At 33.6% G+C, this 72,089-nt stretch overlaps 2 protein-coding genes, 1 non-coding gene and 2 pseudogenes across 3 annotated transcripts; all 5 read right to left on the bottom strand.

The window, feature by feature from the left end:
• Positions 1-6,932: 6,932 nt before the first annotated feature.
• LOC18441652 (dirigent protein 22) lies at positions 6,933-7,911 on the bottom strand. Its single transcript, XM_006851878.4, has one exon. The coding sequence runs from the start codon at positions 7,892-7,894 to the stop codon at positions 7,346-7,348; it is 549 nt and encodes a 182-aa protein (XP_006851940.3). The 5' UTR covers positions 7,895-7,911; the 3' UTR covers positions 6,933-7,345.
• Positions 7,912-20,889: 12,978 nt separating this feature from the next.
• Positions 20,890-21,435, bottom strand: LOC18441653 (dirigent protein 22). The gene has a single exon (XM_006851879.2). It carries the CDS (start codon positions 21,433-21,435, stop codon positions 20,890-20,892), a length of 546 nt encoding a protein of 181 aa, XP_006851941.1.
• Positions 21,436-31,280: 9,845 nt separating this feature from the next.
• On the bottom strand, positions 31,281-32,104 carry LOC18441654 (dirigent protein 22). Its single transcript, XR_016040290.1, has one exon. It is a non-coding gene; the product is annotated as a dirigent protein 22 (transcript).
• A 10,588-nt stretch (positions 32,105-42,692) lies between these two features.
• Positions 42,693-43,043, bottom strand: LOC148780640 (dirigent protein 11 pseudogene; annotated as a pseudogene).
• A 22,729-nt stretch (positions 43,044-65,772) lies between these two features.
• LOC148780639 (dirigent protein 22 pseudogene) lies at positions 65,773-66,391 on the bottom strand (annotated as a pseudogene).
• Positions 66,392-72,089: the final 5,698 nt, after the last annotated feature.

The following is a 72,089-nucleotide window of genomic DNA, read 5'->3' as shown; positions in this document are numbered from 1 at the left end:
AAGAATTTCAAGCTTTAAAAATTGTATATATTGTAACAAATTATCTAAACCGTCCATTTAAAATAAGTGTTCATAGATTCGCAAGATTTGTACCATTTTTTAAGTTTCAAATTTTATTGTTGGTATTGAAAATTGAATTTAGAGCCACCATAGTTATTTTCAGATGAGAATTTTAGGCGAGGCTTTATTTTATTTTTATAAAGCTTAGGCCTTATAGAAACTTCATCCCACTAAATCTCATTCGGCAAATACTTTGGGTTGTTTTAAAATCTATTTCCACTACTGGTTATAAAATTTGTAGTTCAAAAAATGGTACAGATCTTGTGGATCTTTAAACACTTACTTTTAGGATGAAATGGATGGCATAGATAAAGTGTTACCGTATATATATGCTAATTTTAGTACTTGAAGTCTTGATTTTTTTCAAAATCATAATGGCGAAGACCAAGATGTTTGATTTGAAAGTTTTCATACTCCAAAACTCCAATTTTAGATAAGCTTTGAGGTGAGTCTTTACTTATTTTGTTAGGATTTATGGATGCAGCTCCTGCAAGAGTCATGAAGCCTCTTTCTCTTTGCTACTTGGATAGCATCCCGAGTGTGGTCGTAGTCCCTCTTTCATGTCACGTCGCGAATCATGGACTTGTCGTCACTATAGATCATCATGTACCCTCATTGCATGGGGTTGCATCTCAAAGGAGTTCTTCAATCAAGCTGCTACCTTTTGTGGCCGTACAACTAGTGCCACACATTTGAGTTCTATGGGTAAAAAAAATTATAGTATGTTATTCCAGCTGACCCGCCAAACACCAATAGGTACTCCCACTGGAATGTTTAGTTTATTTGGTTCTCCTATAATAGAATGCATGTATATCTGAATATCCGAGTAATTGAAACAATTGTGGGACTGTTGAAGCTCCCACTCAATTATAACACCTATAATATGTATTTTCTCAGCATTCTCATGCCTATGTCATGAAGTAGTATAACAAGTCTTATGAGATAAAAAAAAAAAAACTCAATGCCCGTTGGTTTTGCATTATGCAAAACTTTCTTGAACCATAAAGGTTCAACCATACTAGTCTCTTGGTAGTAAACCACACAAACCAAGTTATCTTATCCACACAATATGTGTCAAAGAGGCCTACCATGACGGTCTTCTCTATAGTTCATGGTATTAGGTAATCGATACTAAAAACATGAGTCATGACATATGGGTATTTAAAACTATAGTATAGACAACAGACACTTTCTCCTATCTTTATAAAATACTTCCAAGACTAGATGTTTTTCCGTTTTATCATAATTCTTGATTAGGTATATTTTCACAAGCAATAGTTAGAAAACAACATGGAGGTTTGAATGATTTTCTATAAAGAGTTAGTGGACCTCGCAAGTTTAAGGGGTTTTCTCAAAACGATATCTATTGACCTAGATTTTTTTACATAAGAGGTCCAATCTTATTTCAAATGAACATACTCAGTCTTCAAAATCAATTTACCATATACACCTTTACTTATTTATTAAGTTATGTTACAACCAACAAACATAAATCTATCTTATGATTTTATCCAAAAACAAAACACAACTAAAATTTGTTTATCAAAATCTAACAAATATACAGATATTTTCTCGGCAAATATTTGGAGACTTTAACATGAGATCCTCAACATATGCAACACACCATATCTCCATAAATTATCGAGAGCATGGTCAACAATATCCGGTTCCATTGAAACACTCTCAATGTGCTACATATTTGATTGAGTCATATCCATATCTCATGTTTGATATTTAGGTCCGTAGATCTTGATCAAACTACATCTCCTTGTAATTTACTACCTTAATTAGTTCACACAATCACAAAGAGGAACAAAAACACTTGGTATTAAAAAACAGGCTCTTTTAAACTTTTTAGTACCTATCAACTAATGTCCATATAATACATACATATGCACAAAACTAGCCAAGTTATAAATGAAGCATAAAGTATGATAAATAAATAATGAATCCCCTTTCTCTATATAACCTTACCATGCCATGTGGAATAGATTTCATACCTCGTAGTGTATGGTACCGGGGCTTACTTGATATTGGATTTTCTTACTAACGAATTTTGGTAGTATTGGGAGAGCACACAACTGATGGAGAATCACTTGGTCATCGAAGTGTCCATCTTTTCGATCTTTGGATTTTCCCCTTTTAATACTATGAAGAAACACTCTTCTTCATGCCATCACTCCAAAAATCAGAATTTCAATTCTCTTACCGATCTTTAGAGTTTCTATATGGCCACCGTCTCTTTACATATCCCTTCATTATGAATATGGTTTTACATGTATTGTGTTTCTACTATTTTTTACAGTTCCTAGATTGAGTACCCTTCATATAGAGTGTCATGTCTCTCCAACATTGTATTACCTCTCTTTAAAGTTTTACTGTTATAAATCATACTCATGGCACACTATAAAACTTGAACGAGTCCTAAAAGAGCATCTATTATGAGAAGTACAAAGATGTGCCTTAACAAATATTTTTTCCTGAGACCATTTTTGTTGCAAACTAAACTTAAAACTAAAACTAAACATTATGGTGTGAATCCCAAATAGTATTTTTCTACATGCAATTAAATAAGTGACATTCATGTCATAAGATATGTTATACTGCAGAATTCTAAGATAAATACTATCTTGTAAAATTATATTTTCTCTCTATCCACTTGGAGTTTCCCTTTTAAACTTCTTTTATTCAAAAGTAGACACAAAAGGGCAGTAATTATCTTTCTGCAGGCCTCATATCCCTTTGTTAAGTAGACTTGTAAAATATGGATACTTACATCTTAATCAAACACACCAAACCGCAAAAATTCAGGATGACCTTTTTCCAATGAAGAAATATTTTTCTTTATTTCTCATGGATATTTCTCTCTCAAATAATTATTTTTAGATAGTAGACTCCAAATAGCACTTTAAGAACTCAGTGTGAACCTCAAAACATTATGTTAAGAATAGAAATAAAATCATGACATTCATATCACTGAAACAGTTTTCGTTGTAGAAAACAACACTTGCACATACTTCAATAAAAGGACCATATCTTTCAAACCACAAGTGATTTCTTCATAATATTATTTTTTTTTAAAGTAAACTCAATTTGATGAATTACAGTCAAATATTACTGAGAAATAAAATTATTTGCATGGTGGAAAATTTCACAGAATTCATTGTAGAGTTCCTGAATTTTGCAAATTCAAAATTGACACCTCTTAATGATGAGTCTATAACACTCAATTCCCCATAATCTCCTACTGAAATTTTGTAAGAAGATCCTACTCTAAAAAACATAAGTATCATAGCGGTATATATTAGAGAAATACCTCTTCTTCTTATTCATATCAGTGCTCCAAAACAATACAGAAAACCCTATTCTGCAGAGAACATTTGCGGCATAGGAATCATGCCAATAATCATTTTAGAGGTTTCCCATAGGACAACAAAGCCGTTGTCTTTCAAAAATTTGGCTTTTAACTCATAAAAATAGTGAAACAAAAGAGATATGGTAGCATGACACCTCACTCTGATACCAATGAAAGTTAGACAAGGTGATCTAGCACAAGGTATATAGTTTTTAATTTTTTGTCTTCTCACCGACTAGAACACTTACAAATGTCCAAATACAATAAAACTCTATTGAAATAAACAAATAAATAACCAAAAGTAGTTCCGACTTGCTGCTATTAATTACAACATCAGTGAATCAATAAATAAAACCAAAACAATACTTATGAGAAATAAAATCCAGCAAACCACAAAGCAAGATACCAGAAGATTACCTCAATCGGACTTAGTACACCCCACACTGGGTCTCCTCCTCTAATGGTGTATAGATCAATGGCCTAGCTTAGATCTTTGAAAGATGGGCAACTCCGACCTCATCAAAGGATAACCCATAAATCCTCATCAGTTCCCAGGTAATAGGGATTTTCCAACTCGATTGACCTAGCACGTCAAGCGAAATCTGAGTATCGGCACATAGCATTTGCCTATCTCGGTCCTTCCCTCTGTCCCTCAAGATCATATTCCCTTGGTCCCTGATAACCATATTATCTTGGTCTTTCAGAATCATTTCCCCACTGAAGTTGTTTGTTCGGGTATATCAAATATTAATTACATGTTTTGGTAAGGCCTTTAATGGCACAAAAGTCCAGCACATTCAATGACTCAATTATTCATCATCAAACATTCACGAACCTTGACATATGTACACCCTATGCCCATCCATACATATTAGCATGGACTCTTAAACAAGCGCTTTGTAAAGGAGAAACAACACAAGGAAATTTTATTTTAAAAAAAACAGCTCAAGGAAATTTCATCTGTCATAGAATCATTCTAAAACGATATATGAATGACATTTCCTCAGTAGTGGATAACGGTTACATTGTAGTGCTCTATCGCGTTCAGAGTTGCTGTAGCGATGGAGTAGGTTTGTTTAAGACCGTAGCCACGAGCCCGGTGGAAGGCTCCGGTACCTCCAATAATCGACAACTCCCTCACCTTAAGCGGAACTATATTCCTCCCCATCACAGTGAGAGTGCTTGCCATCTGTGAATACTAAGTTGTGGGACTTGAACAAACTGAACTCAGTTTGGGATGTGAAAGCATATAGGCCTTGTGCCTGACCAATAACCTTGGATAGGAGCTCCGGTCCGTCAGTCAAGGGGTCGTAAATAACGACGACCTCGCCCAAGAGAGTGGGCGAGGCGTTTGTCGTATTGGCTTTAGCCATGGTCACTGTCGTAGGTTTCTCTGCGACAAGGAGGTCATGTAAGTAAAAATCAAAGCAGCTCACTTTTCATTTACCTAGGCCTAGCTGTGCTTGGCAAGTGGGCATGGAAGAGAAGAAGAGCAACAATGAGGCCATACCGGTGGCTAATGCTTCGTTCCCTCTCATCTTGGATTCAATGAGATGTTTGATGAAGATAGTTTCTTTTATACATGGCCCAGTCTGAAAACTCCTTGGTAATATATGTGAAAAACCTTACCTTAAAAAAAAAACAAAACAAGTATTTGGGAAACAAGTATTTGGGAAAAACCTTATTGCCAAGCTATGTTGGTGGATGGCGTGATGAACTAGAAAAGGGTGGTCTTCTTGCAATTGTTTCACTTGGAATTGCCGTTCAAATATTTGGGGAAAGCCCTCATTTGATTGGGGTATGCTAGTTATTATATCTTTCTTTGATTTTGATGTTGTTATTTTATTCTTTATTTTATGTGTGTGGTTTTGCTTATAGCCTAGGCTCTAAACAATCAAATTAGAACCAACTTCAAATAGTGTTGAGAAATGTGATGTCAATATTGGAAATTTTTTTCATAGTCTTAAGATATATTTTTATATTTATTTAGAAAGTTTAAAACTTCAAAATATCTTGAAAATTGAAGGTCCAAAAATGCGTTACAAAATATACTATTTTCAAGACTTGAAATCCATTTTTTTCTCATGTCCAGATATCTTGATGTTGAGATAATCAATTTGAAGATATTTGGGCATCAAAGCAACATCTTCCAATGAAATTTTTGAGTTAAGCTTTAATTTGATTGTTTAGAGGCTTGGTTCTATAGACTTTTCCCTTACAGGGAATAATATGGTAGTGCCTTAATAATTGAAGCCTTTAGATGCAAAACACTTGTCTTGACCATCCTGCCCTCCTCCGTTTAGTAGCAATAGTTTTCTCAAACGTGTAAAACCGAACAAAAAAGAAGAAGTAGAAACATGTAATTAATGGGTGGAAAAAGTTTATATAAGGAAGCAATCTTATAATGTAGAATTACGGATGCACCTCAAAAATCTATCAAAAAAAGTAGTTTTATTATTGAAAAACCCTTTAATTGATCATCTCAGCATCGAGATGTATGACCATGAAAAATACAAAGATTTTAAGTCTCAGAAATAGTGCATTTTACAACATATTATCTGCACCGTCAATTTTTAAGATTTTCATATTTTTATAGATCTACTTGATTTTAACCATTTTTAAATTTTTAAATTTTATAATTAGATATAAAAATAAAATTTTAATTTAATCTTAAAAACATTTTATATCAAAATTATATATCATGATAAAATTTGAAGGCACACCCTACCTCTACAGCTACGGATGCATCCGTATGCAAACAGCACCATTAATGGATATGTATGGGATGTAAGATTAAAAATACTCTGTAGAGAGAAAAACCTATCATTGGGCAAGTGGCATCTAGTGGCGAGTAATATTTTTGGCACAGCTCTTATTGTCGAGTCGTGATTTTGATGGTTTAAAGTACACAACATGCTATAATTTTTTTTATGTTTTTTACATGTCATTTTAGATGAAACTGGGGCATATGTAGTTTTCAGTCGGTACGCTGTTACAAAAACCCCTCTAATAAAATAAAATAACCAAAGTGCCCCCAACAATTTTAAGGAGTATCTGGTTATTTTAGTTTATTAGAATCATTTATTTTTTATTTTTAGATAGTGAATCTTATTGATAACTACACGTCTCAAATATATAAAAAACTAAAGAAAGAGACCGTGCTTAATTGGTTGACGCTGGGCTCTTTGTACCACATGTATCAATTTGAAGATTCAAAATGGTGGTATTTTTTAAATAAAAAAAAGGTAAAAAGGCTATATACGTAAAATTGAAGAAATTCTTTAACAACACCAATTTAGGGGTTAGTAGCTTAAATTTTTCAAACCAAAAAACACATCCTTAATAAAAAATCGATATTCTCTATATGTTATTGGTCAAGGGTTCCTTCTGCTTCTCCTTCTTCAAACTCCGATTTGTACTTTTCATATAGAAATGTCTGATCAACGATAGAACAAGATCCAATTTGGATTATATGTAATGGATTCCTTCGTTCGGACCAAAGAAGCAATGATCATTATAAAAAAAATAAAAAGGCTATACACGTATAATTGAAGAAATTGTTTTAACAACACTAATTTAGGGTTAGTAGCTTAAATTTCTCAAACAAAAAACACTCATCCTTAATAAAAAAAAATTATAAACTATCGAGCACTCCAAATATTCAATAAATGATAATGAGACCGCCTGATGATAAAAGGCAACACGGCTAACTTGATGAGACTTTGTCCTATGGAACATAGAGGATTAAGATTTAAGGGCTATTTGTGGTCCCTCGTCTTCTTCATTCCCCTCGAGAAAGATGTCTTCGAGGCAAAATTGCATCCATCGCGTTTCTCATCAATCAACAAATGCCACACCACAAATTACAACATTTATTGATGAATCTGACCAAAGATATTGGTAGACAAGAACCCCTTTTATCATAAAAAGCTAGCAATGGATCACAGTGACGTTATACTCCACAGTAACTGCAGCGGCGTCGAACGAAATAGTCCGCAGTAGTGCATAGCCCTGAGCCAGTCTTAAAACTCCATTTCCACCCACCACAGGCATCTCCCTCACATCCTGCAGTATCGGGTTCCTTCCGACCACCGTGAGCGTGCTTCCATTGAATTCGCCACCCGTGAACACAAAGTTGAGCGCCATGGTGACGCTTAACTCTGTCTGAGAAGAAACTACTTCAATTCCCTGTACTGTGCCGATCAGCTTCGAAGTGAGGTTGGGGCCTTCTGTTAGTAGGTCGTCATGCACGTAGATGCTACCGAAGCTAGTGGGTGAGGCCTGGGTGCTATTCAATTCGGCCACGAGTACGGATGTGGGGTTTGGTCCGGTGAGCACTCCTTGGAAGTAGAAGTGGAGGTGGCTCACCTTGGGTTGGCCTATGCCTTGCCTCTCTCTCCAGTCATCTGACTTGGAGGTGGCTATGTCCATGAAGAAAAGCAGCAACAAGGCGAATGCCATGGTCGGTGCTCCTCTCATCTTTCATATATCTTGAATTGAGTTGCAGAAAGACAATCCCCACTTTCCTCACAGTTTTATTAGGTTGACCTTAATGAGGATTTTGCATGAATAAAATAAGGCCACGCATATGGTGGTCCCCGGAGACCTTGTAAAATGCTTAAATAAAAATAAGGAAAACGTTTATATTCCTAAGAGAACTTGTAAAATGCTCAAATAAAATAAGGAAAAAGTTTATAGAGAGCCGAGGCTCCAAACAAACAAATTAGAGCCCCCTCAAAAATTTCACTAGAAAAGGTTATTTTGATACCCAAATATCATCAAATTGGTCATCTCGATATCAAGATGCATGAAAATGAGAAAAAAATGGATTTCAAATTGTGGAAATAGTGCATCTTGTAATGCATTTTTGGACTGTCAATTTTCAAGACTTTCAAGTTTTTATAGATCTGCTAAATGTACACTATTTTTGAAGCTTTAAATTTTATAATTAAATATGAAAATATATTTTAAGGCCATCACAAAGATTTTTAGTATTAAAACTACAGTTCTCAACCCTATTTGAAGGTGCGCTTTACTTTAATTGTTGAGAGCCTCAGCCTATATATGGTGCTCCACCAAGTAACAGCAATCGGCTGGGATAATTTTCAAGATTTCATATCATCTCTTATATACCATGAACAACTTTGAAAGAAAGTTTTGAGTCTGTAAAACCCTAGATTTGATTGTTTCCCCAGTAGACGATCTAGATTTATCATCGATTATCATCGAGGGGAAATTGATACGGTACATTATTTTGAGCTCCATCCCCCATGGCCATTTTTCCATTTAAGGTACACAATAATCACCATTGGAGCCTTTTCCTAACTGTATGAAATTAGCTATACGAATTCAGATTCGCTATTTTGTTCTATGAAGGGCTATATCCTCAGTGTGACCATAAATCTCCATATCTTTTCTTACTATTTCTAACCATATCTTTTTAGGTTTGCCCCTTAGCCTTTTTGAGCCTTCTACTTGAAACAACTCTCACCTCCTTATAGTTGTTATACTAGGTCTACGTTGTACATAACTAGCCCACCTAAGTCTATTTTTTCTCATATTATCGCCTATTGAAGCCACACCTAAGTCTAATTTCTCTCATCTTATGGCCTATTGAAGTCATACCTAAGTTCTCTCGAATATATTCATTTCGAATTTTGTCTCTTATTGTCTTGTCACTCATCCATCTCAACATCATCATCTCAGCTACACGCATCCAATGGGTATATAGTTTCTTGACCTTCCAACATTCTGCTCCACAAAGAAAATTGGTCTCCCAGCTGTCTATAAAACTTATCCTTAAGTTTTATTTGTGCGTGACGATCACATAAGGCTCTGATTACACATAACCACTTTGTCCACTAGCTCTAATTCTATATGCGAAAGATTGTTTATAATAACTCCCCTTATGTCACAATAGTTGAGAAATTTTATTATGGATTTTGTCCGCACCAATATATCCTCAACCACTTGATTTCGAATCTAATGGTCAGTAATAATTGTGACTTCCTTTTGTAAAAAATAAATAGTCTCATTGTATACATATCATTTTCTTTATTTGACAAATTAAATAGCTATTAAGCTATGGTAAAGTATAATATGATCCATATGATTAATATTTGATCATATTGTAGATTATTAAAAGAATACGTTATATTGTACTTTATCTTCTTAAATTTTTTGAATGTTAAAAATCTTTTCAGTTTTCGTTGACATTCACCCAATCGCCCACGTTCCCCTAATCTCGTTGATGATTTTTATAGGTTTTAGCTCTTGAGTCTCGGAAGGGTCATGCAAGTTGAGACAAACTTTATCTTCCTATACTCTATTCATTTTAGGTATCATGTGGAAGGGACAAACCTATTGAGAAACTTAGGTCCAATTGCCAAAGGAACTGCAATAAATATCATATAAAAAGAAATAAATACTTAAGGGTATAGTTTATTGTGCGTCCCTAGATCAAAACAACGGATCGGGCCGACTAGTCGGTTCTGGCCCGATCTGGTTAGTCCAATCGATTCCAACTAGATTGGTCGATTAGTGCCTGATTTTTTCTGAAAAAAATGCAATTTTGGTAAAAGAATTCCAAGAAACTCAAAAAATCCCAAAAAATTATAAATTTTTTTAAAATTTACATGGATTTTTTTTTTATATTATCACATAAAAAAAGAAAAAAATAAATATCATAAGCATAATTGGGTTTCAGAGAAAATGATTAGACACCTGAAGCAATATTTTTTTCAGTGATCAATATATAATAAATATATAATATTAATATGTAATCAATATATACTATATAATATAAATTTAATTAATAAACTAAAAATAAAAATATAATATAAAGTATAATATGATACAATATTATAATATTTCAACTCGAATGATGCTTTTTTTTGGTATTTTAGAATTCAATTAAAAATATCGGTAAAATATAAAATTGTTCATCCCTTTGTGACAATTTTGATAAATTTCCATCTCTCTCATATCTGTGTCTATGTGTATGTCTATGTGCCCCTAGGGGGGTTGGTGGTGTAGGCATTAGATTGAAGATCAAATCAGATGAACAATACAAAATTTTTATATCCCCCGAGTTGAGGGACCTACGGGCTTGGCACCTTGTTGGGCCCCACCAACTTTGGTGCGTCTGAGTCTACTCACCCAAGGTAGCAAACCTTGTAGTTAGCAAATAAAAAATTTGAAATAGTATATAAAGTTTTAAGTAGAAAATAGAAGAAGGAAAATTGTTTCATGTGAGCTGGACCGTATTTCTACATTATGCGGTCCAGAGGTATAAAGCATCCATCTTAAAGATGGATGCAAGTAGATAATACATCTAAAAACAAGTTTAACTAACAGTCCAAATGTTTTCTTAATGATTATTATTTCTAGTTTTCAAATTGTTATTATTTTTTCATATTCATGATCTCCATATTAAAGATTGTATATTCTCTAAAAATTAGGATCAAATTATATTTTAAAAAATATCTTTACTGCCAAGCCAACATTTTTACACTATGCGGGCTAGCTGCATAGAAATCATAAGCTGGCCACATTGAAAACGTGTCCATAGAAGAATAGGGAAACGAAAAAAAAAGGAGAAATATATAAAAAATGGTATAACAATGCATTTATCGGCCGATATTTAGAACAAATCACCGATTAGTGCACTAATCAGCTGAGTAGTCCGATTAGTGCACTAATCAGCTGATTAGTCCGATTAGTTGGCCGATTAGTACAACGAAAAAAAATTCCATCATACATCACCGTTGGAATTGAGCAAGATCGGGATCGGTCAGTGACTGATCCGAGTTAGTCGGCCGATTATTAAAAATCAGTTCATCTTTTAAACGTTGTGCTAGGGGTGGTAACGGGTCGGTAGGGTATGGGTTCAGCCAAACCTGGACTTGGAAAAATCATATGGGACGCAGATTTGGACCTAACCGAACCTAAATTCAATGAACCTAGACCCAAACCTAGACCTAAACCTGAAAATATAGTGTGGGAGTCAGACTCGATCAGACCCAGACCTGGACCCAAACACGATCCGTCAGTGTTTTGGACCCATACCCAGTCCCAGATCAGGTCTACCCCTTGGGTCCTAGGTCCATTGCCACCCTTATTGGGTGCATAAATCCGCCGCCCTATTTTTTTCATGGACTAGATATAAAAACATACTCTTTCAAGTAGATTGAAATGCAATTTTGGTTTCCTTTCATGATTTTGCAGCTAAAAAGTTTCGGCAGATTTGATGAATTAAAATATGGAAAAAGTTTATATAGATCGAAGGCTCTAAACAATCAAATTAAAGCTTACCTCAAAGTTTTCACTAGAAAAGGTTTTTTTGATGCCCAAATATCTTCAAATTGATCATTTCGAGATCAAGAAGCATGAACATGAGAAAAAAATAGATTTCAAGTTTTGGAAATAGTGTGTTTTGTAACACATTTTTGGACCGTCAATTTTCAAGATTTTCAAATTTTTATAGATATATCGATCTACACTATTTTTGAAGGTTTAAACTTTATGAATAACGATGAAAATATATTTTAAGGCTATCACAAAAATCTTCAGTATTGAAACCACATTTCTGGACACTATTTAAACGTAGGCTCTAATTTGATTGTTTAGAGCCTAGGCACTATACAAACCATACCCTTAAAATAAGGGTGTGGTTTGTATAAGGTTGGGGCTCCAACAATCGAAGTAAAACGTACCTTCAAATAGTGTCAAGAAATGTGGTTTCTATACTGAAAATATTTGTGATCGCTTAAAATAAATTTTCATCTCTAATTATAAAATTTAAAGCATCAAAATTAGTGTAGATTGAGCAGATCTATGAAAACTTGACAATCTTGAAAATTGACAGTTAAAAAATGCATTACAAGATGCATTAGTTTCAAAACTTGAAATCCGTTTTTTTCTCATGGCCATGCATCTTGAGGTTGATTTGATCAATTTGAGGCATCAAAACAACCACTTATGGTCAAGTTTTTGAGGTACACACTAATTAGATTATTTAGAACCTCCCACTTATATAAACGTTTTCCTTAAAATAAGGATGTAGTTTCTTTAAGGCCTAGGTTTTAGGGAAACAAAGTAAAGCTTCGTCTTAAATCTTTATCCGGAAAGCACTTTGGGCATTGGAGATCTTCATGGTGACTCTAAATTCAATTTCTAATACAGATTATAAAATTTAAAGATAAAAAAAAGTACAAATCTTGTGGATCAGTGAAAACTTATATTTAGGGTGAAATGGACGGTCTAGATATTGTATGACATATACACTATTTTTAGAGCTTGGATCCAATTTTTTTAAAATTATTATAAAGGTCAAGGTTGAGATGATCAATTTGAATATTTCCGACACTAGAAGTACAATTTTCTATGAGTTTTGAGATGAAGCATTACTTATTTTATAGAACTACAGCTCAATCATAACATTTTTTAGCTAATTTAATTTAATTTAATTAATTAATTTATTTATTTTATATTTGTGTAGTTTTATGAGCAATAATTTATCTAGAATTAACAACTCCTCAAATATAAATAAAGGTCGCCTTATAATTGAAAATTTGCTAGTGTTACTCTGGCATGTGGAATCGTGGAAGGGATGAATACGTCCCTTTGAGAAATGCAAATTTCAAAAAAATAATTAAAAAAGCTATACAATGTATAAATGATGGTGGATGGAAGATGATGACAAGCAAACGTCGAATAATATTTAATAACATTATAGTGGTTGTTTTTTTTTCTCTCTTTGTTTCTTCTTTTGTTGTATTAAATTTTATTATTAATCTTAGTCTTAATAATCATTATTGAATATCTTTTTTTTTATCACAAAACACACCTAAATAAAATCTTTTCTTTTTCTGAGTAGATAAGTAGGGAACGGGTCCTCTACTTCGTTTAGAAATAGAACTTAAGATGTCACTCTCCCATCTTGACTACCTAGAGCCCATTACTAAATAAATAAAACCATTTTTACCTAATGCATATTTAAGTTTAATAAGGCAAAACAAGAATAAACTATTACGAAGACTGATAAGGAGTTGACTATACTTTATGTAGTTGACCAACGATTTTTTTGGTTTTTAGCCATAGAGTATGCAATATATTGCTCTATTAACACCATCTAGGCGATGATTGTAAATCTTTTGAGAACCTAAATTAAACTAAACATAACAAAAGGAATATTCTACTAGGGTTTAAGAAAAATCAAACCAAAGGTTTATGTAAATTAACAAACAACAATTAGAAGAAACTTTAAGAAAGAGTATTATTAAAAAAATTCTCCCAAAATTTTCTATTTTACAAGCGCACCCCTTTTCCTCTTTTTTCTTATTCCCAAATTGCTTTCACTTTGGATCTTCAAGATCCAAAGTGACAAAGTCATTTCATAACTTTGAATTTCGAAGATCTCAAGTTCGCCCCCCCCCCCCATAGTGATACTGGAAAAAAGTCCAACTTGGACCACTAGTTCCCATAAGCTTTGAATGGGGAAAGAGAGTCCTAATACTACTATTTCCTATAAGTTTGAATGGGAGGAAAGAGAGTCTCAGTGAAAGTTAATTTCCAGGTTTGGGAGTGGGAATACCCTTAAGAGCTTGTGGACTTTCTTGGTAGGAAATTGGGTACTTTTTAGTGTATATTGGAAATGTGAAACATGCATAAAAAGTTTAAGGTGTGCCGTGTTGAACTTAGATTATGTACTTTCTTTTAAAAATACAACAGTTTGCATGTAGCTTTTGGTAGAGCTTGACTTCCACCAGTTTTGTCTCCCTACATTCTCTCCTTTTGTGTGTTTCTCTCACTAAGTTATTGTACCTCCATAATTTAACCCCATCATTTGGTATTAAAGCCTGGGTTCAGGCTTCGACAGGGTGTTGTCTCCATTTACTAATCATTTTCCATGGTGGCAAGAGGGAGGAGAGGTGGTTTTGGCAACTACGGAATGAACAATGCAAGAGATGAAGAATTGGAGGCACTTCGTAGGCAAGTTGAGCAATTAATCTTGTGATTCAAGCAGTAAGAGACTCACATGAATATGACCCAGCCAGAAATATTCAAGTAATTACTCGGATATTAATCCCTTTGCCAATAGACGTCAACAAAGGGATGGCCGTGAAACTAGGTGTGTTTGTGGAGGACTGTAAAACTTAAATTACCCCAGTTCCATGGACTGCACCCGAATGAGTGTTTAGATTGGCAGAGTGCCATTGAGAAGTACTTTGATTACAGGGTAATACCGGAGGAGCTCCGTGTGAGGCTCGTTGATATGCTTCGGCACAGTGGGACAAAGTCCAGTAGATGCACCAAAGAAAAAGAAAGCCTAGGATTTCATCTTGGGAAGAAATAAAATCGAGAATGAAGGAGAAATTCCTACCGGTGGATTACACTCAATTGTTCATAATTTAGTAATCTTCCACAAGAAACAAAGAGATTGGCTGAATACACCGATGTGTTTTATAAACTAATGGTGCGAAATGGCAGGCAAGAAACCGAGAAACAACTTGTTTCAAGCTATGTTGGTGGTTGCAGTTGGTGATCCGTGATGAAGTAGAGATGCACCAGTTTTGGAATGTCAATGACGCCTATCAACTAGCTTTGAACGTTGAGGTGACACTTTCCTATGGCGATGCATGGAAGTATGATGAGGTACATAGTTTCTACCCACCTTCAATAGGATGAAACTTCCAAAAGTGGACTCCGACGAGCATTAACCACTCCAAAAGTGGACTTCGACGAGGATTGGTTAAGATCCAATATATTCAAAACTTATTGCAAATCAGGTTGTAAGGTGTGTATCATTGTTATTGACGGAGGAAGTGTGAGAATATTGTCTCACAAGAAATGGTGGATAAACTCAAGCTGAAAATATAATGGGCTATTTTAAGAGAGAGAAAGTGTGTCCTATTTGGGCCACCATATAGGAATGGTGGTCTGCTCCAGAGAGAGAGGGAGGCAGAACCTTTTGTGCATAAACTGCAATTTCTTTTTAGAAAAGGGAGCTTCGTATGAAGAGAAACATCAATGGTGCCTCTTGAAGACTCCTACAGAGTGAGATGTTGGTTTCCTATAGAGAAGTGGTTCTATAGAGATTTGAGTTGTTTCCTCTTTTAGTTAGAGAGAAAGTCAGTTTCGTTTTGCTCTCGCGTCTCTATCTAGTGTTGTCGATAATGGTTTCCAGAAAAAAAGAGAATGAAAGGAGGGTGGTTTAAAATTACTCGACTTGGGTTTTATTTGAGGTTTAGAGAGGTAACTCTATTTCCCAAAATCTTTGATGTAACTTTTATTGGTATAGTGGATTTCAGTTTGACGTGCCTGTGGATATAGTTATTTTGAGGTGAACCATATAAATCTTTGTATTATTGTGGTATGTATTTCATTTTTTATTTTTCATAGTTTATTTGCCAAAAAAATCAACCCGTGGGGTTTAGAGCGTCCGCGTACAACAAGTGATATCAGAGCCCCGGTTTGGGGTTTTTGATATGGCAGTAAAGGTTTTGAATGCAAATTTCGAGGAGGAGAAATTTGATAGTAAATACTATTTTTCAGGTGAATGATGAAGAAATTTATTAGGCAAAAGATGCAAAATCCATAAAGTTATCCTATGGATGACGGCATGGTTAAGTAGTGATTTTGATAAGAAGGTGGAGTTTGTTGGATTTGGTGCTATCCAAAATCACTCACATAAAGAAATCTAATATTATGTGGGATTGAGATATTCCTATATTATGGGAGATTGAGATATTTCCCGTAGTATGTGGGATTGAGATTGATATTGATAAGTTTCCTAAATGAAATAGAAATTCAAAAAGTCAGTTTCTCGTTGCTCTCTCGTCTCTATCTGGTGTTGTTGATAAAGATTGAGATATTTTCCATATTATGTGGGATTGATATTGATATTAATAAGTTTCTTAAATAAAATAAAAATCCAAAAAGTCAGTTTTTCGTTGCTCTCACGTCTCTATCTGGTGTTGTCGATAATGGTTGTCAGAAGTAAAGAGAAGAAAGGAAGAACAGTTTAAAAGGATTTGATTCTATGTTCCAAAATCTTTGATGTAACTTTCATTTAGTGTATTTCAGTTTGCCGTGCCCGTGGATATAGCTATTTTGGGGTGAATCACATAAATCTTTGTATTTTCTTTATATGTGTTTTATGTTTTATTTTTTATACTTTATTTGTCAAATAAACATCAACCTATCGGGTTTAGAGCTTCCACGCACTACATCAGGAAAGGATTTTAACAAATGGAGCAAAATATGCTACTACTTCTTGTGCTCGGTTTTCTTATTACAACAAGAATATATGTCCTACCCGTGCAAACACAGGCCGTTGTGCCCGGTTTTCTTATTACAACAAGAATATCTGTCCTACCTGTACAAACACAGGCCGTTGGATTGTAAGTCCATTACTGCATGGATACTCAAACCATCAAGGTCCCTTTTCTAATATTTATATCTCTTTCCTTATCATGTATGATAGACATGAACCCCAGTTTGATTCATCAACCGTCATTTATAATGAACAATTGACACCATTCAATGTCTCAGTTTAATCACTCCATACGCCCATCCCATTGGTCGCAAACTTGCCTGATCTAACCGCTAACCGCCCAGTTAGATCGGAACTGGTCAGTGAACGATTATGGTTTTGAGCGGTTAGAGTGATGAACCGGTATTAAAAAAAAAAATTCAAAAAATATATATATAAATTCTCAAAAATAAGAAATTTGATTTGTACTACATTTTTAAATATTCTTTACATTATGATAAAGATTAAAAGTTGTTTTGGTCATTAATACTCACTTTTATATTTTCTCAATTTTTTTAGAAAATTTTAAAAATAGCCATTGGAAAATATAAAATAGGTTAAAATCCATTTTTTTTCATTAATTTTCAACTTCATTTGAATGTGTTTTGTTTTAATAATTCTTTATATGCTTTTCATAGTTTAATAGATTTTGTTTTTCAATATTTTCTATTTTTTTCAACACTTTTTTGACCGTCGGGGATTTGTCGGGTTAGAGCGGTTGAATTCACTGGTTTACTGGTTAGACTGGTTAAACCGCTTCCAGGCCCATGTCCAGTTAGATTTTACGAACATTGGCCCATCCACACATATTACTGTAGCATGGCACTCTCAAATAAAGGCTTTGCTTCAAAGTGAAACAACATTGTTAAAACAACAAGGAAATTTTCACCAGTCATAGAATCATTAAAAAATGAGATAGAAATGAGAATTCCTCAGTAGTGGAGAACGGTTAAATTGTAGTGGACTACAACATTCATGTTGTTAAATCCACGGAGTAGGTTTGTTTAAGAACATAGCCACAAGCGAGGCGGAAGGCTCCGCTACCTCCAATAATCGACAACTCCCTCACCGTATGCTGCACTGGATTCCTCCCCAACTCTGTCAGAGTGCTACCCTTGAACGTGCCAGATGTGAATACAAAATTGAGAGCCTCGAACAAACTGAGCTCGCTTTAGGATGTGAAAGCATACATGCCTTGTGCCTTACCAATAACCTTGGATGTTAGCTCCGGTCCTTCTATCAAGGGATCGTCAATAACGGCGATTTTGCCAAAGAGAGTGGGCGAGGCGTTTATCGTGTTGGCTTTTGCCACGGTCACTGCGTGGGCTTCTCTGCAACAAGGAGGTCATGTAAGTGAAAATCGAAGCGGCTCACTTTTGGTTTACCTAGGTCTACCTGTGCTTGGCAAATGGGCATGGAGGAGAAGAAGAGCAACAATGAGGTCATGCCGGTTTCTCTTGCTGCGTTCCCTCTCATCTTGGATTCAATGAGATTGTTGATGAAGGTAGTTTGTTTTCTACATGGCCCAGTCTGAAAACTCCATTGTAATATCTGGGAAAAACCTTCTGTTAAAACAAAAAGAAATTTTTTTTTTGGGAAAAACCTTATTGCCAGGTTAGGTTGGTGGATGGCGTGATGATCTTGCAATTGTTTCACTTGGAATTACCGTTCAAATATTTGGGGAAACCCTCATTTGATTTGGCATATGCTACTTATTATATCTTTCTTCAACTTTGATGTGTTGTTATTTTATTCCTTATTTTATAAGGAATTATATGGCAATGCCTTAAGCAACGAAGCCTTTAGGTGTAGGGATGGCAACGGGTAGGGTCGGGTCCGGCTGGACTAGGACCCAGACTCGAATAGTATTCAGGTCCAAGTTTTGCACTCAGACCCAACTTGTGGGATCCAAAATTTGGACCCATACCCATACCCGTGGGGTCACGAGTCTGGTCATATCTATTGCCACTCTCACTATGAGCTTCTTCTTCTTTTTCTTTTTTTTGTTGTGCCATTGTTTTTACCATCATATACTCATATTATCAGCAACAAGGTTAAAGTTTCTCGCCATTATATTTCAAGCTGTCTGATTTGTCATTTAATAGTTAAAGATGACTACGAGTTCTTATTGTATATGTTCTTTAATACACCTAAACGAATAGGGCTTGAAGTATTTTGTCTCCAACAATTTATAGGTATGGGATAGGTACAGGTCGGGTCCAACCAGTCCCAAAGCCATACCGGAATAGTGTTCAGGTCCAGGTTTTGAATCCGGACCCAACCCGCCGGGTCCAAATGTTGGACCTATACCCGGACCCACGTCGGGTTGACCCGGTGGGTCCCGCGTTGAGGTGTATAACACTTTTCTTGACCATCCTGCCCTCCCCCATCTAGTAGGAAGTGGACCAATTTTGATTGAAAATTTAATATGAAACTTCAGACATGGAATTCGAGGAGATTAGAAGGCGTGTTTGGTTGGCGTGAAAATATTTTTTAGAAAATGTTTTGATATGGAAAAATTCTTTCTTGCGGTCAAATGTGGGACTATTTTCATACCAATTGGTCTTCGTGCATCTTTTCACACTAATTGGCAACTAGTTGAATTTTGAAAATTACTTTTGAAATATGAGCTTGGTCAATGTGAAAAATACAACAATTTAATTTCACATCTAATAGTCAAGGTTAATTGTAATTGCCTTGTACCAAAGACAAATGGTGTCTTTGTATATTTTTTTAATTTAAAATTGTTTCTAGTGGATTTTTGTTTTATTTGAATATTTTCATATCGGCGTTGATCGATCTTATGAAGAACTTTGAAAGAAATAGTTTTATGCAAGACATTATGTCTAGTTTTGAAAAGTAACAACAATATGGACGATATATAAAGGAAATAAAGGATACACTTTCTATATGGCCTAAGCCTTAATGGAAAAAAGAAGAAGTAAAGTCTTCAAATGTTTGATAGGCCTGCCCTCTATTAAAATAAGTAAAGCTTCATTTCATAACTCATTGAAAATTACAATTCAAGCATTGAAAAACCTTTATATCGATCATCTCGGCTTGAATATTATGGTTGTGAAAATTAAAAATGATTTCAAGCTCTAACACTAGTGTATATTGTAACAAATTGTCTAGATCATCAATTTCACCGTGAAAATAAGTGTTCACAGATCCACAAGATCTGTACCATTTTTTGAGTTTCAAAATTTATCGTTGGTGTTGAAAATTAATTTTAGAGCTACTATGGAGATTTTTGTTACTGAAAGTGCTTTTCTGAAGAAGATTTGTGGTAAGGCTTTGTTTTGTTTTCATAAAGCCTAGGCCTTATAGAAACTTCATCTCACTTTGAAACCTCATTTGGCAAATACTTTGGGGCATGGGAAATCATTATGATGCCCTAAAAACATTTTCTACCACTGATTATGAAATTTGCAGCTCAAAAAATATTACAGATCTTATAGATCTGTAAACACTTATTTTCAAGGTGAAATCGACGGTCTAAATAAGGTATTATAATATGGGAAATGTTTCTATACTTCCCCTACAACATAGAAGATCTATGCTTCCCCTACCATCTAGCCGTCCAATTTTGATCAAGAGAGCCACACCGTTTGATCTTAAATCCGATGTCTCAAAGTATTTTATTTTTGGTATTTTTTATACAAATTGTATGAATATAAAATTTGGTACTAAATTACTAATTACTGCACTACATCACCTTTGTGTCTGCACCTCTGTTTTCAAATCTGGATTGGACAGGAAACTGGAACGTGTCCAATCTAGTTAAATTAGGGTACTAACCAGTTCTCAAACTTGTTGGATGAAAACGAGTTAAAAAGAAAACCAAGAGATTTAGTTCGAAAATTACAATATTCAAATGTGTTTTTAAGATCTGGGTTTTATTGGACCAAACCAGTTCGGAGTCTAGTTTGATCCAATTACATCAGCACTATGTGCACAAGCAATACCTTCCTTCATGTATGATAGACATGAACCCTAGTTTCCTTTAATCACTCCATATGCCCATCCGCACATATTACAATTGCATGGCACTCTCAAATAAAGGCTTTGCTTCAAAGTGAAACAACATTTTTAAAACAACAAGGAAATTTTCACTAGTCATAGAATCATTCAAAAATGAGATAGAACTGAGAATTCCTTAGTAGTGGAGAACGGTTACATTGTAGTGGACTACAGCATTCTGAGTTGTTAAATCCACGGAGTAGGTTTGTTTAAGAATGTAGCCACAAGCCAGGCGGAAAGCTCCACTACCTCCAATAATAGACAACTCCCTCACCTTATGCAGAACTGGGTTCCTCCCCATCACAGTGAGAGTGCTACTATTGAACTTGACATCTGTGAATACAAAATTCATGGCCTCGATCAAACTGAGCTCACTTTGGGATGAGTATGCATGCAGGCCTTGCGCCTTACCAATAACCTTGGATGTGAGCACCAGCCCTTTAGTCAAGGGGTTGTCCACAACGACAACCTCGCCAAAGAGAGTGGGCGAGGCTTTTGCCATGTTGGCTTCGGCCACGATCACTGCCGTAGGCTTCTCTGCGACAAGGAGGTCGTGTAAGTAGAATTCGATGCAGCTCACTTTTGGTTCACCCAAACGTAGCTTTGCTTGACAAATGGGCATGGAGGAGAATAAAAGCAGCAATGAGACCATGCCAGTGGCTAATGCTGTGTTCTCTCTCATCTTGGATTTATGGAAAATTGAGTGAGATTCTTGATGAAGGTACTTTCTTTTATACATGTACCAACCTGAAAACTCCTTTATTATATTTGGGAAAAGGGTTGGTAATGCGTCCACATGTGGATTGTTCAGATTCAACCCTCCTCCTCCAAGGGCCAAAACTGAATTTTAGTTTTTATTTTTAATTTTTATTTATAAGTGATATTAATATGGACTTCAGGATATAACTGCATTTTTATAATTAGAATTAATACAAACTATTTTCAATAAGAAATATGGATAAAATAAATTTAGGGGTATTTTAGTTATTTTCCACTCAAACTTTTTAATCATTTTTATTTAGTTATATTTATAAAACTACATCTACAACCCAAAATTCAGATAAAAATATTATTGAAATAAAAATAAACCCAAAATTCAGATAAAGATATTATTGAAATAAAAATAAAAGAATATGAGACTGATTTTTTACTGTTGGATATGGCCTTATGAAATCTCAACCATTGTGCTTCCTTCCACTCGTTCACCTGGTGTTTGAGATATGCAAGTGAGTATATTTTTTTTGGACTTTGATATGTTGATATTTTATTATTTATTTTGTAGGAAATTATATGGCATGGCTTAGTAATGGAAGACTTCTAACTTTCATGTCTAGACCATCCTGTCGTCCAGAGTCTGGTAGGGAGTGGATCAATTTTGTTTAAAAATGTATCATGAAATTTCATACAGGCAATGTGGAGGACATTAAGATAAAATTGTGTTGAGTTTGTTTAGTGCTTGAAGTTTAGGAAATTAATTTAAAATTTAGAGCTACAAAATTTGTGCAGGGGAGAGCTAACATTGGAATGGAAATGTACAGTCCAAATAAGACTATTTTTAGGAAGACGTTTATATTAGTTTTCTTTTATGGGTAATTTTCAGTGGGGATGAGGAGGCCCTACCGGATTTTTGAAATCGTTAGTGGATTTTTAATGTGTTAAGTAAGAATGGAAACCTAAACTCAAGTGATGCTACCACCATGAGACCAACCCCATTATCAAGTTTATATTAGGTTGCAAGTTTAAAGATGCGCCTAAAAATTCATCGGAAAATGTTGTTTCAATGTTTAAAAACCATTCCACCATGCCTCCATTACCCATCCATATTGTAGTTCGTATCTTTCCCCTTGCACTTCGCACCACCGTACCTAGTTACCACATTGTGGTTTTCTATCCCAAAAGTATTTATGATGGCTATTCTTTAGGAGTTGACTATACTTTATGTATTTGACAAATTATTCTCTTGGTTTTAACCGATAGAGTATGCAATATATTTCTCGATTCACAACATCTAGGAGATGATTGTAAATTGTTTGGGAACCAAAATTAAACTAAACAGAATAGAATAAATGTTCTACTAGGGTTTAAGAAAAATCAAACAAAAGGTTTTAAAATATTGAATTAAAGTACGAAAGTTAACGAACAACAAATACAAGAAACTTTAAGAAAGAGTAAAATTAAAAAAATTTCCCAAAATTTTTCTATTTTACAAGCGCTGTCTTTTCCACTCTTTTCTTATTGCCAAATTGCCACCATTTTGATTTTGGATATTGAAGATATGAAGTCACATTTTAAATATCTGCAGTAACATTTTCATATGCCATGCGCACAATGGTACATGTATTTTCATAGAACAAAAACACGAAACACTTACGTATATGTGTATGAGTGAAGAAACATGAAATAAAACAAAATAAACAAATACTTCATTGAACCTAAGATTTAGGTGATTCCCCTTTTAGGTTATGTCCATATGAGAAAGAGATGAAAAATCAACTAAAAATAATGAACTAGAACTTTCTTCTAAAAGGCAAGTTCAAGTTCTTTTAGGCTACAAGTCTCTTCGTCTTCTTCTAAAAGCCTTTCTATTGGACTCTTTTCTTTGTGAGATGCTTTTTCCCTATCTTGGGTTCTCTCTCTTAGAGTCGTTCTTCTATCTCAAAAGAAAAGGATCTACAACCCATAACTTTCTCTCTCCCCCCATCTCTCCTCCCTTCCCACAAGCAGAGGCACGTCACATCCATAAGGGCGCATTTGGTTCGTGCATAAATATTTTTCAAAAAATATTTTCACTTAAAAACTGCATTTCATATGCTTGTTTGGTGCGTAATGCATATGTAAATAGATCCCATTGTAAAACATTTTACTATGAAACAGTATAATTCATGGTAAAACAAAACTTCACCTCTTGAGGTGGGGAATATTTCATGTGTTTTTATTTTCACACGTGGGCCCACTATTCACTATTTACAATATAATATATTATATATAATAATATATTTATATTTAATATCTATATAAATATCTTATATATAAACAACATTTTGCATAAATAATATATTATACTATATATTAGTTTATATACTACATTATATTATTATATTATATTATTATATATTATATATTATATATTATATTTATATTTATATTTACATTATTAATTTATACTTACATTATTTACTAATATTTGTATTATATTGTACGCATTTTATTTATTTATATTTCATTTCTAATGTAATTTGTATTATATATATATATATATATATATATATATATATATATATATATATATATATATATATATATATATATATATATATATATATATATATATATATATATATATATATATATATATATATATATATATATATATATATATATATATATATATGGAAAATAATCTTGTGAGCCAGTAGGCTCACAAGTAAAAATAAGCCCAACGACCCAAATTGAATTTGGGCCGATCTGAAGATCACGGATGCCCAATAGTATTTTAGTTTTAATATTTTTACTTCAAATCCAAATCACTTGAAATTTATGTGTTCATAAAAAATAGGTGAATCTTCGAAAAATATCAAAAAAATATTTACATGAAAAACATTGACCAAAATACTCCCGTAAAGTTTCGGGGGTATGTTGGTCAAATTTATCTTTCAGAATTATTATTATTTTTATATTTTTATTTGGTGCGGCTTGATGAGAAGAACACACGCCTAAAATTTCAAATGATTTGGATTATAGAAAAAGAAATTAAAATTCAAACACTACCAGACATTCATGATCGTCAAATCGATCCTGATTCAATCTTTTTAAAAAGTTTATATAGAGCCGAGGCTCTAAACCATCAAATTAGAGCCCACCTCAAAAACTTTAGTAGAAGCGATTATTTTGATGTCCAAATATCTTTAAATTGATTATCACGACATTAGGATACATGCATATGAGAATAAAATGGATTTCAAGTTTTGGAAATTGTGCATCTTTTAACGCATTTTTGGACCATCAATTTTCAAGATTTTCAAGTTTTCATATATCTGCTTGATCCGCATTGTTTTTGAAGCTTTAAATTTTAGAATGAGAGATAAAAATATATTTTAAGGCTATCACAAAGATTTCCAATATTGAAACTACATTTCTCGACACTATATAAAGTGTGTTTTACTTTGATTGTTTAGAGCCTCGGCTCTATACAAACTGCAGCCTCTATAAATTATATCTAAATACCAAACAAGTTACCAACACAATACTTTTTAAACGGGTTTTCTCAGCATCCGAACTTTTTCTTTTTATTTTGCTGTTAAAATGGTATAGATTCATTTTCGGTGCAGCTTCTATTGTACTTCCAATAGTCTTCCGCTATGGTGCTCTAATAATATCCTCAACATTCGAATATATATATATATATATGGAAGCCACCATGCAATGTTTATATGCATAAATAAACAGTGTTTTTGTCTAGGCTCGCATCTAATTTTTTCGGACAGTCAAGGTTAAAGACTGTCATAGATCTAGCCTGTTTGTGTCGGTAACATGTCACGGACATAGTATGTCCGTGGCGGTTATGTCTGTGGCGGTAAAAAAACACACAAAAATTGCTACGGACCACGTGTCATCCATTGCAGCTCCATTCAATAAACCGGCACATACATAACAAGTCCGTGGCGGGGCGAAACAGTATTCAAAATCTGCTATAGGCATTTGTAAGACTTTTCTTCTCTCTCTCTCTCTCTCTCTCTCTCTCTATATATATATATATAGAAAAACGCTACCCAATGCCTATAGGCAAAAATGAACAGTGATTTCGTCTACCCCTATCACCGTCCAAAGTTCATCATGCAGTCACGATTGTCCGGTAGTATTTTACTATTATTATTATTATTTACAAATTGGAATGACCTGAATTTTGGAGCGTGTATTCATAAAAAATAGTGGAATCTTCTAAAAATATAAAAATAAATATTTTACATGAAAACAATTTATCAAAATACCCTTGAAATTTTTCAGGGGTATTTTGGTCAAATTATTTTACGGATAATTATTTTTATATTTTTATTAGATGCACCATAGTAAGATATGCATACCGTCCAAATTTCAAGTCATTTCGATTTATAAAAAACAAATAAACAATAAAACACTATAGGACAATTGTGACCACGCGATGAAATTTGGACGGTGATGAGGGTAGGAAAAATCACTATTCATTTTCACCTATAGGCGTTAGGAAGACTTTTCCATATATATATATATATATATATATATATATATATATATATATATATATATATATATATATATATATATATATATATATATATATATATATATATAGATAAGGTAGTGATCGAATGCAACGGTTGTATCCTTGTATCCTAGACTTCTAGAAAACTATCTTTGTGGTATTTGTAGGACCCAAGATTTTACACACACACTCTCGTTATCTCAATAATCAATCCTCCCCAAAAAAAAGTTCAATTTGAATCCTAGATATGGCCAAAATGAGTTCCCTCCAATAACGAATCTAGACCATTCATTTGGTGAATTTTAAGATATTAGCCTTATCAATTTAAAATCTTTTTTTGTTTTTTAACTTTGTTTATCTAATGATAAGAAGCCCATCTAAAAAATTTAGAAAAGAAGGGAAATGCTTGTTGCAATTAATGCAATAGTAAGATGGTCGGTGGGCCTCACATGTGGTCCTTGGGGGTTTCCTCTTTATAAATCAAGTTTTATTGAGCGAAAATTAGTTCAATGGAAAAATAGAGAGTGAAGGATGAGGCTATTTAGGGTAATGTACATCATGAGACTATTTATTTTGGGATTGTATACAATGAGGCCATTTATCTTTGATACAAGGTGGTCATAATTACTTACAACCATCCGATGTGAAATTTGATAGTTTGGGTGTGTCACAGAGTTGGACAAATTTCTTTTGAAGTTTGAACTTGGCCAATGGAATAAATACAACCACCCAATTTCACCTCCAATGGTTAAGATTAATTGTGACTACCTTGTACCAAAGGTAAATGGTCGCATTCTATACTTTTCTATTTATTTATTCTATAAAGAGGTCACATTCATCATTGACATTTAGATTTTAAATTGGATTGTTGAGGATGTGTCATTATTTAAACACAAAGTTCAAAATAAACTTTATTGAATGTTGTGACGCAATTTCATTCACATCTAATGGTTAAAAATGATTATCACCTCTTTATATAAAAAATAAATGGTCTCATAGTATACAATACTTTTTTTTAGTCCTCAAATAGGTGTTCTAAAGAGATAAAAATCCTGTACTGGGGCTTGTGAGAGAAAAATTGTAAAACCTTGTCTTCTCCATACTTGCATTGTGATAGCCGTAAAATATATTTTTATAGTTAATTATAAAGTTTAAAGCTTAAAAAATAGTTTAGATCGACGGACCTATAAAAACTTGAAAATCTTGAAAATTGACGATAAAAAAATACTTAAAAAAATATACTATTTTCAAAACTTGAAATCCAAATTTTTCTCATGTCATGCATCTTGATGTCTAGATGATAATTTGAGGATATTTGGGCATCAAAACAACATCTTTTAGTGAAATTTTTGAGGTAGGCTTTATTTTATTGTTTTGAGCCTCGGCTCTATATAAAATTTTCCCTTTTCATATTAATGGAAGAGAAATTTGAAGCCCTGCAGACGCAAGCAATTGCCAAATCACATAAATCTTGGTAATTTGTTTCTTTTAATTTTCTACACTATTTTTCTTTCTCTTTATTTGTCCATACCTAGGTTTTTATCCTCTATACTAGACAAGGTTCCTGAATTGTCACTAGATAGTTTTCCCATATCTTAATAGAAAGCATATGATGGTCACCAGACGCCATTTAGATCATTATATAGACCCTTGTGCTTGGCACTTTTGCTGTCTTCAAATTCGTTTCTTATTGCTTAACTACCCATTAAAAAAAAAAAAAAAAACAAATTGCTACAAAGTCATTAGAGTCCCATGTGATCAATTTTGTAATCTTGACCTTTTCTTTCTTTGATAACCACCTATTAAGTCATGGAAATATATAATATGAGCTACACGACGAAGATGACAACATTACAATATTTGATGATGTTATAAGCTGCCTTGAATAATTTAATTTATTAATAGAAGATGTTATTTTATTCATTATCTTTGGTGACATTATTCTTTTTGGTACCATATGTATACAGATGATGGAAGCCTTCACATTAGAGTATAACATGGAAGGTAGAGACATGTTAAGAAATGTATGTCCAGTTGGGAAAATTAATTGCAATATATATACAATTTATAAAAGAAATAAAAAGATAAATCAGGGTAAGAATTTAATGCGGATCGTGGGATCCACAAAGTCCGCCCCCTTATTTTTTATGGAGTCAGAATATGATATTTTTTTTTAAGTCACTCCAATGTTAGTAGATCTTTCATTTTAGGACATGGTTAGCTTGCGGCCAAGCCCACAGAAATGCGGGATTGGCAATAAATATATTTTTTAAACATAATTTGATCCTAATTTTAAAAGATATATGATCTTTAACATGGAGATCATGAATATTAAAAAATAAATAAATTTTGAAAACTAAAAATAATAATTATATTAAAAATATTTGGATCGCTAGTTACAAATATTTTTAAATGGACCACCTATTTGCATCCATCTTTAATAGGGATACTTTATATCTGTGAACCGCATATTGTTAAAATGTGGTCCAACCAGCATGAAATAATTGTTCCTCTTTTTATATAAAAAAAAGTTAGTGTAGGTCTAATGAACTATGAAAAAAAATCAAGTTTGGAATGCACTATCTTAAGGTACATGAAATTTATTTATTTTTGTTTATTAAGATTCAATCATGGTGGTGACGTTCAAAGTCGTGCAATATTTGAATCCAAATAAATCTTTAAAATGGGTTTAGGAGACGATTGTATCCGAATAAATGCGCGACCAAATAGTATTTATAATTTGAAATATAGGCGACGTAACCTCCTCAACTTAATGACCAATTCGAAAAAAGGAAAAATTAAAAGAAATTCTTACCCTATGGATGTGCGTAAAAATAATTCTCAAGATGGAATAAGAGAAAGTTGGTCAGATCTCAGTAACCCTAAATCACATCATCTTTTTGTTTTAAAAGAAAAAAGAGTGATATATGTAGACTCTACAATTTTAGGTAAAATACAAAATGTTCCATTTATTGGCATAAATTACAAAGGACGTTGATCAACCTACTTTTTTTATTTTTTTCAAAATTACCCTTTGATCAACACAAATTTTATTTTATTTTTTATTTTTTTCGTTAGTAGGATAGTGCCAAAATAAAAAATAAAAATTTGGGTTGATCAAAGGGCAATTTTGAAAAAATAAAAAATTATAGATTGACCGACTTTCTTTGTAATTTCCTCACATTTCGTACTTTACCTAAATTTTAAGATTCGTACGTAAATCACTCAAGAAAAAAAAGCCCTATCTAATAGTTAGAAAGTGGATTCTAAAATTCATTTTGAGAAGATACTCTTAATTTGTCTCTTAGCCAATGTAGAAGAAGTACAATTTGCTCCGCCGAAAATTTAACAAGGATTGTTATTAGGGAGTGTACAATGAGGCCTTTTTCCATTAATACAAAGGTCACAATTATTTATAACCATCCCATGTGAAATATTACAGTTTGGATGTGTCACAAAATTCAATTTTTTTTTTTCAAACTTTGAGTTTGATTAATGAAATAAATACGGAATTTCACATCCAAGATTAACATAGACTGCCTTATACCAAAAATTATTGATCTCATTGTATACTTTTCTATCTTTTTTTTTATGAGATTAAAGGAATGGAGACACAATGGTCCTTATTACTTGTTTTCTTTAACAAATGGCATCGATTCCCGTTCCAAAAGCTTGAGCTCATGGTGGGGACCAGTGTTTAAAAAACGCCGAGTCGAACCGGACTCGCCCAGTTCGACTCGAGAATCGCCATGGACGGATCGAATCGGCAAAAAAAACGGGAATCGTCCGGTTCTAGAGAGAACCGGACGATTTTGTACAGTGACTTGCCGACTCACTGTACGGAATCGGCGAGAGTCCGTACAGTGAATCGACGAGTCCCATACGAAATTTTTTTTTTTTTTTTTTTGTAATCCATGATAGATTTTTTTGTAATACTTGATCGATTTTTTTGTAATCCTTGATCGAATTGTTTTTTTTTTTTGTTATCCATGATCGAATGTTTTGTTTTTTTTTTTTTTTGTAGCCCATGGTAGAATTTTTTGTAATCCATGATCGAATGTTTTGTAATACATGATCAAAATGTTTGTTTTTTTTGTAATCCATGATCGAAATGTTTGTTTTTTTTTTTGTAATCCATGATCGAATTTTTTGTTTTTTGCTTTTTTGTAACCCATGATAGATTTTTTTGTAATCCATGATTGAATTTTTTGTAATCCATGATCAAATTGTTTTTTTCGTTTTTTGTAATCCACGATTGAATTTTTTGTTTTTTTCTGTTTGTCTTTTTTTTTAATCCATGATCGAATTTTATGTAATCCATGATCAAATTTTATGTAATCCATGATCGAATTTTTTGTAATCCATGATTGAATTTTTTGAAAATTTGAGATTTTTTTTTTTTAATCCATGATCGAATTTTTTTTTGTAATCCATGATAGAATTTTTTTAAAATTTTTGATTTTTTTTTTTAATCCATGATCGAATTTTTTTTGTAATCCATGACAGAATTTTTTGAAAATTTGTGATTTTTTTTTTTTAATCCATGATCGATTTTTTTGAAAATTTGTTTTGTTTGTTTTTTAATCCATATTATTCAAAGAGAAAATGAGAGAGATGATAATTCTGAGGCCACCCCATCCCAGCCATATTATTCACATATCGAGTCCCAACAGCAACATTGTAGGGATGAGCACGACAGTGCAGGTGAGCATGAAGGATGGACAATCTTCGGGGATTTTAAATTGGGAACACAACAAAACACTAACACTCAGGGATTTGGGAATAGTCAGATGCCTGCTAATATCGATGATTCGTTTTTAGATTGAATCAATGAATTGTTAAACGAATTCAATCAATGGCACCAGCCTGACCAAGAAGAACAATAACGTCGTCTATCATTTTATTTTTAGATCATATGTTACTAATTTATGCTTTATTGTAGTCCATGTATGTTGATATACTTATTCCATGATAATTATACGTTTATCCTTTTGTGTGATGTAAATTAAATGCTGAATGGCGGTTCATGCAGGGAAAGAACATATCAATATTCGCATATTGATTCAAAAACATGAAAATTCTTAATGGTGTACCCTCATTTCTTATTGAATTCCTAAAAAACAATATTTATAATGAATTTTAATAATTTATAATGGATTTTTTTTAAACTTTATTCTGACCGATTCACCAGATTCCCGATCCGGATCGCCGATTCGCCGATCCGGATCTGTTTTTTGAAAGCCCGATCCCGATCACCGATCCGATTTTTAAACCATTGGTGGGGACAATCACACAAACATGAAAATCATTTATCGTGGGAATCACAAATCACAAAATGGTTAAAATCTCAAACAGAACCGAGCTAGAAATGGATGACTGTGACATCGCATTCCGACCAAGCATACAAACATGAAAATCAAATTACTGTTTATGGGAATAAAGAATCACAAAATGGTTGAAGTGGAAATCAAAACTCACAAAATGGTTGACAACTCAGAATAGAGCCAAGCTAGTAATGGATGACTGTGAATTCGCATTCGACCACAAAGCTCCTGGTGACCGTGTTCGCAGAGTAGGTCTTAGCGAGGAGAAAGCCACGAGCAAGACGAAAGGCTCCACTCCCTCCCACAATGGACATCTCCCTTACATTCTCCATAGTGGGATTCCTCCCAATCATAGTAAGTGTGCTTCCGTTGAACTCTCCGGTCGTGAACAGAAAGTTGAGTCCCATGAAAAGGCTGAATTCAGGCTGAGATGCCAAGGCGTAAATTCCCGGCATTCTCCCTATTACCTTAGAAGTTATGGCAGGGCCCTGAGTCAGGGGGTCATCTACTACGTTCAACATACCGAAGAATGTCGGAGAGGTTATCGTGGTGTCAGCCATGGCCACAATCAAAGCCATCGCATTCTTAGTACCGCTCGCTATGTCGTGGAAGTAGAAGTGGAGATAACTCACCTTCTCTTTCCCTAGGCCTAAGCTCTTCTTCCAGTCCGCACCTGCATTGCAGGCGACAATGGAGGAAAAGAGAAGCATGAGCAAGACCAAATGATGCTAGAGAGAGAGAGAAACAAGGAGAATGGGTCAAGCCATTGGTGGTTAACGGCAGGCGCTTTAACATATCAACATAAGAGCGAAGGAGTAATTGGTACAGCCTAATAGAATTTGAAAGGAAAAGCCAATTTGATCAAATAAAATTATTGGAATGGAAGAATAGGCTCAAGGATAGGTTGTCAGGGTGGTGGTCGCCACAACATGACACCGTAAGTTTTATTTTATTATGGGTAGATGACATATTTTTTACTGAATTACTCATAACATAAAAAGGGCGCCAAGTTTATAGAGATTGTAGGATACATTCCTAACTTTAAGAGAAGAGAGAGAAAATATATACTTATTTTAGGATAACTAAATGAGAGAGAATGTGTACTCACAAGAGAGAGTAAATGGGCACGAGAGAGAAATCTACACACCCATATTATAGGATAACTAAATTTGAGAGAAAAGGAGAGAGAGATCAACCATCTTTCCATATCTTAATAAGAGATTTCCATATCCATAGTTAACTTAATATTGTTTTAATATTTAATTAGGGAGGCACAAAAGAGAAAGATTTTTAGATCCTCCTTATCTAACATTGTTTCTTCTTAATTGTTTTTAAAACCTCCTAAAGTTAGATCGGTGTATTTTATTTATTTATTTTTTATCACACATTTTTCTAAAAGTTTTGCATGCAAGTCATCCCTATTTTTTCCCTTTATTTTTTGTTTCAAACCTCCTAAAATGGGTACATATCCCCAATTCAATCCCTATTGTGCCTAACTAATAACAAGAGAGGGAGAAAGTATCGACAATTTAAAATATGATAAATATGAAAATTTAACCTATTTGATTAATATATAGGAGCAATAAATTAGGGTGTGGTTTCTATAAGGTTGCACCTTAAACAATCCAATTAAGGTGCACCTCCAAATTTTAGTATAACATGTAATTTTGGTGTAAATTTTTTTTAGGATTAGTTGAAAATCTATTTTCATATCTAATTATAAAATTTTATACTCCAAAAATGGATAAAATCAAGTAGATCTATAAAAATATGAGAATCTTGAAAATAGACGGTCTAGATAATGTGTTGCAAGATGCGCCTTTTTTGAGACTCAAAATCGTTTTTTTTTTTCATATTCATACATCTCGATGTTGAGATGATTAATTAGAGGGTTTTTCGATATTAAAACATCCTTTTCTGATAGATTTTGAAGTGCAACTCTATTTCTACATTGATGCAAACGTAAACAAACTTTTCCCATAAAATTATTGTGCCTTATTATATAATGGGTGTGGTTTCTATAAGGTTGCAACCTTAAACAATCCAATTAAGGCGCATCTCCAAATTTTATCATAACTTGTAATTTTGTTGTAAAAAATTCTTTGGATTTTCTTAAAATCTATTTTCATATCTAATTAGAAAATTTGAAACTCCAAAAATAGTTAAATCAAGGAGATCTATAAACTTATGCAAATCTTGAAAATGGCGGCCTAGAAAATGTGTTGAAAGATGCACTATTTCTGAGACTCAAAAACGTTTTTTTTTTTATATCCATACATCTTGATGTCGAGATGATCAAGTAGGGGGTTTTTCAACATTAAAACAACCTTTCTAATAGATTTTTGAGGTGCATATGTAATTCTACATTTTAAGGTTGCAACCTTACATAAACTTTTTCCTTATATAATAATGTAAATAAGAGAAAATAAAATTCAAGATAGAGAAGATAGGCATACCATATCTAAGATTGAGTTTCCATTTTTAATGAGCGAGAGAGATTTCCATATCAATGATTATCTCCACATTTTTTCCATATCTTAATTTGAGAGAGAGAGATGACATTCTTTCCATATCTTAATGAGAGATTTCCATTAAGAGAGGCACAAGAGAGAGATTTCTATATCCTCCTTATCTCAACATTGTTTCGTCCTATTGTTTTTAAAACCTCCTAAAGTTGGTAACAATTAGATCTTGCGTTCTTTTTTTTTGTTTTTGTTTATCCATCCCTTTCCTAATACTTGTACATGCAAGTCATACCCAAATTTTTTTCCCCTATTTTTTGGTTTAAACCTCCTAAAATGGGGACCTAACCCCAACTCAACCCCTATTGTGCCCAATAATCACGAGAGAGAGAGTATCGACAATCTAAAATATGAAAAATATGAAAATTTAACCTTTTTTATTATAATAATATATAAAAGACCAATAAAATTTATTTTATTATAATAAGTATATATATATATATATATATATATATATATATATATAAAAAAAGTCTTCCAAAGGCCTATAGGTGAAAATGAGCAGTGATTTCGCCTATGCTCATCATCTTCTAAAGTTCATTGCACGGTCACGATTGTATGTTAGTGTTTCAATTTTTTTTTTTTTTTGTTATAAATCAGAATGATTTGAAATTTGGAGTGTGTGTACATATTAGTGAGATGCACCTAATAAAAATATGAAAAAAAATATTTCGTAAAATATAAGTTGACCAAAATACCCCCATAAATTTTTAGAGGTATTTTGGTCAATTTATATGTTGTGAAATATTTTTCTTATATTTTTATTAGATTCTTCTATTTTTGATGAACACACGCTTCAAATTTTAGATAATTCTGGTTAGTAGAAAAAAAAATGAAAAAACTAAACACTACCGGACAATTATGACCGAGCGATGAACTTTGGACGGTGAAGAGCATATGCAAAATCACTGTTCATTTTCGCCTATAGGCATTATGTAGTATTTTCCACATATATATATATATATATATATATATATATATATATATATATATAAAGGCTGGTGTAGGTCTACTAGCTCACATCTACATATAAGTCCAACGGCCCAGTTTCAATTTGGGCTGATCTGACGGTCACAACCTCATTTCGTAGTTTAATTTTAATTACATTTCTATCAATCCAAATCACATGAAATTTTAGGCGCCTATCTTTTTTTCATCAAGGCGCACCTAATAAGAATATTAAAAAAATAATCCGCAATAAATAAATTGATCGAAATACCCCTGTAAATTTTCAGAGGTATTTTGATCAACGTATTTCTTGCAAATTATTTTTTTGATATTTTTATTAGATTCACCTATTTTTATTTGTAGAAAAAAAAATTAAAATACGAAGCAAGGTCGTGGCGTTAGATCATCCCAGATTGAATTTGAGTTGTTGGGCTCATATATAGCTGTGAGCTAATGGGCCTGCATCAGCTTTTTCCATTTCTTAATTAGAGAGGCACAAGAGAGACAGAGATGTTTATGTACACCTTTATCTCAACATTGTTTTTTCCTTTTTTTTTTAAGGGTGCAATTGGCATACGGATGCATCCATAGCTTTAAAGGTAAGGTGTACCTTCAAATTTTATCATGGCATATAATTTTGATGTAAAATGTTCTTAGGATTATCTCAAAATCTAATTTTATATCTAATTATAAAATTTTCAATTTAAAAAATGATAAAAATCAAGTAGATCTATAAACATATAAAAATCGTGAAAATAGACGGTGTAGAAAATATGGTGTAAAATGCATTATTTATGAGACTTAAAATCTTTTTATTTTTCATGGTGATATATCTTAATGTCAAGATGATTAATCAAAGGGTTTTTCAAAGTGGGGGGAGAGAGAGAGAGAATTGTATGCAATTCATGATTGTTAATAGAGAAGTGAGAGCGGGATAGATCATCAACAGAGAGAGATACCAAGGTTCATGGCATTGAGGGCTTTGGGTCGATCAAGAGTGATGATAGGGACAATATAAAACTAACATGAATCAACGGAACAGTAATGCGGATATGCACTATACCAAAAATCTCTCTAAATTAAATAATGATCATATATGTCCCTCTATTTTTATTTTGTTCAATATTTAATTATTAAAAATTAAAGAATAATATATAATATAATATTTATAATATTATTATAACAAATTATAATATAATATATAATAATATTATATTATTATTATATGAAAATATATAGAATGCAAGTTTAGTAATAATAAAATTAAAGACGAGGAAGTCGTTAAGATTGATGACTAGAAAATATAAAAAAGTGCGCACTTTCGATAGCTTGAGTCAACAATCTAGAAAAATGGAGAAATTGGGGAAGATGTCGCATATAGAATTAGAGCCGGATGGGTGCAGTGGAGGGGTATATGATTGCTGCATACCAGTGAAGTTGAAAGCCAAATTTTATAGGACAACTATGAAACCAGCTTTGCTTTTTGGGGTGGAATGTTGAGCCGTCAAAAAACAATATACCCCTAAAGTGAGTGTAGTAGAGATGAAGATTGATGAGTGGCAAGATAAGAATTGGAAATATTCGAAATGAATACATTTAGAAAAAATTTGATGTTGCACCAATAAATGATAAGATGAGATAAAATAGACTTAGATGGGTTGGCCATAGGTGGTACGGATTCAATACACCACATGTTAGGACATGCAGTTAGTTCAAGTGAAAGGTTCAAAAAAAGAAAGGGGTAAGCCCAAAAGAAAATGGTTGGAAGTAGCGACAAAAGATATAACAACTTATAACTTCATTGATGTTATAACTTTTAATAGAGTGTTCCAAGATTCATGTAATCGACTCTAATTAGTTGGAAAAATATTTTGACCATGATGATGAATATAATATTCATAATAATAATACAATATTTATTATGTTATATTATATCATAATAATAATATATTAGAATATTGTTCTATATTATATTATATTTTTATATAGAATATTATAACAACATATTAAAAATATTATGTTATATTATATCATAATAATAATATATTAGAATATTGTTCTATATTATGTTATATTTTTATATTACGATTATATAATGGGTGTGGTTTATGTAAGGTTCCACCTTAGACAATCCAATTAAGCCGCATCGCCAAATTTTATCATAACATGTAATTTTGATGTAAAAAATTCATAGGATTGATTGAAAATCTATTTTCATATCTAATTATAAAATTTTAAATTCTAAAAATGATTAAAATCAAGTAGATCTATAAACATATGGAAATCTTGAAAATAGACGATTTAGATAATGTGTTGCAAGATGCATTACAACATTCTCCGATAGATTTTTATGTGCATATGTAATTCTACATTTTAAGGTTGCAACCTTATATAATTTTTTTACTTATATGATATTATAGTATTATAACTAATTAATTATTTAAAAAATAATAATTAATATTTTTATCTTGATCAGCTACCTAGATCACGATAATAAAATATTCATATGTTACATATTTATATAAGCATTTGCTTGAATGATCATTTTGTCCTATGTGCAATGCATGTAATCCAACTAGTCCAAAAAATTATTTAATGATTATAATTATGCCAATATTATGAATAATATGTTTTATTGTGGCTACTGAAAATCAAATGTGGGGTTTGATATTTCAAATTTTGTCTGGGCGGTGTGGACCTCAACAATGCCTTTATTTGGGCTTAAAGCCTTTTTTTGGGCTTAAGATGTACAAACCCTCCCCCACACAGTATAGGCTTATCACCGAGAGTTCATTATTTAATAAATTAAATTTTGATAATGAATTATCTGTTATTTGTGTTGTTCCCCAAGTTTATTTCTATTTTTCTTTTATTTAAAATAATTTGTGGGAAATCACATGTTTTTAAAAGAAATAACAAAAAATAGTTGAAAATCTTGAAAAAGGTTGAATAATTTAATTATGTATATATAATACAAGATATATATCAAACAACTAACGTAATTTCAGATAAGATAGTCTACTCCTGATAAAATTTTCTATCATCTTAATAGGCCATACATGTTTTCATATTTATGCTTATTCATCCTGCGAGGGTTTGTTTAAAAATAAAATAATATATATATAAAATAAAATAATATATCTATATATATATATATATATTAAAACAACAAAATTCCATTTAGACGAATTGATGCAATTCTAATGACATAAATCCGCTATCACAACCACAAGGCTAGACCAGACTGGTCCGCTTCTCTAATTGCGGACCACTTAATAGTACTTTGACCGGAGTAAGCTCAAAGCAAAACTTGACTTGAGTAACTCCATTAATATTTGACAGGTTCTAACCTATCAAAGAGACAAATTTTAACTGGACATGAAAGAATAAGAGTGAATAAATGGCTTTGAAAGCTTATCCTACACACTCTCAAAATCTAGTTCCTTCATCTTGAAGTACGGTGCTTTAAAGAAGGCTAACTTGAGCAAACAACAGTCGAAGAAAAAGGGATAAAAAATAGAAGTTACTAGTCATGTTGATGACGATGTGAGTTTCTAGAAAGTAGACCACCATGAAAGGACCACAATAACAAAATAAATAAATAAAAAAGGAATAGCACAGTAGAATTCCGAAACTCATGCGCATTAGGAATCTTTATTGCTCCTTCTCTTAGTTTTATTTAGGAAAGGGGCTGGGTCAACTGATGCGCATTAGGAATCTTTATTGCTCCTTCTCTCAACTCATGGGCATTAGGAATCTTTATTGCTCCTTCTCTTTGTTTTATTTAGGAAAGGGGTTGGGTAGTGGCGATAGCATCTCCACACCAAGTGACTACATCGTGGTATTCTGACACTCTTAATTAATATTTTCAAAATGCAACTTTTTAATCTATTGAAAAATTGCTAACACCCCTAATTAATATTTTTAAAATGTAACTCTCTAATCTATTGGAAAAAACAGATAGGAGCCTGTTTTCTCCACTAAATTACCCCAAAAAAAAAGGCTCTTTGTTTTATTTATTATCTTAATTATCTATTTTATCTATATCATTCGAAAATCTTTCTCCTTATTTTCCAAGTTCTTCCAAAACTTTCCTTTTAGTTTTTGGATAGTTTTAGTTGGTGCGGTTGACAGACAATTGGAGTAAGTTGTGAGGCCTACCTTTTATAGTCCCTAATTTGACGGAACCTTGTTCATTACCGATATTCAAATTCAATTCACATAACGTATGAGTAAAGGTGAAAGAAGGTCTAACCTTTCATTTCTGTCAAAAAAAAAGAAAACAGGAAAAGATCAATCCTTTCATGCCTCTCGATTTTCCGCATGTAAACACCCTATCATTTGTCTGGTAAGGGCTGCTTGATTCACCAAAAAGTTCTCTAACTTGACCAATATAGATTTTGTGTGTCAATTTTAAATTGTGGTTAAAAATCCGTTAAATGCTGGTCTTAGGTCAGGGGTGACATCCTCTGTATACAACTATCAGCTATCCTTGGCTCATCTAATTACACATGTTTTTTACATTCATAAAATACTGAGAAATTGAAAGTGAACCTTGTGTGAATGAACCGACCTCATTCTCCAACAACCAAAACCAAGTCTTTTTGCGAGAACAACGATGAAAACACTTCCATGCTTTCTCATTCAGTGGCTTTACGTCTGTTTTATGGTCCATCAATTCTTTTTGAAAAGAGCCTAGGTCGTAGTGAAAAAAAAATTTGCATAGGGAAAGTTGAACCCATTTGTCATTTGTAAAAAGACTGATATTTAAATATAAAAAATTTCTATTTAGTCCTAAAAGGAGTAGCACTATTTCTCTTGCGCTCTCAACATTCAACTAGTCACATTCTTTTTGATACATGCGCGGAGCCCCATATAAAGTTTACCAACAATTTTAAACATAATTTAAATGAGGGTGTGGTTTGCATATGGCCAAAGCCCTCAACAATCAAAGTAGGGGACGTGTAGAAACGAAAAGCAACCCACGAAACAAGAAAGAGGAAACAAACACAAAAGAAATAGACAACCAATCAAAACGTAAAGATATACGTAGTTCGGCTACATGCCTACATCCACGAGAAGATGATAACTTCTTTACTAGCAATGGATAATAATGTTACAATGGCTCTCTTCCTCACAGCTCTCTATGTTTCCGTATTACAAAGAAATCTCCTTTGTTCCTTAACCCTAAAAGAATATCTATTGCAACAATATATATAGTCTCAGGCAGATGATACAAATTACCAAAATACCCCATATACAGATAAAATTCGTACTATCCCATCAAACATCTTGATTTTGATAGTTCTTATTTCAATGGTATTGTATACCGCATCATTCTCCATTAAAAACAGACCCACCACTATATGATTTGTACGTTTAGAACCAATTTCTATTTGGACACATATGAAAAGAACATTCAGAATAAAAAATCTATGACTCAGTAAATTGATTCTTACCTGAAGATATGGAGAGAAGATCTTCATCATCTCTGTCAGAGCTATCAGCTACGTTAGCTTCATCAGATGCTTTTCCTGTTTCTTTCCTCTTTATATCCTCCTTTCTTTTTGTGCAATCTCTCTTTATATGACCTTCTTTTTTGCAGTAACAATAAGTAAACTTGCCCTTCTCCTTGGATTTTGACCGACTTCTGCTTCCAGACCTCTTTTGATTTAATCTGCCCCTTTGATGACTCTTTTTGTGTTTTTCAAAGAAACATTCTCCTTGAAACTTAATGTTGCTAGTCTTCTTCCTTGTCGTGTTTAACAAAAGAGTAGCAGTAACTTCACCCATCTCAAGAGTCTCCTTCCCGTACAGTAGAGTCATAACCATGTGATCGTATGATCCTAGAAGCGAAACCAACAAGAGTAGGGCCTTGTCTTCATCCTCGATTTCAACCTCATGGCTTGCTAATTGGCTTATGATCTGGTTGAACTCGTTGAGATGTTCAAGCAGATCTGTGCCTTCTTCGATCTGAAGAGAATACAACCGCTTCTTCAAGAGCAACTTGTTCGTCAGAGATTTCGTCGCGTAAATACTCTTGAGTTTTTATTCAGACCTCCGGAGTAGTTTCGAGGTCCACCACATAATACAATGCATCATCTAACAGATTCAGACGAATTGCACTTACCGCCTTTTCCTCAATCTCTTGTCACTCTTCATCGTCTATCTTTGCTAGTTTCTTCGATTTCCCTAGCAAAGCCTTAGTTAGACCTTGCTGTATCAGAAGAAGATTCATCCTTCGTCGCCAAAGAGTGAAGTTGTTCTTTCCATTAAACTTCTCAATGTCATGCTTGACGCTTGATCCCTTTCCTGTCAACGTAGTAGCAAACCCCAGAAAGCGGAATAACCTGGTTGGCTCTGATACGAATTTGTACAAATGAAAAGTAATCCACGAAATAAAAAAGAAGAAACAAACACAAAAAAAGAGACAACCAACCACAACGTAAAGATATATGTGGTTCGGCAACGTGCCTACGTCCATGGAGAGATGAGATCTTCTTTACTGGCAATGGAGAATAGGGTTACGATGGCTCTTTTCCTCACACCTCTCTCTGTTTCTGTATTACAACGAAATCTCATTTGTTTCTTAACCCTAAAAGAACCTCCATAACAACAATATATATAGTCCTAGAAAGATAGTACAAATTATCAAAATACCCTATGTACGGATTTTAAGGCCTTTGGGCTTTTTAACGACCCTCCGGAGTCGTCCCTATGACTCCACCTTGGCAGATCTATTTCCTCATAATAGAAGACATCAATCCTCAACAGGACGTACTTTCAAATAGACTTGAAATATGTTGTTTTGGTATCAGAATTCTTTATGATGGCCTGAAATTTATTTTCACCTCTAATTATAGAATTTAAAGTTAAAATATAGAGTATATTGAGCAAATCTATGAACACTTGAAAATCTTGAAAAATTGATGGTTTAGATGTACTATTTCCAATACTTAAAATCTATTTTTTTTCATGTCCATACATCTCAAGGTCGAGACAATCGAATTGAGGGTTCTTTTTAGTATCGTAACAACTTTTTCTAATGAATTTTTGATATTTGATTGTTTAGAACCTCACCCTTATATAAAGTTTTTTATTTAAGGAATATAGAAGTTTAAATATTAAAAAATAATAAAATATCACATTTCCACAAGTATATTATCGTTAAAAATTGGGTAGTTGGAAGCATTAATTGGAAGAGAGATCAAAGGATTGAAACAGAAAAGCAGCCCTTGTCCCAACCGGAATTCTAAGGTCCAGTAATAAAATCTTCCCTAAAAAAGGAAAGTGACATCCCAACGATAGAGATAAAAAGTCTTACATCGAGAGTGAAATTCTTTATTTAAAATTATTACTACGAAACAACAACCAATGCAGGTCAACAATAGCCCTGCCACCAAGACTTTATTTTTATTTATCCTTCAACTACCCTACTATAGAGCTGGAAGATAAATATGTTACTTCTTTTATTTTTATTAAAAAAAGGAGACAGGGCCTTCTTTCCAACTGATTTTATGATAAAAAAAAAAAAAAGAAGAAGAAAAGAAAAGAAAACAAAACAATAGCCCCTAATTATCTAAAAAATCCATAGTAAACTTTATTCCGTTTCCAAGAACAATAAACCTGGTTCACTCTACAGCACACAAGGACAACTGCACCACCAGAAATTTTAAAGATCAGGCCGAGTCGAGTCAGTAGTGAATAACAGTGACATGGTACTCCATGATAGCATTCAAATTGGTGGCGTTGAAGGAGTATGTTCGGAGGCGAGCATAACCGCGAGCCAATCGAAATACCCCATTCCCACCCACCACGGACATCTCTCTCACCTTATTCAAAATCGGGTTCCTACCGACGACTGTGAGCTCACTCCCATTGAACTTGCCCTCTGAGAAGAGGAAGTTCATCTCCATAAAGATAGTTGGCTCAGTTTGGACACAGAGGCAAAGATGCCTTGGGCCTTTCCGATCATCTTCGATGTAAGGTTGGGGCCCTCAGTGAGTGGTTGGTCCATAACCCTGACCATGCCAAAGAGGGTGGGTGAGGACTGGGTGATATTGGCCTCGGCCACGATCAGAGGGGTCGGGTTCTTCGCATCGAGCATGTCGTGGAAGTAGAAGTGAAGGTAGTCCACTTTCTTCTTGCCTAGGCGTAGGGGCCCTTTCCAATCCTCACCATCCTCAAAGCCCTGAGCCTCTAAGGTGGCCAAGAGCAACAAGGAGGCTAGCCCTATAGCTAATGTGTTTCCTCTCATCTTAGGATGGATTAGCGCCAAAATCTTGGTTAAACCAATAACTTCCTCCTAATTAAGCTATGGGCTCATTTAGTGGGCCTATTCACAAGGGCATGCTCTTTGTATAGTAACCTAATTAGAAGACTTTTCTTGCTTTACGGGTTAGTTATCTGCAAAGTCTTAGCTGCCATTAGGTATAGCACGTTATGCTTTTGTGATGTTGACGTTAATATAATGTTTACAATTTGCCACTTGGCCGTGTTGTTATTTTATCAATGCTTGAAAGATTTTCAATCCGGATGGAAATTGGCAGATTTGGATTGGGAATTGTGGTAGACGATCTGGTTCCTACAGTACATCGCGGATCCAGTTGTTCCCTCCTAAAACCCAGCGGTTCTAGATAGAACCAACTAATTGTGTCATAGAACTGACAGAACCAATCAATTCTACAGAAACCGGTTCAGCACCCTATTTCCCACACATGTTTTTAGTATACCTTAATTTTTGGAGCAATTTACATATAGACACGAAATAATTATATAAAATACAAAATGGGCTGTTTTTGGGCAAAATTACTAGAAGGATCGGTCAAAAGGTTATTTTTTTTCTTATTATGAAATTTTCTCTCAATTTGAGGATAGTTAGACTGCTTTTTAATTTCATTTTTTAGTTTTTGCAATAAATAGGGTTGTGCCCTATGGTTTGGGGCGGTCCGAGACCTCATTGAACCCTTCAATGCCTTGTTTTGGTGGTGTTCTGGTGGTCCCATGTTAGAATCCTAGGACCGCATTAAACCCTTTGATGCCTTCAAAATAAGGAACATCGACATACTTTTGGGTAACCATCTCCTGCATCCTTTTGGGCCTCCATGCCCTTTTATAAGGGCTTGCAAATCAAGATCTGTGTTTTTTTTTTATTTTTATTTTTGGGTAATTCAGTGAAGAAGACAAGTCTCTACCCATTTTTTTCGATAAATTAAGAATTAGCTTTTAAAGGTATTAATAAAGTGGTGTTAGTGATAAAAATGAAAACCACAACGTGGTAACTAGGGTGTGGGGTGCTACCACAGCGACCTTAAGCCCTTCCCAAATCGAGATCTTTTTTGTGAACAAAAAATCGCGAAGCGTCCCTTTTAATGTCATAAACTCTCTCTCTCTCTTCTCTCTCTCTTTAATTTACCTCCATTCTTTAAGCAACTGGCAATATGCATGATGGTGTCCATCTTAAAGTTCGTTTTCTTTTGCCTCTCATATTAAAATGTGGGAAGAGAAGAAAAACCCTTTGACCCTTATGTTTAACCTTATAGAAAAATTTGGGTTAGAAAATTTCATTTCACAACAACTAGTCGTATTTTGAACCTCCTGTTGACTGTAAAAGGATTGTAACGGACAACACCCGCTTAGATGTGGTACGTTATCGATATTTACATGTTTTTTTTAAATAATTAAAAACTATAATGCTATACCACTTTATTATTTTTTTAACTTAAAGAGCTAGATTTTAAAAAAGAAAAAATGAGTGATTTTTTGAAACTTTTTAGGCAGAAACCTTGTGATGTAGCTGATTCGCCAATCCAACCCGATTTTTCAAATTTTTAGGCAGAAACTCAACTTCGGCTTTTTGGGCCAGTTTGGATTAGGCCCAAAATCATTTTTCGTCAATCATGAAAATTCTAGGATTTTTCATGTCAGGCTCGGGCCGTCCCAACCCCAGCTAGTGGCAGGCCTTTTCTTTAATTTCAAGATGAGTAATAGAGAGAAACACACGTGTGGGGAAATATAAGCCAAGGAGAAAGGGCAATGTTAAAGTTAGAATTGATATGAAGGCAATCCTTGCAACGAGGAGGTTCTTTGTTTTGGGCCAAGCGGGATGAGCTTCGTTATGAAGAGAGAGCTCCACGTCCTTTTTCTTCGGTATGACGTTATATTTTGTTAACTTTGACATTTGGCCACAATTGGCTACGCTGTTTTTATACCCTTTGTTTTGATTCTTTTCTTTTAAATCTTTTTTACGTTGTATCAAGCCATAACTAACACGAGATATTGTTACTTGGAAAGCTTTTTATATGCCACTAGGAAAGCGTATATATGCCATTCCTCTCAACTTTTCGATCTGAATGGATCAATGAGGTGACTTCAATCATAATAATGTCGTACCTAAATACTCTCTTATTTTTAGTTTTTTTTAAAAATCATGTAAATACCAATTTTCTTTTTTAAATCATGTAGTTACCAATCAAATGTCATGCCTAAATACTCTCATAAAGCAGCACCTTCGAAAAATACTAACAAAATATTTTTAAAAAATTGGATGACAAAATACTCTTGAAGGCTTCATAGGTAATTTGGTTATTTTATTTTTTGAAAACATGGTTTCACTATTTTTCATAGATATGCTCCATTGAAATGGTGACACACCAAATTTCACATTTATATAATTTTTAAAAATTAAAATAAAATACTTTGAGATGTCGGATCTGATCAAACGGTGACAAGCTGACTCGTGATATTATGACTGAAGCTTTCCCCACCATCCATTTAGAATAGACGGCTGGGAGAGAGAGGCATATATAAATTCTCTATGGCTAGTAGCATATAAAAAGCATTTCCGTTTATATTTGCTCACTCCTCAATATTATTAGATGGTACATGCAAATTGTGTTGGGAAAATAATTCAGAAGTGAAAAGGGTATCTTAATCATTTTGCCTCATTGGGATTATCTTAGATTTCGGGAGTTCAAGAGAATGTTCTAGTCTTGTGAGGAAACAACGGGTCCTGGGAACGAAAGGAAATGGTTACTATCCTTTATATATTGTGTTGGAACAATAGTTACCGGGAGCGGGAACAGGAGTGGCTCCGGTTTATGGAACAGTGAGTGTCGGATCGTTGACTGCTTGAAGCTCCGGAGCTCGAGAAGCAAGTTCCGGTGAGGGTAGAAGTTACAGATCGAGATCCCGATACATTGGGATCGAGATTCCCATTTAACGAGAACACATTCCATGTATTTATGGAACGAGATCCCGTTTGATTAAAGAGTGAGATCCCGTTTGAATACGGAGCGAGATCTTGATACATTGGGATCGAGATCTCTATTTGACAATAACGTGTTACATGTAACATGGGATCACATTCCCATATCTACTAGGATCGCTCTCCCGTCGACAAAAAGAACGAGATCCCATTTAATGTTGAGTCTCGCCCCCATCTAAATAATACCACAATCCTATTTAGCTAGAATCGAGCTCCATTCATTGTAGGATCGCATCCCGCAAAATGGTGGTCCATGCCCCCATCGCAGAACTCCACTTGTATGAAGAACCCAACTCCATTACACATGGATTCGTGCACCAACGAAGCACGGCAGCCTGTTCCCATACAAATACAATATCAATTTGGTTAAATATAAAAACCATTGTTCTATCTATCAATGGCCCATGCGGCTAGATCCATCCACAACCAATTCTAGATGTCTTTGGATTAATTAAATCCCATTAATCTAGTATGAAATAAAGTCTTCTAATGCTATAAACATTAATGTTAGTATTGTTCAAATTCACATATATGATACTAAAATGAGCTTTACGTTGTCATTTGTATACATGAAAATATATTGTCTAGGATTTGGGTATCATTCGGACACAACCTAAGTATATATGGATACAACCTAAGTATTATTTTTATTTAAGAAGTTTCTTTTAGAAAGTTATAAGAAGGTAAAATAAATTTACTCAAATTTTTGAAAGAATTTATTGTCATAGAAATAAAGGTAATTATATATATATATATATATATATATATATATATGTGTGTGTGTGTGTGTGTGTGTGTGTGTGTATGTGTGTGTGTGTGTGTATGTGTGAAAAAGTCTTCCTAACGCTTATAGGCAAAATGAATAGTGATTTCGCCAACCCTCATCACCATCCAAATTTGGAGAGTATGTACATATTACTGATGCACATCTAATAAAATGTACATCTTAATGATACGCATCTAATAAAAATATAAAAAAAATTATCCGTGAAAAATAAATTGACCAAAATACCCCTGAAAATTTTGGGGGTATTTTGGTCAATTGTTTTCATATAAAATATTTTTTTTAATACTTTTTGAAGATTCTCCTATTTTTGATGAATACATGATCCAACTCTCAGGTTATTTAGATCTGTAGAAAAAAAATGAAACACTTAACAGACAATCGTGACCGCACGATGAACTTTAGACGGTGATTGGGGACCGGCAAAATCACTCATTTTCACCTATAGGCGTTGCGTAGTGTTTTTCTATATATATATATATATATATATATATCCAAATTTGGGAACTCATTTGAGAATTATGTAGTATTTAATAAAATCAAAGATATAGGAAATGTTTATATAAGGTTGCAACCATAAAATGTAGAACTAAGGTTGCACCCCAAAAATCTATTGGAAAATGTTGTTTTAATGAGGAAAAAGTCTCTAATTGGTCATCTCGACATCAAGATGTATGAGTGTATGAAAAAAATAAAAGAATTTGAGTGCCAGAAATTGTGCATCTTGCAACATATTATCTACACCGTCCATTTTAAGAATTTTCATATGTTTATAGATCTACATGATTTTAACCTTTATTGGAGTTTAAAAGTATTTAATTAGATATGAAAATAGATTTTCAGATAATTCTAAAAAATGTTTACACCAAAATTACATGACATGATAGAATTTGGTGGTGCAAATATAATTGGATTGTTTAAGGTTGCAACGTTATAGAAACCACACCCAAGGATATATGAAATTGGAAATAATAAATTTCAAGGTTGGTATGTTAGGGTAGACCCTGATGGATCATGGGCGTGGGCACACTTGACAACTCAATGTGCACTCTATTTTCTATTGCCAATGGTATGATAGGGTAGACCCAGATGGATCATGGGCGCGGGCACACTTGACAACTCAACATACAATCCATTTTTCAAGAACGTCGAGATCACGATCTTAAAATTCTGGGAGCAGGGATCTAATTTGTTCAGGAACAACATCTACAATGTTACAGAATGCGTTCCGTGAGATAGTGCGAGCGAGATCCGTGAAGTAGAGGGAGCGGAATCCATTGTGTATGGGATCAAAATCCATGTTTTAGCGAGAGCGAGTTCTGTTGTTAATGGGAGTGAGATCCTTGAAGTAGAGGGAGCGAGATCCCTGAAGTATCGGGAGCGAGCTCCGTTGTGAATATGATTGAGAATCCTAAAAATTGGACCGAGATCCCAAAAAGATAGGAACGGGTTCCAAGCGAGATCCTAGTTCCGGAACGCCGGAGCAAGATTCCGAAGCGGCCTGGTAACTATGGTTGGAACTAGTCGATCATTCAAATTTTGGTACGTGACCTCTGAAGCAATGGGTTTTTTAATGTTTTTTAATATTATTTTTAGATTTTAAGTTTAGTGTTATTTTTGTCTTTTCATTGTAAGGAGTAAGAAGTTTTCTTAGAAGTTTTGATAGTAGGATTAGCATGGTTGGATTGTAATTTTGGGGTGAGTAAGTGAGGAGACAATATCTACTTTTGGTAGGAATTGAGCTTAGGATATGGCATTGCAAATCATCAAGTGCTAATCAAATAAACCCGGGCCTTTTCTTTATGGTTGGGTTTTTAAGATATGTTAGACATGGGAAACGTGATCCATTGAATGCGATGTGGGGCATATTAAATATACTAGTGATATGCATGTACAGTACACGTGTATTAAATATTGGTCGATAAAATATATATTTAATCTTAAATTGGCATATTCGCTTATAGAGAGTTATAGAAAGAGAGATTTTGTTGATCCATATTCACATATGGGCTTCCATTAGAAAATAATTTCTCATATTAAAATTATATTATTTTATAACCCACTTCAAAATTATTATTAGTCATATTAGTAAGGGAATAGTTTATATAGAGCCAAGGGTTGAAGCAATCAAATTACAGCCTACATTAAAAAATTCACTAGATGAAGTTGTTTTGATGCCTAAATATCCTCAAATTGATCATCTCGACATCAAGATGCATGAACATGAGAGAAAAATGGATTTTAAGTATTAAAAATAGTGTATTTTGCAACGCATTTTTGGACAGTCAATTTTCAAGATTTTCAAGTTTTCATAGATCTGTCAATCTATATTATTTTTTAAGCTTTAAACTTTATGACTAAAGATAAAAATATATTTTAAGGCTATCAAAAATATTTCCAATATTGAAACTACATTTCTCAATAGTATTTGAAGGTAGGCTCTAGTTTGATTGTTTAGAGCCTAGGCTCTATACAAACTGCACCCTATTAGTAAATATGTTATTTACTAGTAAGTAAATATTCTTCTAGATAATTAGAAAAACTTTATATCACATAACTTTCAAAATGTGATTATAATTGTATTAATGACTTGCATTTTGAGGTAATTGTTTTCTTAAAAATATTTTCAGTTACATTATTTACATATCTAATTTCTAGTTACGGTTAATTACTTTCTTGTTTCCCTTTTTCAGTATATGCAATTATATCCTTAACTAATATAAATAAATTTATTTTTACGTATATTGGTAAATATATTATTTAGTTATAAGTAAGCATCATTTTTAAAACTGGAGAAACTGAAAATGCAGAAAAGAAAAACAAAGAAGGAATTACTTTTTTGTTAAAATTACTTTAATATAATGTTAGCAAACAATTTTTTTTTACTTATAAGTAAATATTATTCTAAAAAATTTGAAAAAATAAAGTCCCAAAAATGTGTCACATGGTACGTGTAATAAACAACACATCATAAGTAGATATTTATTGCAATTAAAACTAATAATAAAGCTGGTATACATGTCAAAAAAAGTAAAATGATATATATGCCTTTCCCATCAAACAATAATAAAAATTGGTATCTTAATAACTTAGAGATGATAATATTATGAATATAATTCAATTTCAAATAAATTTATTAAATGTAAGCTAAACTAATTAATATAAAGTAATAAATTCTATAGATAACATTAGAATTTATTTACTCGTAATAAATAATTACAAAGATATGCTTATATGATCATGAGATATTCATAATATTTGATTAGGATTTTGAATCTTTTTGCAGATTTCAATTATATTTTTTGTATAATTAACTGCACATATATTTGTCACATGAACTTTATAACAATTATTACTATTATTAGTTATTATAACAAAGTAATTAGTTATAATAATTTAAACAATTATTGATAAGTTAAAATATAAAAATGAAAAAATTATATGCAAATTTATTTAACTATAACTATAATATAATGATAAATTAATAATTTTAAGTTAAAATTTGAATTATCATGAGGTATGTAGGCATCCACTACATATCTCATGCGAGTACTATTATGTTATTTAGATATACCAGAATGTGTATTTAGTTGTATGGAATAAGTCATAATTACATGATTTGGAGCAATTGCATTATTATAGGGTTGTAAAATAATATATTCGTTTTTTTTTATTTATGAAAATTTTGGGTAGGAGGCCTTCTCCCCCAATGACGAAAAATTTGGATAAGAAGCCTTCTACCCGACTAATTTACCCAAAAAAATAAGAAAGTCTTGGAAGGCCCAATAGGTGACTGTCATTTCCATCCAACGTATATTGGATTGGTTATTGTTGGGGTGCATGAATTAGATGAGCTTTCTGGTGCGATTTAGGACAAAATTGACAAAAGAAATTCATGGCCATCTTTCTTTCAAGAGAAAGGGGATAATGGGATTCTCCCATTCCTTGAAAGCAATGGTTTGAACCCTCGTCATCAACCCATGTTGCTCATTGTTTATCTTTCGAGTAGCCCATCGATCTCATTGCCATGTATATATGGAATTGTAGTAACTCCCAAATTTATTGTTTTTTTAATTTTTCTATTGAAATAACAATGGTAGTTATGTTGCTTTCAATCTCTCTCGTTGGTCTTTTCTTGATTTAGTATGCAGATGCTTTTTTATCAGTGGCTCAATATTTTACACCTATGCGATCAGGTTGATTTATTTCAGTTAATATTTTCACCATGATCTCTAAATTCTCTCTTCAAGTAGTTAATATTTTTACCATTGGCATATACAAAAAAAAAAAATCGTATAGAGCAAATCAAAATATTAAGCAGCCTAATCAGTTTGTATTTCTAATCATATTATTCATGTTAAAAATAAAAATGGCAAGCATAAACCACCTTAACATCACACGACATTTGCGAAAAGAGGAAAAAAATACAAAGTAATAACCAAAGTAAATTCAATACAACATACTTTTATGCGACAGAAAGAGCGTGAGAGGGGATAAATGTGGACGCATATGACCGAGTGGATGAGGGAGACAAACTTATATAGAGATGAGAAATCGCAGAGATGGAGAGAGTGTTGGGAAAGCTATATAGAGACAAAGAGAGAAGAAAGAAATTTTAATAAGACGATTTTAGGGAGAGTATTAAAACGGTAGAGAAGGAGAAGAGAATATTAAATTTGAGATTATGGGGGAGGAGAGAAAAAATAGAGGAAAATATTAAATGTTTAGAAACATTTAGAGTTAATGAGAGAGAAAAGTATTGAGAGGGGGAGAGAGATAGAGTGATTTTAGAAAAGTTATAATAGGAACTTTTTAAAAAGAGGGAGAGAGACAGAGGTAGATTTATTAGGAGAGAAAAAATAATAAAGATTTTAAGAAAGCTGATTTATTAAGAGAATGAGAGTAGGTACATGAGAATAAAGAGAGAGAGAAAAATTCAAGGGAGATGTATTAGAAAAGAGAAAATAGAGACATGTGGTGCAAGAATAAGAAAAAAAATTAAAGTATTATATGTGTAACAAGAAAATGGAACTTACGATAGAGAAGTTTTGAAATGTGGGGAGAGGTAGAGAAATTTTAGTAAAGTTAATATATTAGGATAGAAAGAGAATGGAGGTATGTGGAAAGAAATTAATTATTAGTTATAAAAATAATTTTTTACTTTGAAATAGTATTTTAAAAGGACTTTCATTTATAGGGAGAGAAGAGAGAGAGAGTTTTTAATACATCCATCTTCACGTAATTATAGAGAGAGAAGATAGACCTACTTTGTTGGTCTTAGATAAAAATAATTGAGAAAAAATATAGTGAATACAAAAATATGAATATTTTATATTATTCTAATTTAATGCATTATGCAAATTTATGGGTCAAATCAAAGCCCAATAACTTCGTTATTATGCTTATTTTTCTTTTTAATTATATCATTCACTAAATTAGTTTTAGTTATATGAATATATATTATTTATTTATAGGTTAGTATTATTTTGATAAATTAACAAAACTAAAGAAGCAAAAAATAAAAACAATAAAGAAATGATCTCTTTCTTTTTTCCATTTAGCAATAGAAGTTTTACTATATCATTAACTTATATAATTTGTATTGTTATTGATTATTTTTTTATTTTTTTTATTTTCGGTTATATTGTTTTTAATATAATTAATTATATTTTTAATTACAAAAGTACATAGATTATACAATTATAAGTAAACATTATTAAAAAATTAGAGAATATAAAAATACAAAAATATATCATATGATACATTTAATAAACTTATAATAAACAGATATTTATTGCAATCAAAACTAATCATTGTTAAAATTTACCATGTTAGAATGTTAGAAGTCGTGGGAGCATACATGCAGAGACATTGAATGCAGAATGAAGATAGAAAAAGAGAGAACAAAACATTTACATGGTTTAGGCCGAAGACTTACGTTCACGGATCCAAAGACCAACTAGCTACATTTTCACTATTTTAGATGAATGTTTATATCAATAAGGATCTCTATATATAGAGGACAATCACACAATTAGATAATTATGGTATGATAACTTGATGACTAAGTAACTTTGACTTGGTCTCTTCTAGATACCTAATCTTCTAGATACCTAATCATATCAAGAGATATATACCTACATATCAATATGAACCAAGATATCCATAATATAACACTCTCCCTCAAACTCAAGATGCTTTGACACAAAGCAGCTTGAGTTTGAACAATACTAAATTGCCAAAATTGCCAAAAATGAGTAGTGATCAAATCCATTATAAATTTCACAGGTTACCATAGTCTTCTAAGAAACAACCTTTATTGGGCTTTCTACTTTCTTCTAGAGACATTCTTTCTTTAGGGTCTTCCAAGAAAGAACCTTTCTTGGGCTCTATAGTTTCTTCTAGAGACTTTCTCTCTCTAGGATCTTCCAGAAAACATATTTCTTGGGCTCTCTACTTTCTTTTAGAAACTTTCTCTCTCTATCGAGAAATTCGATCATCAAACTGAAACTAGAACTGGAGTCTTGAAACCAAAAAGTTGCTAAAGAAACTTGCACTGCTCTCACTGGCGTGCTTGAATAGTCTGCAAGAGCGAAAAGATGTAATCCGAGACACAAACTTGGTCTAAAGACCACTAAAAGTGCTACAAACGTACAACAAAGACGGCTCTGCTACAAATAAAGTGGCAATGAACGTTGAAGATTTGTGAAAACTTCTCCTTGAAAAATCCGCTAATCATGAATGTGCTCCCCCTGACGATGTCACTACAATAATGGTGTGACGAAGTCTTCTGCTACATGGCGAGGCATACACAAGCAAATAACGCATGAGACAACAGAAAAATGCACGAATACTAACAAAAATTGATGTTCTTGTTAACATAGCAGGTACAGTAGATGTTGACTTCATCTGTACTCATTTTCATATGGATGCGAAGAAACACCCAATTTGCAAAATAGAAAAAACACCCCACTTGCAAACTACCTTTGTTCTTCCTTTTTTTTTCCTTTTCTTTTTTTTAACCATAAAATCCCAAATCAATCTCTCTCTCTCTAAAAACCACCACAAAAGAAAATGGATATGCTCATAAGTCCTGACATAAAGAGTGAATCTCTCTCCTCCCTCTCTCTCTCTTAAGTCTATGAACAATGCTTCTTGTTCAGCTTCTAATGTGGAGCAGTGAGTCGATACATGATGATCTAAAATGATATCACCCAAGGTTCTTTCTCAAAAGCTTCAAGGATGTTCCTTTCATTCATCATAAGTTGTTCAATACCATCCACATACTCAATATCACTAGTTGATATCATAGAACCCAATGTAGCTTTACCATCTTCAAGCTCATCTTCAGGTATACTTAGCCTACGGAATTGCTTTGGCCCTCGAATAATTCACTTCAAAGTAGGGAGAGCATAAGGACTTCTCTCACCCTCAGTGCCACCAAAGCTAGGTGGACAAGGTCTACATTCCTGTTGATGTAGGAGAGAAGACCAAGAAAAGCCACCAACCACTTCTCAAGTGCTCCGTCTTGATCATGTCTTCTACAATGGTTGTAGCTTGGATCATCTCATATATTGACTTTGAAGTTTTGACAAAAGAACGCCAGGCACACCTTCTCAATAAGTGTGCTTTTGATGACAAAAGTAGTACGCAGGAAAAGGACCGAGGGTGTTTCTCACTCTACGGATCAGGGGCTTGCAACACAGACAATAAGAGTTCAACAACCTCACGGCCAACAACAACCTCAGCAACCTCACGGCCAACAACAACCTCATATCTGAGCTCACACCTCTTCAGATATGGGATTAAGAAACCTAATTTATCATGTTAGAATTCGTTGGAGCATACATGCACAGACATTGAATGGAGAATGGAGATAGAATAAGAGATAGCACAATATTTATATAGTTTCGGCCCAAGCCTTACGTCCTCGAATTCAAAGCCCAACTGGCTACATCTTCACTATTTGGATGAATGTTTACATCAAAAAGTACCTCTATATATAAAAGATAATCACACAATTAGAGGAGATAATTGTGGTATGATAACTTGATGACCAAGTAACTTTGACTTCATCTCTTCTTATCTTCTAGATACCTAATCTTATAGTTACCTAATCATATCAAGAGATGTATACCTATATATCCATAATAATGTATATCAATATGAACTGAGAAATCCATATCCTAATAATCATAGTGTTGATATTATTTATTTTTCCTCCTTTTATGTTAGTAAAAATTTTCTTCTTTTTTTAAAAAATTTTATTTTGAATTTTAAAAATTATAAAAAACGTACAAATAGAAAATGAAAGAAATAGAAGAAGAGAAGCATAAATGAATACAGCAAACAGAAATATTTTATTTTTCTGTTTCTTTTTTGTAATTACTAATCATAGTGACACTATAAATTTTAAATTTTTTATTTACTAACGTGACTAGATTTTGAGGTAGTTATTGCTACAAAATAATTTCAATTATGTTAATACCTCTCTTATTTTATTTATGATTAATTATAATTATCTTTTTTCCTATTTTTTATTTATAATTATATCATTCATTAATATAAATTAAATAATTTTTACATAAAATATAAAAAAATTATTTAAAATTGAAAACAAATAGCATTAATGATATCAAATATATGAAACAAATTTACATGAGATAAAAAGCTACATTTTATGTCATACTTTCAACAGCTCACTAAATAGAAATTTTTTTATTGAAATATAAAAGAAAATAAAGTATAACATGTGTAAATGGAAGTTATGACATAGAAAAGGTTTGAAATGTGGTGTAGAGAAGTAGAAAAGTTTTAGAAAACTTGATTTATTAGGAGAGAGAGTGGACGTATGTGAAAATATTGGTTAGGACAAAGAAGAGAAAGAAAATAGTAGGGGTAAGGAGATTTGTTAAGAGAAATAAAATAGGAGAAAATTTTAGGAAAGTTGATTTATTAGGAGGGAGAGAGAGAGAGTAGGTACATAAGAATATTGGTGAAGAGAGAGAATAGAGAGAAAAACGTGGGACAATTACAGTATTATATTAATATATATTTTATAATAATTCAATAAATTATTATTAAAAATTATAATAAAACTATTTTTTTATTACTATTAGTATTTTTAACTAAATAGTTACAATTGCGATATTAAAAATATTTATTACGAGGAGATTATTATTGGGAAAAGTTTATATAGAGCTAAGCCTTTAAACAATAAAATTTGAGCCTACTTCAAAAATTTCATTAGAAGAGGTTGTTTTGATTCCCAAATATCTTCAAATTGATCATCTCAACATCAAGAAGCATGTGCATGAGAAAAAAAAATGGATTTCAAGTTTTGAAAATAATGTATTTTGTAACGTATTTTTGGACCACCAATTTTCAAGATTTTCAAGTTTTCATAGATCTGTCAATATATACTATTTTTGAAGCTTTAAACTTCATAATATAAAAAAATATTTTAAATCTATCACAAATATTTTCAATATTGAAACCACATTTCTCGATACTATTTGAAGGTAGGCTCTAATTTGATTGTTTAGGGCCTAGGCTCTATACAAACCGCACCCATTATTATTTTCTTAAAAATATACTATACTTGTATATCAGAAAAATAAATTGCCGCAATTAAACAATGATTATCACATAAAAAATGAAAATTCGCTTAATGCAAAGATGATGTTCACTCATCTTCGTAAAATGTTGCATGGGTCCAATCACGACAACTAATACATTTTATTAGGGTGTATTGTAACTTCTATGAGAATAACTTCATTGCACAAATAGAAGTACAAGCAATAACCAATTAAAATTATTTAGTTTTTATATTAAACATTGCAGACACTTCTAAGCAAAAGTAATATCAAACACTTTAATATCCAATGAGCAGCAAAATGAAGGCTTATCTAGGTTCTCTCTCAAATTGCTTCTTCCATGCAGCTAGGCTTCATTTATGAGTTCCTAGAAAAAAAACAAAAAAAAAGAAGAAAAAACAAAAATCCAGACAATATGCAAATTAAAAGAAAATAGAAATCAACATATTTATATAGACGAAAAAAATATGATTGCCTTGCATAACTTCATTGAATATATAGAAGTACAAACCAATAAAGATTTTAAATTATTTAGTTCTTGTATTAAACACTATACACACTTTTAAGCAAGAGTAATACTGAATAACTCTAATATCCAATGAGACTCATCTAGGCTCTCTCAAAGTAGCCAAGGTTGCTATATTCATATTTCTTGTTTCTTGTGTAGATGGGCTTCATCTATGGGTTCCTAGAAAAGAAAAACAAAAAAAAACGAAGAAGAAGAAATAGAAATCCAAATAATGTACAATATCAAAAGAAAATGGAAATCAACATACCTATGTAGAAGACAAAATTTGTTTGCCTTGGAGAGTATTAGCATAGTCACATATGTTGTGTGTGAAGCACATGTTAAAAGTAGAGAGAGAGAGAGAGAGAGAGAGAGATGTGGCATGCATGAGAGAGAGAGAAGACAGAGACAATTGTGGCATGAATGTGTGTGTGTGAGAGAGTAAAGTAGGTATGAGAATTGTGAGAGGGCGAGAAAAAAGTAGGAAGGAGAAAGATGGGAGAGATATATATAGGAGAGATGTATGAGGTAGTTGTGGCATGCATGCATGTGTGAGAGAGAGTAATGTTGGAAGGAGAATTGTGAGAGGGGAAGAAAAAAAAGTAGGAAAGAGAAAGAAGGGAGAGAGAACTATAGGAGAGAGGTAGGTGAGACAAGAAGGGAAATATAGGAGAGATAAATATAGGAGGGAGTGAGAGTAAATCATGGAGAGAGAGAGAGATGAATTTATTTAAAATAAGGAGAGAAAAGAATTTACTTAAATTGAAAAAAGAGAAAAAATAAGGCATCACCACATTAAAAAAAAGAGTTACCCCGAAGATGAGGTGTCATCATACTAAAAAAGAAGTTACCTATTTGTATGCCTTTACATGTATATATATATAGAGAGAGAGAATGAGATTATAATAACGTTAGTGAGAGGAAAAGATGTGTAAATTGAGTTTGCTTTAATTGGGGAAGAGAGAAGATGAGGTGTCATCACACAACCAAATGAGTTACCTATTTGTAAGTATTTTCATGCATGTAGGAAGGAGAGAGAGAGAGCGCGCTAATATAAAAACGTGGGAGAGATGGAGAGAAGATAAGGTGTCATCACACAACGAAAGGAATTACCGATTTTTATATATTTTCATGCATGTAAAATGGAGAGAGAGAGAGAGAGAGAGAGAGAGAGATAGAGATATTGAGAAATGTAGGAGAGATAGAAAGAGTAAATTAAGAGAAATAAAAGAGAGAGTATGTAGAAATGTAGTAGAGAGAGAGGGATAATAATTAAATGAAAAATGACATGTGGCACGATAATAAAAGGGGTGTTGCTCTCGTATTTGCATGCATGTAGGATGCAAAGAGAGAGAGAGAGAGAGAGAGAGAGAGAGAGAGAACTAATGGAGAAATGTAGGAGAGATAGAAAGTAAGAGTAAATTAAGAGAAATAATGTGAGTGAGAGAGTGTAAAAATGTGGGAGGGAGAGAGGGAAAAGAACCATTCAATATTTTTCCTTTTATTAGCATATTTCATCTTTTTCAGCAACAAGAAGAGAACGAACAAGATGATGGAGGACTAGGGTTCTTGGACATATGACGAGGGGATATGATTGGCTTGGGGATTAAGGAAAGCCTAGTTAGATATTGACTTCACCTTAAAAGTTTGTAGGCGAGGAAAATATGTTCATTGGGTTCAAAATCTGGTGGATGCAAAAAGCCCTATTGACCAAGTTGGTAGTTTTTCGGCGAAATTGTAGAAATCAAGTGAATTCATTGATGAGAAACTGAGATTCAAAGCTTGGGGTTTCGATCAGAAGAGCTGCAATCTTAAAATTTATTTTCAAAAAATTGGGAGGCATAGGAGAAGGAAGAAGAATCTTTGTTTTTCCAGTGAATGAGGATGCAACCCACCAAATCATTCTAATACAAAAATAGCTATCAATTTTGGTGCTTTTACTTGGTTTCAAGATGATCTTCTAGGTGATTTGGAGCTTGATATTCATTTGAAACATTTGAAGATCGGAGAAACTCTAGATGGGTGGGGACCATTGAAGAAGATCATATCTCAGAGATTTTGTGTTAGAAGATGACCTAGACAAATGTAATGGTTATGACTTTTGCTTTTTCATTTCATGGAAGACACTCTTTACAACTATTTTGAATTTGCAATGGTTATGACTTTTGCTTTTTCTTGGGATAGACTATTTTTGTAACGAAGTAAAAAATGACGAGGTTTGCTGAGTGGTTAAGCATGAAAGTGGAGGATGATGGTGATCATGAAGATAATGGGTGTAGGAAAATAGTGGATCACCCTCATGTCGTATTGGGGAAAGATGAGTTCTCGACTTTGTAAGAAAAGCTTCAAAGATGGTGGTGGGGTCTTTCTCACCACCATCTAATGATTATTTCGGCCTTGGTGACTGGGCTAGGAGGCCTGTAGTATGTCATACAAGCCTGCAGTCAGGAAGATGAAGGACAACCGTTGTATCTTAATCTTAGCATCTTCTCACAATGTGTGGAAAGCAATGCAGGTTCCAATATGACAAGTTCGAGGTAAGCTCTTAACAATTATCTAGAGTTCTTTGGTTTATTCTTCCTTAATTTGCAAAGATTTTTATTGGATTAGACTGTTTGGTATCCCATTGCATGCTTGGAATTTTGAGATTTTTCAGAAGCTTCGGAATGTATGTGGGGAATTTGTCAGTATGGACTTGACGGGTCTGGACAATGGGGATATGTCTTATAATCGAATGATAGTTAAGAGGAATTCCTTTCTCTTAATATCAAAGCCATTAGATTATCTGTTCAACGAGATGAATTTTTAATTCGAGTTTTGATTGAAAGTCTTAGAAATGGTATCAAAGATGACAAAGTGAAACCGAGAGTGACTGATAATGACTCTAGGGATGATATGGAACCAGAATGGAAAGTTGTACGTAGGAGAGATCAGAAAGAGGGAGAAGGTAAGGCCTTTGAGAAATATGGTTTTGGAGAAGTATTGCAGAGAACAATGATAACCAAGCCTCAAAGGTGGAATAGTTGTACATGTGGTGGATGGAATAACAGTTATTTGAAAAGAAATGTAGCATATGATGCGGTGCCCAAGTGCAAATGGATTTGGGTTCCGAAAACCAAGTAGGTCAAAGTGGGTGATAGTTATGTAAATTTAAAAAAAGATGACCAAGTAGCCCTTCAAAGATGAGAGATGGGGTCCGCTAGCCAAAAAAGAGGCGGTGGAGGTGCTGACCAAGGTGATAAAGACATTCAAGAGACAGTTAAGAGGGATATGGGGAAAGTAAATCATATTCCTAAGGATGGCGAGGAGATTTTGGGGACATAGTTGTCCCTATCAAACCAAGTATCATGTGGGGTTAACATTTATCCATTGCTTGACTTGGGGGCCTAGGTTAGCATTGGCAGTTTAACTTCTAGTATAAAGGAGGTCTCTCGATGTATTAAAACAAAGGAATCTGCTGCTGGAAAACATTCCTTAGGAGGTAGGACGAGAGAGAGAACCTTCTCTCCCGAAGAAGTAGTGGTTATTTTGTTCTATATACTCAAACTCTACAAGATTATTGCCATAGTGCTTGTGGCTGCCTGGAGGAGGAGCTTGAAAAATTTCTTGCCTTTTGGATGGGCCGCTCGAAGGAGGCTGACACGGGGTCCGAGTGTTACAACCGAAGACCAAGGCCTGCCCATCATGATCATCGAAGAAGGGGTGGGGGATGACATTGTACCAATCCAAATGCTTCCGGCCGCTGCGTTCTTTACCTTCTCTTTAGGGGTGGAGGACAGTGACTTAGAAGATGAAGTTAAGCTTCAGCCACCTCCAATGCCTTTGGGGTTGGGTAATCGCGAGCTTTTGCCTCCATTACTAGGGGGAGGGGGGGGGGGGGGCAATTGCTGAGAAAGATTAAGAAGATGAATGTATGCTTTCTATTGTGGATGGTGATTGGACAGGTGGTGAAGTTGTTGGTGAGGGAGCTGTTGGTGATGATTTGGCAGAGGTGCAGCCAATATTAATTGACGGGGGAGATAAAGATACGGTAGAGAGGGAGATAGTACAGGGTGGAAACTTAGAGGGTGTTGTTGATATTGAAGTAGGGGTTAGTGGGTAGGGTGTTCCAATTGGGGTACCTGATGATAATTAGGAGGAAATATCTGCAATGTGGGATAATATTGGACTGGGCTCCATTGTCTCCATTGCTCAGGTTTTAGAAGTGATTAAAGAGAGGGTTAAGAAGGTTAAAGAGAGCTATAAACAGAAAGGTGAGATGGGTGTGGGCAAGAAAGCTACTGATGTGTGGGAAGTCTCTTCTGGTGGTGGACGGACTGTTACAACTCCGACTAGGTTCTCACTTCGGTTGGTGGCCAGGCGTGAACCTCAACCTAAGAAGCTTGCTATTGCTTATAATGAGAGAGGTAAAGATGCAATCAAAGTGACTAAGGCCTGCTCGTCCTCCACTAGCTCTTAGGATAGGTTCCTCATCACATTTTAATGAAGATCTGTAGTTGAAATGTTAGTGGTAAAAACGTGAATTCCTGCTTTTGGTCACGTCCTTGAAGCATGAGAATATGTCTTCATTACGTTTTAGTCTCTATCTCTTCCCCTAAACATGGGGAATATGTCCTACAACCTCTATAATATTAGGGTCCCTTCTTATTTTCGTGACACGCATCCACCCCGTAAACTCTTGCTTAATAATATATTGTAGATAAGGGGAGAGAGAGTCTAGACGAGTTAGGGTTTAGGATTGCTATGTACTTAGTAAATTCCAATAGCCGTTCTGTGAAAAGAGAGTGATTTATGTATAGATCGTAGTTTTTTTAAAAAAATATGAAATACTCCATTTATAGGCATAAATTACAAAGAAGGTTGGTCATTCTATTTTTATTTCTTTATTTATTTATTTTCAAAATTGCCCCTTAGTCTAAGGATGGAATCCTTGATCTGAATTTATTTTATTTTATTTATTTATTTTAGTTTTTTCGTTAGTTGGGCAATGCCTCAAGCTTTAGAGCAGTACTCTACATCAACAAAAAAAAACTAAAAATTAAAATTAAAATTCGATCTGAGGATGTCTTCAAGAGCAATTTTTTTTTAAATTACCCCTCAGTTTAAGGATAGAATCCTTGATCTGAATTTTATTTATTTTTCTTTATTTTTAGTTTTTTTCGTTAGTAGAGCAATACCCCAAGCTTTAGAGCCGTGCTCTACTACCAAAAAAAAAAACTAAATATTGAAAGTAAAATTTGGCTTGTGGATGTCTTCAAGAGCAATTTTGAAAAAAACAAAAACAGGTTGACTCGAGCTTCTATGTATTTTTCAGTTATAAATGGGACATTTCGTATTTTAGGGAAAAGTTTAGGGTCCGTACATAAATTACTCTCGGAAAGAAAATAAGAAGCGGGTAGTATAACGCAGCAGAGGTTGATGAAGCTCTTGGAAAAACTAGCATGCTGCTCTAAATGAAAAATAATTGGGAGGATTTTTGTGACAATCCTGAGTCCTCTAAGGTTTGCGATGAAGGTCTTGGCTATGGCACAGCCTCTGGCCAAGCGAAAAACCCCTGATCCCTGAAAGGACTTTGTGATAAAGCACGGTGTATTACAATGTTCAATTACAATCAAACCACTCTTGAAATAAAAAAATTTAGGCTTTATTGCTTTATGGGAAGAGAAAATCAAAACATAAATAAAAATTTAAAAAAGAAATTTTACCGAAGATTACCTCAATCAGGTTTAGTACACCTCACGCTGAGTCTCCTCCGGTACTGGGCGTAGTACACCCCACGCCGAGTCTCCTCTTTTCTATGGTGCTTGGGATCTATATTTGGTCTGTTGATTTCCCTACTATTCCACCAAAAACAACTTGAAGAGACAGATAAAAATTGCGTCGAGCCTTCCGATGGTGCTCGGGATTTAAGTTTGGTGTGTTGATTTCCCTACTATGCCACCCAAAACAACTTAGAGACAAATAAAAACTGGAGAGAGAGATAAAAATTGCAGAGGCTCCTCCTTCTGATGGTGCTCGGGATTTATGTTCGGCCTGTTGATTTCCATCAAAACAACTTGGAGAGAGATAAAATTGGGGCCAACTGCTTGAAGAGAGAGATAGAAATTGGGGCGTACCTGCCCTTTGGGGATCTAGAGACCCTTTTGGGAATCTAGAGAGAGCTAAATTTGAGGTAGGGAGAGAGATTTCTTAAAGAAAGAGAGGAGAGAATACAAATAGAATTTTATGAGGTGGGAGACTTCTTTTTATAAATTTTTTATGACATAGATTTTACTTCAATTCGTAGGGTTAAATCTCAAATGTCAATCTAAGGAGATATAGGGCGAGATATTTGAACCATATATCTCCTTGATGCACCATAGATGTGATAGGGCATTATCTTCTCTTTCCTACATCTATTTCCATTATTTCTACTATTATATCAACTAATTTTGATTCAAAGATTTAGTAAATATATCAAATATTCAACCATTGTGCCTAAAACGATAAAGTTAACCAACAAGAGAATAAACATTCTCCAAAGGAATATCAATGGGTGGGGCGTGCCACCCCTTTTGGTGGCCATGTGTGGGCCACCCAATCCTCATGTTGTTAAATTTTGGGTCCACATTTTATGGAGGTCCCATATATTTTTAGAAAATAGTTTATTTTATATTTAGAATTTTAAATCTTATATTTTATTTAAAACATCGACATTTATAAATCCAAATGACAAAAATAAAATATCAGTAAATTCACAAAAATTCAAATAAACATTCTAAAAATCATACAATATAAAATTAATTAATTTTGATGGGAGTAAAATCCGTTAGATCTAAAAAATTATCAATATATGAGAGCACTCCACTTGATAGGGTAGGGCTGTGCCTGATCCGACCCTTAGTGAACTAGGCCAGGGCAGGCCTGGCCCATTGCCAGCCCTAAGTGAGAGAGAAGCGCCCTTTTGTAATCAACATGTGGATATAAGCCTCATATATGCATCATTGAACTTACAAAGGTGTTAAGAAACAGGCCAATATTATTTATTTATTCATTTATTTTTGTCAACTATGTGGCTTGATTGCTACGATGCCATGGCCACACCGTAAGATTCGAGCCCCACCAGACCCTAGAAAACCGAGAAATTATTTTAGAAAATAATATACATATGTTAATAGGCAGCTAACAATGAAAACAAGTCAGGAAAATTTAGTAAACTAAAATATAAAATAAAGTATAGCAAATAAGTCAACCTGCAAACTACTGTGCCAACAGGCCGGCAACTCGTTCTTTCTCAAAATAGACGGTGGAGATGAAGAGTAAGTCGGTAGAGAAAACAAGGCAGACGTCCTATTTGTGATATCATAACATACACAAAGGTACCGATAAAAGATAGAAATCGAATATGCGAAATGTGGCGCACAATTTGATTAAATTTTAATTACATATAATTTCGTATATATTGCCTCATATTGTATATAATTATGGGAAGTGATTTTATGCAATGGTTGTGTAGTAATATAATAAAACAATATTAAAAATCTATGTTATAGCCATTTGTTTGCCCCAAAATTTTAAAGATACACTCTTTTCATTTAAATATACAATTAAAAAGAAAAATTTCAAAACACAACCTAGAAAGTGTTTTTTAGGCCTATTATTTTGGTTAGATATTTAGATCTAGATTAACAACATTAAAAAAGAAAAAATTGATTTTCAAGTCATAAAGGCCTAGATCTTGAAATTCTCCAAATGGACATGTTCATTGTTGGAGGAGACTTATTTTGACTATCTATAAAATGCAAATTAAATTTTACTTTCCTGAAATTAATTATTGAGATGAAGAGAGTGTGTATACAAACTTTCGGGTCATACAAATACCACAAACTTATTTTTTAGAAGTGTGGTTTCAGTATATTATAATGACATGGTAATAGGTTCCTCTCCGTCCTTTCTTTTACTCTCTCCACCCCAGACTCAAAATGGTTCTATCTTCTTTCTCTCTCCCAAACTATCCAATCTTCCATTGCATGTTAGTACAAACCTCGCTCTAAGTCAATGACATGATTTAAAGAATCCGAGGGAAGTTTAAGAGATATGAACAGTGGAGGCTTGGAACCAGATATAAGGGGATAAACTTAGCGGAAAGCTTTACGCCGCTAGGTACAGGGAATTCATATATGCCATTTTCTCCACCTCCGATCTGAATGAATAGGTCCAATAGCTTCAACAACAATATCACATGTGAGCCCCTAAATAGGTAATCTAGATATTTTCAGTAATATTTACAATTATGATAGCTATGAATATTAAAATAATTTAGAATTAAAGATTTCAAATAATAAAAATCATATTAATTTTCAATGATGAATAAGGCTATGGATTTGAAATACAATTATAATAGTTACAATAATTTCATGCTTTAGTAGTTAATAAATTATGGGTTATGCTAGGATGCTCATACTATAAAGTATTTCATAATTGTACTAAACAAATATTAGACACTTGTATATCTTTATTTATAAATAGAGCATTTTTTTAGTAAGGGTATTTTTTATTATTAAGAAGGGTGTGTCATCATCCTTATGGGATGTGATACTACGGATATGGAGGACACTAGTGGCATTTAATGCTTCACAAAAAAATAATACATAAGTGTACAAAATTTGTTGACGAAAGTAACTCAATTTTTTTTAAGAAACTAATTAAAATGTTTTACTGCTCTCATAATTGCCAAACTATTCCGAAATCAATAATACAAACTGTTATTTAATAAATCAAACCGTTTTAGAAGCATTACAGCACACACTGAACATTCAAACAGAGAACAAGAACAGATGAATACTAATTTCCCTAGAAATGGATGACTGTGATATGGTACTCCACAATTGCATTCTTGGTTCTCTGGTCTGAGACAAAGGTCTTGGCTATGGCATAGCCTCTGGCCAAGCGAAAAGCCCCGGATCCGCCCACCACTGTCATCTCCCTCTCCTTATGCATTATCGGGTTCCTCCCTACCATAGTGAGTGTGCTGCCGTTGAACTTGCCCTCCATGAACACAAAGTTGATTGCCATAAAGAAGCTAATTTCACTCTGTGACGAAGACGCGAAGAATCCCTGCCCCCTTCCTATAAGTTTCGACGTGGGTTTAGGTCCCTTAGTGAGGGTATTGTCCACCACATTGACTAGGCCGAAGGAGGTGGGCGAGGTCAGGGTGGTGTTGGCGCCGGCCACAGCTATAGAGGTTGGGTTCTTACCAGTGATAACATCATGAAAGTAGAAGTGGAGGTGACTCACCTTCTCCTTTTGAAGGCCTAGTATCTCTCTTCATGACTCTGTGTTGGAAGTGGCCATGTGAGAGGAGAAAAGCAACAATACTGCCACGGCCATGACAATTGAGTGGCCCCTCATCTTCGAGTTGGAAAGGAAGAAGAACCATAGCATGGGTTAGGAAGAGAAACTCTTTATACATGCTTCATTTGAGCAAGTGATCAGTTGCTTTTCAAATTAGATCGACTGCATAATTTCTTGGTATTCTGCCAGCTAGTTAATGATAATTTATTATTCTCTTGATGAAATTTTTATCTATTTTTAGTACTATACGCCTGAACGTGCCCACACCTAGAATAGAAAGAGCCCCTCAGCTAAGAGGCGTGGCACTGGGCCAAGTTGCCGGCCCTCAGAAAACTAGGGTTCTCAGTTTACCAAAATTTAACGTAATAGTCACGAAACAGTAATAGTGAACAGACACTAAAATTCTCATTATACTGAGGCTCAAACTAAAATTTCAAAAATCATCAAAATTTTTAAAAATACTAATTTATTTAAAAAATCAAATTGTTTAGGTTTCTAAAAACAATACGGCTATTGCATTATGGATTTTTATTATTTTATTACAAATACATAAATATTGATTCAATGTAATAGTGTGACATGGTCATGTTCTCAGTATTTATATATTTCCAAAAAAATTAATTTGTTTTGGTTTAATTTTATCCGACACGACCCCCCAATAGGGTAGGGCTGTACCTGGGCTAGGCGCTAGCCAGCCTGTTGCCAGCCCTAAGAGAGAGAGAGAGTGATAGGCCCGGGCCCTAGCCGGCCCGTTCCCTGTCCAGAGAGAGAGAGAAAGAAACAGCCCATTTGTAATCAATGTGCTTGGATAAAAGCATGAGATTTCCATCGTTGACCTTACAAATGTGTTAGGAAACATGACCATATTATTTATTTACTTATTGGTCAACCTTGATTGCTAAGGTGTAACGACTGCCCCATAAGATTCGAGCCCCACCAGACCTAAGAAAACAAAGAGAAAAATACTTTAAAAAATAATATAGATAATATTAATATCGAGCTAACAATACAAAAAGAAATCAAATCGCGAGAAAAATTCAGAAAACTAATATAAAACTAAGCCATTTGCATACTATGGTTAACTCATTCTTTATTCTCAAAATGGACGGTGGAGATGAATAGTTGGTCGGTGGAGAAGACAAGGCAAATGCCTTATTTGTGACATCATAACATTCGTATTGACATAAGGTGAAATGAAATAAGAGAAAAAGGGAATCATTATTTTTTGTAGATATGGTGCACAGTTTATGACATTTTACTGACATAATTTCGTATATATTGTCATTGTTAAAAACAAAAAAATCGTATATATTGTCTCTTATTGTATATAATTATATCCACAAATTGTGTAATATTTGCTTTGCATTTTACTATAGCGTTAGTTTGATGACAACCACAACACAAAATGTATAAGAAAAAAAGTTCTAAGTCGATGAAAGAATTACTCGTGGTTGAAAGATTCCGAGGAAAGTGTTAATGATGGAAACAGTTGAGGCTTGGAACAAAATACAAGTGGACAAACCCAAGGGAAAGCTTATGCCACAAAGCATAGAGAACTCTTATACCTACTTTTTGCTACTTTTCCGAGCTATTTGATTTCAATAGATGGTTGGGATAGCTTCGGCCACAATATTACAAGTGAGTCGTTAAATGTTTGATTTAGATCTGCTGTCTCAGGTAATGTGTTTTCATTTTTTTTATAAATTATATGAACACGGAATTTGGTGTGTGTCATCATCTCAATGAAGCAAGTCAAAAAAATATTAAAATATTTTCAAAAAATAAAATGACTTGAATACCCCTAAAATTTTTAGGGGTACTTTTGTTATTTTAATTTGTGACGAATAAGTTTTTTATATTTTTGGTATGTGCGAATTTGTAGGAGGATGAAGTGCTCCTGTTTTGGCCATGTCAGCCGTTCCTTCAAATCAGATGGTTGGGAGAGGGGTGGCATATATGAATTCCTCATTCATTCATGGTTGTTGATGCTTAACTTATAACAAATTGAAAATTTCAATGTTTAAAAATAAAACTTCTTAAATGAAGAAATAGATAACTTTGAGATGATGTTTTTATTTCCTGTCTTTTCTAGAGACAATACACCATATGAGTTACGAAAATAGATTGTGTTCGTTTAAATCCACACTAGACTGAGAGTCGAGGGATTTCCCTAACAATTTATATACCAGTGATAATTTTCTCAAGGGGGGAGAATTTGGTGTTCCGAGGTTGAATACTATTGATGCTTCCCTCAGGGCCAAAACATAGAGTTAGGGGGAACTTTTTGGTCTACAATTTTGCAAAACATCTTTGATTCACCAGAAAAATATTATTTGAGTTCTCAGTACTATGTATTTAATGGCATGCCCATCAAATGGAAGTTCTACCGTCACTACTCGTAGCAGATTCCGGTCAGAATATTTTGAGGTGAGATTTTTTTATTTAAAAAATGAACATTGTGAAATGTTACTTTACAAATTTTAGGGTCCTAAAACCCTAATGCGTTTATTTAGCTTTTTCCTAAACACCATACGTGTTGAAAAATAGGGAAAACCCAATCTTTCTGAACAGCAAATTGGGATATCTCAAATCTCACTTTCACCACTCAAATAAAATGCTCAAGATACAATAACAAATGAAATATAATTGGAAAAAATATAAGAACAATAAAGCAAGCAATATGGGAAATCTTCAAAGGACAACAAAAAATAGAAATAGAGAGGGACACTCACATATACGTAGTTCACCTAAAATGGGCTACGTCCATGGGCAAGACGGCAAAGATGTATTCACTATCAAGACGAAAAATTACAAGGTTGGGGTTATACAGAGTTACCTCATATAATTTCAAGGAATGCTCAAATAAAGAACTTCCTACCATAAAACCACATGCAGTCGATCCCTTTCTTCGATTCACTGTAGCTGCGAAGAAATGCCGACAAAATAGCTCAAGATGAGCCCCGGTGGTGGCGCTAGGGTTTCACAGTGAAAACCCCTAATTTTCTCGTCTGTTTCACCCAAAAACTTTTCTCTCTCTACACTCTTCGTTTTTCCCCTTTATATATATCTCTTCAACTCGCACCCATGCACCCTTTTATCTCTCGCTCCCGAGCACCAATTTAATCATTCCGTCTTAAGAAGAGACGCCCCCACCCTCTCTCTGGTGAGAAGAAAACCTAATTCCCAAAGGGAAGGTATAGAATGAGACCATTTATATTTGGTACAATATGAGACATTAATCTTGATCATTGGATGTGAAATTGGGTGGTTACAATTAGTCATTGACTAAGCTCAAATTTCAAAAGAATTTGTTTTGAACTTTATGACACATCCAAACTATCAAACTTCACATCAAATAGTTGTAAGTAATTGTGACCATCTTGTATCAAAGGTAAATGGTCTCATTGTATACAATCTCATTCCCAGATTTGCCAACTTTTAGCTTTCTCTCTCTCCCTCCTAACGTAGTTCCTAATTTTCCCGCACAAAGGGAGATATTCCAAAATTCACAGCTCTTTCTCCATCATGTGGAAAGGAAAGAAACCGAGTTTCCCTTTAGAAAAACCAGAGAGGGAGTCAGGATAGAGGGATCTCTCCCTGTGTTAGTTGCTAGCCTCAAAGTTCTCTCTCTCTCAGTTTGCTAGCTGTTGCGCGCTCTCTCTCATTTTGCTAGTTCTCTCTCTCTCTTGATTTTGCTAGCTACTGGCCTCAACATGTCCATATGCAAAGGATTTTTTGGCCAGTTCTGTCTTGCCTAGACCTATAGTAAAGAATGAGAAGTACAGCACTGGAAGAGAGCGAAACTAGAGTGTTGGTGCAAAGGGCCAAAGTGCCCTGAAATCTTAGGGCATTCGAGCTCCTCGTGCCTAAAAAACTATATTCTCTCTCTCTCTCTGGAACCCAAAAGTGACGGAGACCTTGGAGTCACCCGAGCTATGTCTGAAACTGATAGAATTTCAAAAGGGCCAAATGCCCTGAAAATCTTAGGGCATTCCAGCTCCTCTTGCCTAAAAAACTATATTCTCTCTCTCACAATCTAGGGCACCCAAAAGTCACTGAGACCTTGGAGTCCCCCGAGCTATGTCCAAAGTGATAGAACTTCATAATACTGCATAGAATTGTATATGTTCTAAAATTTTCAAATTTTTTTGGAATAAATATGGGGCCTCTATGCGGATAGGACCTCAGATCTGAGGTAGATGCTCAGATATGATACTGAGGAGTCTATAACGTTGATACCATTATAGAATTTTCAAATACTGTAGAGAACTGTATATTGATTGATTAAAGAAAATACAATACCCATGTAAATATATGGCTAGCAACAGTTAGGATAAATCTATACATGATACGCATCCATATCTATCCATCCATTTCTATCCACACGATAACCTAAAGAAGATGATGATTTCCAAAACCCTAGCCACGCTTTTACCCTCACCCGCACATCGTCAGTTCCTGCAAAAAATGGTCATCAAATAGTTATGCTAAGAGACCAGCAAAAGAGCCCAAGAGTAAACCATAGGCAACAAGGAGAACATTTGATCTGGGAGGAAGAAACGCAATATTGGGACTCCTCAAGTAGAAACCCCTCTCCGCATCGTAATTCTAGGGCTTTCACGGGGAATTTGGATTCTCAAGAAGAAATGAATGATTTGAAATGTGGAATTGAGTCGAATCCGGACCCGGATCTTATCTATAGTTTCGTATCAAAATTTGGATCCTAATATTTTGGATCCAAACGGATCCGGATATGGATATTATGTATATTTTCTCGATTTGCACCAGTTTTTGGAATGGAAAATTTTTCAATAGGGCTGCAACCCTATTAAAAGTAGTAAAGCATCACTTCAAAACTCATCAAAAATTACAATTTTGACACTTGAAAACCTTCAAATTGATCATCTCAGTCTTGACTATGTGGTTGTAAAAGAAAACTTAAGATTTCAAGCTCTAATGATAGTGTATATTATAACATATTATCTAGACCGTCCATTTGGCCGTAAAAATAAGTGTTCATAGGTCCATAATATTTATACAATTTTTTAAGTTTTAAATTTCATAGTTGGTGTTGGAAATTGATTTTAGAGTCATCTGATTCCCAGAGTGCCTTCCAGACAAAAGAAATGAGGTGAGAATTTACTTTGTTTTCATAAAGCCCATACCTTATAAAAACAACATCCTTTTAGAATTTTAAATTTGATAATTAGGTTGAATATGAGTTTTTTTAAACCAATATAAGATTTCCGATACATTAAATATAACTTCTAAAAAATTTTAGAGTTGCGTCTTACTCATATCTATCTATATTATATTATATTATATTAAGCTAGAGTTAAGAGGTATACACATATTGCGAAAATATATATTATATTATATTAAGCTAGAGTTAAGAGGTATACACATTTTGCGAAAATAAGAACGGCTCTATAGTAAGAGAGATGATAGGGTAAGGAGTTCTAAAATTAGGGTATAGTAACTAGGACTAACGTTATAGACACATAAAAGATCCTCAAATATCAGGATTTGGAAAATATGTGGAGATATATCCATTACTTTAAATAATTTTTTACTATTTGCTCACTTAAACAAGGGATAGGTATAAGTGCAAGCCCCACCCATTCCAAATTTATAAGTGCAAGTCCCCCTCAGTTCTAAATCTATACCTGCAAGTTCCACTCGTTCCTAAAATTTGGGGTTCAAGTTGTCCCAAATTATTTCCTATATTTTAAACCTCCTCTGAAAATAGGTCCATCCTTTGCTAAAAATACTCCCCAAAATATTTTTTACGAAACTCCTAAAAATTGAACCTACTA

The sequence above is a fragment of the Amborella trichopoda genome, chromosome 9 (genome assembly GCF_054954075.1).
Source record: "Amborella trichopoda isolate Santa Cruz 75 chromosome 9, AtrichopodaSantaCruz75HAP2 v2.0, whole genome shotgun sequence".
Lineage (NCBI taxonomy): Eukaryota > Viridiplantae > Streptophyta > Magnoliopsida > Amborellales > Amborellaceae > Amborella > Amborella trichopoda.
Note: the sequence above shows the minus strand (reverse complement) of the source record. Positions and strands in the feature narration are given on the sequence as shown.

Bases quoted from the DNA above. Each gene is read 5' to 3' on its own strand.
- LOC18441652 (XM_006851878.4), bottom strand. From the start codon at position 7,894: ATGAGAGGAGCACCGACCATGGCATTCGCCTTGTTGCTGCTTTTCTTC.
- LOC18441653 (XM_006851879.2), bottom strand. From the start codon at position 21,435: ATGAGAGAGAACACAGCATTAGCCACTGGCATGGTCTCATTGCTGCTT.